Genomic DNA, 53559 nt, shown 5'->3' with positions numbered 1-53559 from the left:
TTCTGCACTATAGTTAAAAACCCCACCCTCAACAAAAATGGCCATGTTTTACAGGGCTGTAGGGGCAATGCCATAAACAGGGGACGTTCTCTCAGGGCGGATGTCTGCAAAAAGCAGTCTTTTTATTCCTGCCCCTGTCCCAGGTGCTTGGGAACCATGACATCAATTTTATGATGTCATAATGACACCATCTGATTGACAGATGGGTTTTCCCACCCACCTGTCAAAGTTGGCCTGTGGGGGTGGAGCCAAATAAAGATCTGGCCTGTGGAGCCAAAAAGGTCCCTCTTTCCTGCTACATGGTATACAAGACTTGTTTAGAGAAAATAAGATATGTGGCAACATTACACCTCATTTTCCATCTTGGCGCCTAACATCCTGATAAGTCCAAGATTCACTTCAATAGAAGAACTGGGAGGTGGTGCTCAGCAAGATGGAGGGGGCATTGGAGCATCGTTTAGAAATTGCAATGAAGAACCCCTCCATTGCAGGAGTCCTGTGCACCAATTCCCGGGGCCTAAACCTGGACTCTCGTGGTACCCTCTCAGATGAACATGCAGGTGTGATATCTGTTCTGTCCCAGCAAACAGCCAAGTTGATGTCTGATCCAACAGAAATTCCTGTAGTGTGCCTTGAGTCAGATACTGGCAATACCATGATCCAGAAGCATGATGGCATCACAGTGGCAGTTCACAAAATGGCATCTTAACCTTATACATCCACAATACTCCTTGCTCTTCAACAATTAATGCACATTAATATTAATGCAGATTAATATAGGCTGAATATCCAGTATCACTAGGCAGAATCTAGTTGGGATCGGACTGTAAACATTCTCCCAAGTTGGTATGGAATATTAATTGTTCTGAACTTGTGCCATTTCATATTATCAGATGTGGACTGTTTTCCTGTTATGTGGCTGGGGAGAGCACCTTCTCAGGTGGTCCCAATACTAAATAAATCAATAAATAAACCAGAACACACTGCTTGTTCACTACTGTTTGACTTAAAAAGAAGAAGAAGAACTGGAATTAATTTATGCACAACAATGCGAAGAGTCCCGTTATTCTCTGGAAGGCAAAACACCACACAGTTCAAAAATAAAAATGTAAAACTATTTTTTTATTGAAAATACATCTACAAAGTAATATTTCTCAAGCCACACTGGGTGCACCCAGCTGCCAACCCAGAGTGGGCAGGGAATAGAGATTGTTCTATGGTACCTGATTTCTGTAAGAAACAAAGTTAGTGTAAAAAATATTTTAAAAGCTGTCATGCTTTGTAACACATTTCCCCCCCCACAGTGATGTTACGGAAGGACAACCTTTAACATGAAATCTTCTTTGCAATGTATTTCCAAAAAAATAGTATCCAATCAAAAGCAAAAATGTAATTAAAAAGTTACTCCATATAATCTAATATTAACTTTTGTACACACATACTGAATACAGTATTTCTATAAAAAATATCTCTAGTTACATGTCAGAAGATGCCTGTCTGTAATCTAGTTTTCCTTTCTGTTAGCACAAGTAAGAAATATAATAAAAAGGAGCATCCATTACTGCATTCAGTTAGAGATGACCCAAGAGCTTTGCATTGTTTAAAACACCTCCAATTCCTGAATGCACTGGGTTAACTCCTATCTACTTTCTATAAGGAAAGTGCTCAAGGACAAGCTAAGTGAGTAGGATCTGCAACTTGTGGAATAAGGAGCCTGCCTCATCAGTCCAAAGAAAGACCGCCTGTGTCCAGCATTCTGAGACTATGTCCACTTCACATTTTGTAGTATGTGTGTCTGCAAGTTTTATTCACAGGTCACATTTTTGAACCAAAGATCCCCTCTACATTCCAGAAAACCCTTGGTGGTCAGTGGTTATGTCAGGGCAGGATTTTGGAGAAGTCCATGGTCCCATTCAGCAGAGTAAGTAGTAGTAGTAGAAGAAGAAAAGTTTGGAGTTGATATCCCGCTTTATCACTACCCAAATGAGTCTCAAAGCGGCTAACAATCTCCTTTCCCTTCCTCCCCCACAACAAACACTCTGTGGGGTGAGTGAGGCTGAGAGACTTCAGAGAAGTGTGACTAGCCCAAGGTCACCCAGCAGCTGCATGTGGAGGAGTGGGGAATCGAACCCAGTTCACCAGATTACGAGTCCACCGCTCTTAACCACTACACCAGGAGGGCTTTCAGATGCAGCTGAGCTGGCTTACCACATTCTGAAGTGAAGCAGTATACATTGAGCAGCATCCAATGCACTTGTTCTGTTAGCGTAAGGATTGATACTTGTGCAACAGAACTTTCCCCCTCCTCCAGTTGCTGGGAATTGAAGGTGGGCAGTGCTGTCCAACTTGCCCACAGGTATCTGGTCGGGCCCTGTGAGAACAGCATGCAGAACCAGATGGTAATGTTTTCCTCCTGTGCATGCCCCAAATCTGCTCCAGAGGGTTGGGGAAACCTCCAGGACAGATTTAGCGGGTGCATGGTGGGAGGGGGGAGGAAATTCTATTGCACAAGTGTCAATCCTTGTGCTGATGGAAGGATTCACTTCATGCTATACAACCTGTTATCTTCTAAAGAACTACATCCCATAAGATCAGTGATTGCCTAACTGCACCACTGGTGTCAGTGGGCCATTCATCAGATGGGCTTCTTATCAGCTTGGCAAGGCAATTTTGTACAGTGAAAAGAGGATATGAGATGGGTTTGGGCCACGTGGAAAGAGGTGATAGTAAGGCTCCTCCTCACTTCTGGAAACAGTGGCACTGTTGGCATAGGGAGAAACCTCATATTGAATTACTCTCTGATGGTCCAGCTTTCTGATGCTACCTTCTGCACTCCCATGGAAGTGCATGCAGGAAGCATGCACTATCTGCCAGCCAGTCATCCTGAACATACTTTTGGTTTCTACAGACGCACAGATCCAACACGGGACAGGGAGGAAAGGATGGTTTATGGGGCAAAACTACTAGGAATTTTGTGGTGAGGAAGGACCTCTGCCTTCACAATGCTCCTGTGATACTGATGCCATGATTACACATACATTTGAACTCATCTGTTTTGCACACAAACACACGTGTGCATTACAGTAGAGTGTGTATAACAATGGAGGTCTCCAGGATCCAGCCTCAGCTGCACACCCAGTTTGCATCTAATTCACAAATCTGTATCTATACAGACCACCTTCATGACTGCTTCAAACCCCTCTTCTCCCGTACAAATTAAGGAAGACTGTAGTGTTAGGTTAATTCTGGTCACTTTGTGAAGGGAAGCGAGGTAACAAAAAAATCAAAGTTTAACTTCATAGCATATTGAGATTTAGCTGAGATGGTCTTGCAACTCTCAGGGTTCTTTGCCTTCAAAATCTGTGACCATATGAATGAACTCTCAGGGACAAAAATTACATGGAAATGGTTGAGTGGCAGCTGTAACACAAGAAATATATTGTACCTATCTCACAGAAATACTATTAATTCCCCAACCCCCATAGACTATGCAACCAGTTTGTGTGTGTATATATATCTACAGTACAGAACACCATCCCTGTTTCACATCCATAAACCTTTCCCGTTTGACTGCTATGGCAATGCATGTAAATATATATATATATATTCTTTTCTTTTTCATAAATGGGCTTCATCGGGGAGTAAAGATTGGAGCAGGAAAAATAATCAATGATAATATATGGATCTCACCTCAGTGTGTAAAATCTGCCCTGCCTCTTACTCCCAGAAGAAGACTTATAATATTGCTCTTTAAAAATCCTCTCTTATATTTTCAATATTTATTCAACGTATTTGCTATCCTGCTGTGTTTTTGTGTTTTTTTAATATTCTTCCTACTAAAAGTAATTGAGCACCACATTGGCTTCACTATTTTAAAAGATTACTCCCCCTACATCAGGGGTGTTGCTAGTATGGAGAACTTGGCAGTGGAATAGGGGGGGAAAACCCTCTTCCCTTGTAACCCCAATGTTGGGGGAAAATGCATTTGGCAACAATTTCTTTTGTTTAGTAAGACAACGAAACAGACCAAATTAATTGGAAAATCACCCTGTTTGAAAGCATTCTCCTGTCCCCTGCAGTTCCGATATGACAGTGGAAATGTTACTGAACCCTGTCAGATGCTCTGTGCGTTCTGCTTTCTACCTCTTAGTCCATAAGTGCTTCTTTCCATCGGAAAATCTCTGACACAAAGTAGATAGGCAAGGGTGAAGACGGGCAAACATTTTAACTGTGCAGAAGTGGCTCGAACTCACATTGCCTGCCCTGAAAACAAATGGTTCGGAATACAACAAAGATGTGTTCAAAAGCCACTATCTTTTCACCTTTAGGTGGCCCACACTGATGTGGTATCAACAGTTTAATATCCCCCACCCCCTGCAACGAAGGGATGAAGACAGTTTATGTTCCAAAGTGCATGTGTATATTAGATCTCTGATCCTGAAAAGACAGTGCGCATAGGTAACAGTACTTGTGTTAAGTAGTAATGCCATAATCCAAAAGAGGAACAGTAATGTTACACATACACAAATGCATTTTTCTAGGTTCATGATCTAGGAATTAAATGGGACTTGAAGGTGCGCAGTACCAGGAAGCTTTTCCTGATCCTAAAATATCCCATTAGGTAGAAATGAAACTATGATACATCCTTTTTTGCTTAGATGGTAACTAGAGCAAGTTGTGGGACATATTGTCCATGTATTTAAAACAAAAATCAGTATCCTATTTTTAGTGCTCCAACAGCAATAAAATAAGGAAATAAAATATTTAAAAAGAGAAACCAAAATTTGCTACTCACTTTTCTGGAGAATAGCATCAAGTGTAAAGAGTAAATTTACAATGCAATCCTATATGTGTCTACTCAGGAGTAAGGTCCATTAGATTCAGTAGGACTTACTCCCAGGTAAATATGTATAGGATTACAGCCTTCCTGGTGTGAAGAATGTGTAACAGTCAAACAAACAAACAACCCCCCTTTTCAAGATTTCTTGTCTGCTTTGCTGCTTCAGCTTACATAAAGTGAGATCACATTTACAGGACTATGCAGCATGTGCACTTGAATATTCTTGGTAATTTGATTACACAATATATCCCATCCCCATAGCACATCACATCATATCATAATGTTGTATGCTTGGTATTTCATCTTATTATTATTATTTTAATGGGATACAATCATATAACACATTCATTACTAAGTAATAGGGTATATATTTCAGCAAGGACTTAACTAGACATTACAGTAGATGTAGCGCTGGAGCCGTTCAATCTTTCCCCTCTCCTTCCACATGCCACCTGAAACCTTTATCCAGGTAAACATACCACATGGAATGATGTCATTGTGCTGCGCATTGCCCTCCTCCGGCCACACAGGACGGGATGCAGGGCGATGCACACAGTGATGACATCACAATACGTGTCGTGCTTCCCTAGATGCAAGCACAAGGAGAAGGGGGCGAAGAGACCTTGCATGTAGCCACCATGGGTTTTATCCAGTAACGTCACTGAACTGACAGTGAAGCTTCCATCAGCGAAATGAGTGCAGCGAAATGCTGCACTGGAGGGTTCCACAACTCTCAGGAGCAGATATAGGGTGTGAGAAGGACTCTAGGCCTATGAGGAAATTGCTGAAAATAGCTTCCCTTCCTGCTGATGGAAGCCTTAATAACAGCTGAGTGACACCACTGGATATAACCTCACGTCTCTCATCATGTCTAGTTAAGCCCTAAACTTCTTCAGTGCTTTGCTTGTATATATAGAGAGAGATGAGGAACAAACGGACAAGTTACAGAAAGGATTGGAGGAAGTGTACGCTTTCTGCGTATCTAGTGCTTTGTATCGTTCCTCTACCTTACATCTTGGTTTCACTGTCTAAGGGCTTTTCATTCTCGTTCTCTTGGGAGATCAGCTGGTAAGGCTTCTTCATTTCATTCTCCTCTATCACAGAGTTACCCATCTCAGCATCCTTGCTCCTCAACTCATGCCGCGATAAGTGTTCTACAATCCCTGCGCCGATAGAGTCTCCCAAAACGTTGGTGGTGGTACGCAGACGATCCCTATAGAACAATTTGCAATTTAAACAAGCTAGGCAGTCCCAGCCCTCCAAAGCCCCAATACACACAGTACATTATTACACTGATTCACTGAAATTAGGAAAGGAAGATGTAATCTGCAGTGTATTTAACATTGCAATTCTATACTGAAGTAACAAAACAGAACATGCAATTGTATATAAAGAAATTTATTTGTAACACTTCCATCTGATCCTTTCCTCTAAGGCAGAGATTCTTAACCTTCGGCTCATGGAGTGGTGGGAAGGGGCTATCCTTTTCCCCAGCACAACAACTCTATGAAGTAGGACTGATGAAATAAAGTATGTTTCTGGCACAACATCATCCAGAAAGCTTCTTGAGTGAGCAGAGATTTGAGAAACACAATACTTTCAGGGCATGGGGAACATCCTAATGGGTGCTGGGTTGCTTTGCAGTTAAAATGATCATTTTTTATATCCTATGCAATACAACTGAATATTGGTAAAACATTCATGGGGAAATTAACTAAAATGACTTGCAAGTTCAGTTTTCATGAACGCCCACTAGCCTATACTTTACACTGCAGAAATACTCACAAAAACCAATCCACTGCAATGATAAGGGTGATATCGTCTGTAGGCAAACCAACAGATGTCAATACAATCACCATAGTGACGAGGCCAGCCTGAGGAATTCCTGCTGCACCAATGCTGGCTGCTGTAGCCGTAATGCTGTTCAGAGAAAGGAGACACCAAAACAATCACACAGAGCTTTTAATTTTTAAACACACACATAGGTTGTGTTTTTGTTCTATCTATCATCTATCATCTATCATCTATCTATCTATCTATCTATCTATCTATCTATCTATCTATCTATCTATCTATATCATCTATCTATCTATCTATCTATCTATCTATCTATCTATCTATCTATCTATTATCTATCTATCTCATCTATCTATCTATCATCTATCTATCATCTATCTATCATTATACAAAAATGTTTTCCCTGCCTTCCTTTATGTCTTATGAGAAAAATTTGCACATACTCTACATCAGCCTTTCCTAACCTGGTGCTGTCCAGATGTTTTGGACTAAAACTCCCATCTAGAAGAAGAAGAGTTTGGATTTGATATCCCGCTTTATCACTACCCGAAGGAGTCTCAAAGCGGCTAACATTCTCCTTTTCCTTCCTCCCCAACAACAAACACTCTGTGAGGTGAGTGGGGCTGAGAGACTTCAGAGAAGTGTGTCTAGCCCAAGGTCACCCAGCAGCTGCATGTGGAGGAGCGGGGAAGCGAACCCGGTTCCCCAGATTACGAGACTAATGCTCTTAAACACTACACCACATTGGCTCTCTAGCCAGCACAGCCAGCTGGAAGGCAACAAGTTCAAAATGCCTGAGCCAGATCTGTCATTAGGGACACCTCTCTGCTCCACGATGTGGTGCCATCCAGTTGTTGCACTGAGCAGAAGGCTGTCAAAGCACTTTCCTGTGGCCTTGAACTCAGCTGATGGGTGGTTAATTCAAGCCTGCTTTGTGCAGGGATTAGTAGCACAAAGTGGTTTACATTGAAACTGCTAATAAAACGGAGGGGAAAAACTCGGCTGATGACTGATTGGGGCACACCTAGCTCCTGCAAAGGAACAACCAGGAGCTGACTTCAAGCTCCCAAATGTTCCTTTGTAGTCACATGCAGAGCTACCCCACACCTGATGGAATACTGCATATGACATCAGATGGGTGTGGTTTGTTAGGAATGGCCAGATTTGTACCACAGACTGGAGGTTCTCCACCACCCCTGCTGTAGCTGATTAAGACTGTGCAGTAATCCTATATACACTTTTCTGGCAGCAAGTCTCACTGAACTCACTGGGGCTTACTTCTGAGCAAACATGAATACACTTGGGGTGCAAAGTGCAGATTAAACCGATATATGTATTATAATGCTTTAAACATATGTGCTATAATATGTTTTTGAGACGTGTGCTTGCTTTTGCCTATAACCTGTATTTGGTTGGCCAATAAAATCTGATGATAACAATGATATTCAAGGAATCATCATTTACTCTTTACCCCTGATTATGAAAATTACTAAAGTTACAGGAATCACTGAAGATTTTCTCAAATGAGTACAGAACAGGCTCAAGGAAGTATGCTGAACTGTGTTGATAAAAAGGGATCTATTTCAATGGGAGAGAATTCTAGCCCAATCCAATGCATGCCTACTCAGAAGTGAGTTCAATGGGACTTGCTCCCAGGTAAATGTGCATAGAATTTCAGCCTGAATCATTAAGTTATTCAAGGACCCCCATTTTATTCAACATTATGGCGATCCTTTTCTTTCTTCTTCCTTGTACAGTCTAGCTTGTGAGGGCTATATTGTGATACCCATCCCCCTAGAAGTGAGCTACTTCACTATGTTAAGTGATGATTTAAGTCCTATTGCTTTCAGTGGATTTACAAAACCTGGAGCTAACTCATATTGACAATGTTTTCAATCATGGGCATAATGAGGTACAGCTGAAATATACTGTGGCTCCTATCACATGTCTTTCCCACTACCATATGATGCAAAAAGCAGCCCATGCAAACGTCTAAGGTTTTGCAACATTTACAAACCTGATTGTGATAATCTGTCCAAAGTTGAGGTCCATGTTATTAACCTGTGCAATGAAAATTGCAGCCAGTGCCTCATACAAAGCTGTACCATCCATGTTAATAGTAGCACCCACAGGAAGCACAAATCTTGTAATGCGTTTATCTACTCCATTATTCTCTTCCAAACACCTAAATGTGATCGGCAAGGTGGCAGAACTAAAGCCAAAAGGGGGGAAATGGAGAAAAATTAACTCATCAGAAAAGGCAGGTAATATTGATATGGATGATGGCTATACACATTTTACTGACATTATGGAGCCACCCAGAACAAGGACGGCAGACAGAGATTTCCTGTCTCCTCAAATTACCTAAAAAATATTATTATTTAAATGAAATTAGTTCACATGTTCAACTGTGTGCCAGTGCCCCAATCTAGCTAAGAGCATCTCCACACATAGTTGGGTGCCTGTGTGTTATTGGTAGAGCCCATACCTCAGTGGTGGATCTCATGAGTTGCCTGCAGATGTGTCCTGGTTCACACCCTGTCATTTCAGTTGAAAGCCTTAGATCTGGAAAGCTAGTGCCAAAGTAGATAGCGCTGGATATAAAGTAGTCCCAGATGCACACTTACTGGATCAGGAACCATGGGCTGTATCCAATGCTAGTCCATTTCAGAACAGACCCATGAGTGTAAATTGGATGTCCATTGGTCTGTGCACCCAAATGTGAAATCTCTGGCCCTCCAGATGTTGCTGGGCTTCAGCTCCCATTAGCCCAAGCCAGCATAGTCAATGGTCAGGTTTGATGAGAGCTACAATCCAACAACACTTGGAAGGCATCAGGTTCTCCACTCCTGGCCTAAACTCAATGCACTGCTGTAAACATTATGTGAAGTTCCCTGTCCATACACTGGTACAGCTTGTCATATTAATTCTCTTTGTAAAACATGACTTTAGGGACGCGGGTGGCGCTGTGGGTTAAACCACAGAGCCTAGGACTTGCTGATCAGAAGGTCGGTGGTTCGAATCCCTGCAACAGGGTGAGCTCCCGTTGCTCGGTCCCTGCTCCTGCCAACCTAGCAGTTCGAAAGCACATCAAAAGTGCAAGTAGATAAATAGGTACCGCTCCGGCGGGAAGGTAAACAGCGTTTCCGTGCGCTGCTCTGGTTCGCCAGAAGCGGCTTAGTCATGCTGGCCACATGACCCGGAAGCTGTACGCCGGCTCCCTCGGCCAATAAAGCGAGATGAGCGCCGCAACCCCAGAGTCGGTCACGACTGGACCTAATTGTCAGGGGTCCCTTTACCTTTACCTAAAACATGACTAGAGCTGGGTTGAGGCAAAAGTGGAGTTATTAAAATGGTGTATGTGCATAAGCAAACTCAGTGAACTCACCCCGTTCACTCAAAATCAAACTTGATCTTGGCTATGAATATTCCTACCTTGAAGATGTTCCCAGGGCTGTGATAAGAGCTTGCAGCAATCCTCCAATGAAGACCCAAGGGTTCTTTCGAGTGATTAGGAAGTAGAGTAAAGGGAGCACTACAATAGCATGGATGAGCAAGCCAATGATGACAGTAACAGTATACATGGCAAGCTGCCCTCCAATCACACCCATATCTTCCATCTCAACAATTTTTCCAGCAATCAAAAACAGGATACCAAGTGGCGCATACCTACAAACAAACCACACAGTTAATATAATATATGGCTATCCAATGAGAAGCCTAGGTGTGTATATTTTGGTGGTGCTATTTGCACGCACTCAGAAATTTCCTGACACATTTCAAGGGGGCTAAGGCTGAAATCCTAAACACATTTACATGAGAGTAAGCTTCACCAAATACAGAGGAACTTACTTCCAAGCAAACATGCATGAGATTGTTCTGTTATTTAGCCACACTGGAAATTAATGGCAAATAAATGGAGAATGTTAGGCAGGGAAGGGATATTTCCTCTTGTATTCTGTAAAATGCCATGCACACGGATGGTGCTAGATAGATCAACAAATGTAGCATTCAACACCTACCACATGATTAGTGATACGAGGCGCATGATAGCCTCATTAAGGCTATCAAAGAATTCTCTCAATGCTCGTCCTTGCTCCTTCATGTTCCCTATCACCAGTCCAAAGCTGATTGAGAACACAACCAGTCCAAGTGCATTTACTCCATTTACAGCCCCTGGAACAGGGATCATCTCCTTTTTCAACTGAGTTAGGTTTTCCATTGCTTCGGACACATTGTTTATAATGCCAGCAAGGACAGATGTTTCGTTTGAGTCAACTGCTATACTAGGTGTCCGTTCCTCATAGTTTGTTTTGAACTGTGAGAGATGGGGAAAAGGAGAGACGTTATGTCCGTGTCTTTTCTAGGCATTACAAAAACATAATGGCTAAGACTACTCAGTTGCATCAGAAGATTTACTTGAAGCTCCTGGATGAAGATAGGTGTAATTAAAACCATACATCGTTACCTGTTTAAAGCAGGCTTCCACCAGATTCGGAGGGAACATGTTTCTGTGAAGAAAGAACAACAACTATTTGAGGAATAGTACACATCTTTTATCATTTCAAGATGAAGCCCTATTGAAGCTGGTGGGGTTTACATAAAGGTAATATGTATAGGGTTGGGCTCCATGGTCATCTATTTGGCCTGACCCAATAGGATTCTTCTTACGTTCTTATGCTCATAAGAAGCTTCCATACCATACTAGGTCAGATTGTTTGTCCACCTAGTGATGATAATTTATAGTGACTTGCAGTGGTTCTTGGGGCAGAGGTGTTTCCCATCATTTGCTACTTGATCCTCTTAATGGGAGATGTGAGGGACTGAATATGAGACATGTATTCTACCACAGGCATATGGTCTCAGCAGTATATTGAACTAGCATCAATTTACTCTCTCTTTTTTCCTTTCCTTTTTTCTTTTTAAAAAAGACTGCTACTTCTTTGCAATTCACCAAATTAATCTCAGCGAATTTTCTCCTCAACCTTTTGAGCAAGAGCATGCTGCAAATCTACCCTGCCTCAAGTTTACTTTGGTTAGACAATAGAAATAATAAATACACGTCTTCCTTGATTCAGAATATAAACAACACTTTTGCAGTGAGAAAGTAAAGCCGCTGAAAGAGGAGGGTATAGAAAGGGACCCTCCAAAACTTAGAGCCAGAGCATTATTTGAAATCACAGTTCCAACAGGTTCACAGTCAACCCACAGAAGAAATTCTCAAATTCTTCACACGCACAGCTGTGGGGAGAATTGGGGCAGGTCTGCCTAAGGCGTTTTGCCAACACAAAGGATAAGATGGTGTCCCCCAAATCCACATATCACAATCCGCAACATTTTTGTACATTTTTTACATTTTGTACATTAATGATTTCCAGAATGAAATGTCCACAACAGGAAGTTAGAACAAAGTCCTACAGTAATCTTTCCATTTTAAAAATTCTATGTAAAATTTTATTTGAGTCAGTACTATAAAATTCTAAACTTAAAAAAGCCACAGACATCCTGTTATTATGTCAAGGAGTCCTACGCTAACTATCTTCTTCTTTTACTTTTCCATTCTACATACAGAATCATACTGGAGCCCTGGAACATAGGAAGCTGCTATTTAAACAAGTCAATACATGGGTCCATCTAGCATCAACATGCAGCACCTCTCCATGGTTCCAGATGGGACATTCCCAGCTTTGCTTGGAAATGCCACGGATTGAGCCTGGTACTGCCTGCATGGAAAGCCATTGCTCTACTATTGAGATCAAAGGTGGCTGGCCCCTGAATCTTACCTCAATACTGGTGATGGGACAATTTCCTCCACCATACTGAGCACAGCAGGAGAGTTTCGATAGTGCAGAGTAGACCAGCTTAGGGAACTCAGGGGAAATGGTGGGTGAATACCACCTCCTCAGTTATGTTTCCTGAGGCAGCCATATTACTCTGCCTAATAGTATCCATTCTGAAGGAAATCAGCCCTGAGTGCTCACTGGAAGGACAGATTGTGAAGCTGAGGCTCCAATACTTTGGCCACCTCATGAGAAGAGAAGACTCCCTGGAAAAGACCCTGATGTTGGGAAAGATGGAGGGCACAAGGAGACGGGGATGACAGAGGACGAGATGGTTGGATAGTGTTCTCGATGCTACAAACATGAGTCTGACCAAACTGCGGGAGGCAGTGGAAGACAGGAGTGCCTGGCGTGCTCTGGTCCATGGGGTCAGGAAGAGTCGGACACGACTAAATGACTAAACAACAACAAATAGCAGGGCTGACCCTGAATGGGGGAATTATGAATTGCTTCAAATCTCATTAGTAAACCCCACAGTACATTGTTAAGAAGCTTAAAAAGCCTGATCAATAAGCCTTGGGGGTCTATGTTTACAAGTTATTTCTGAGCCGGGGGTGCCATTTTGAAGGGAAAAGAGAGCGAAAAGAGATTGATAGCTCGGTGTTAATAAATTCAGTCATATGCTGTAACTTTCATTACCTTGCTTATACGACAGAAAATGCATTTTTACCTGATCAAGTCCAGAAAGGCATCTGCGGCTGTCACTCGCACAATCTTGCCTTCTCGGTGCATTTTTTCCTTCGACCCTTTCCCTGGATGGATGATGACCACCATGATAATTCCAATCAGGACAGCAATGATTGTGGTGCTCATGTAGTAGACGACGGCTCGGAGCCCCATCTTCCCTGATGCTTTGCTGTCCAGGGCAGCAACTCCTAGCAAATAGAAGCATGAGAGTGAAACTAGAGTCTGTACATCACAAAAAAACTGTGAATACACATACAGTGGTACCTCGGGTTGCATAGGCTTCAGGTTACAGACTCTGCTAACCCATAAATAGTAATTCAGGTTAAGAACTTTGCTTCAGGATGAGAACAGAAATTGTGCTCCGGTGGCGTGGCAGCAGCAGGAGGCCCCATTAACTAAAGTGGTCCTTCAGGTTAAGAACAGTTTCAGGTTAAGAACAGACCTCCGGAACAAATTAAGTACTTAACCTGAGGTACCACTGTACTAGAATAAGCATTCTTGTAATACGAGAACCCTGATGAATGGCGTGGCTTTCAGAAAAAGAAGTATTTCTTCTCAGAGAGCATGTTGTTAAATTACGGAATTTGCTCCCACAAGTTACAGCCACCAGCTCTGATGGCTTTAAAAGAGGATGAGATAAATGGAAGAATAAAGCTATCAGTGACTACTAGTCACGATGGCTATATTACCAACAGTATCAAAGATAGAATGCTTCTGAATATGAAAGCAGATGCTCTCTCATGGAGCTACAGTCCAAAGAGGGAAGGGTCATAGTTCAGTGATAGAGCAACTGCCTCCCCACCCACAGATTCAATCCCCAGCAACTTCAGATATCATAGAATCATAAAATTGTGGATTTGGAAGGATCATCTAGTCCAACCCCCTGCAATGCAGGAGTGTTTTGCCCAACATGGGGCTCAAACCCACAACCCTGAGATTAAGAGTCTTGTGCTCTACCGACTGAGCTATCCCACTTCAGTGTTGATGACACTGATGCAGATGGCCCAATGGTCTGGCTTGATATAAAGTGACTTCCTTTGCTCTTATGTTACCTTTCTCCCTTGAAATTTGAGACATGGTGTGCTTTATAACAGCACAACTGCAGGGGAGATAAAAGCTTCCCCTCTCTCCCTTGATACACATGAACTACCCTTGGATTGGGAGAGATGGTATGTCTGTTTTCGGAATGCGTTGCAAATGCTATATAACACAATTATTTTGTGCTTGAACTTCTTATGTTGTAATTTCTTATCTACAAAAGAAGCTGGTCACGTTCCCAAAAATTGTACAAATTGTTATAATTCACAAATTTTAATTTAAAAATTGTACAAAGAAACGCATGAATATATATTAAAAACATACAGTAAAAACATCACATTATACACAGGCTGTAGATGCTATTACCCCCAAATATTGAGCTGGTATAATCTTTTACTATTTCCATATAGTTTCTAATATATGTATTCATTATTATTTAATTTCTATAGTGCTTAATATATTAAAAAATATCTCCAAGCAGTGTGCAGAAAGCTGAAACAACAGGCAACTTAAACAGATATTACAAAAACACACAGCTGCATATGAAAATGTTACATTAATATAAAGTTTGTAATATATAAAAATATCAATTCATTTTCCTTCTGACACCCCTTCCTCTCTGCCTCCAGGTGAGAACCCAGGGTGCAAACAAACTCTCACCCACCAATGAAAAGAGTTCCTGAAAACAGCTGACATCACCCTAGTCTCTTACTCTGGACTTGCTTTTTATGGACATGCCCAAGGAGGATGGTACTTTCTTAGGCTGCCCACAGCTGCACTCTCCACACCCAGTTCCAGGTGCAGCAGGTTTGATGAGTTTCCCAGGGGGTCCAAAGGATGGGGAAAATGCTCCCCTCCACTCACAACTCTTTCTTCACCCTCTGTCCTCTCCTCCTCTGGCATCATACCCCTCCTTCAAGCATCTTAACTTGTGGGAGTGCATCCTTCCATCAGTGCTCCTGCAGATACTTGATTACAGGTGCAGAGGAAATTCCACATTTAAATAGAGATGAAATGGACACAGGACAAGAGTTCTATCTGAACTAATCAGCCCCTTGAGTTATAAGTGGGGTCTTCTGCTTCCTGATTCCTTCTTATTGCTGCAGGCAATGCACCAGGTAGGAGTTAAGTGAGAAGCAGAGTAGTGTTAAGAACTGCCACTTTTCAGGAAGTGGGTAAAGCATAGGAGAGGTAATCAGCTCCAGGAGCAGTAAAGGCTTTGCTGATTTTTTGGAAAGTATATGAGATCCTGTGACTTGACCTGATCTGCTAGACCAGCCTCGTCCAAGCTGGTGCCCTCCATATGTTTTGGATGCCACCTCCTTTCAGCTCCCAGTAGAAGGGACAATGGTCATGGATGATGGGAACTGCAGTCCACAACATCTAGAGGACTTGGGGAAAGGCTGTGCTAGACTATCCCTCCATGATCAGAGCAGGATGTGAAGGACACAGCTAGTACAAGTCTGAAGGAACAGCTAGCTAATCCTAGCATAGACTCTGTCAACCAGGAGGTCTGTTGTCATTTCAGACAAAGGACAACAGTCCTCTGATAGCATTAAAAAAACAAAACAAAAGCATTTTAAGATACACAGGGAGTCTCTGCAGATATAAAAAGGTCCATGCTTTAGACAACCAGCAGTTGGAAGGTGATGAAGAGGATGAGAGATGGGATGCAGCTAGTGTGCTCATCTCTACTTGTCCCCATCACATGTTCACATGTTCACTGTCCTCTATTCATAGCACCTGAATTGCTTTACTGTTTTTAGTGTATGCCATACGTTTTTAATGTAAGTCCCTTGTTTCCCTGGGATGCTCCTAATTACTCTAGATTTTTTTTTTTTAATAGGGTTGTTTGAAGACTGGTAGATCATTGTATGTTTCCAATTTCCTCAGTAAACATCCCTGAAAGGTGTATAAGAACATTAAAAGTGCCTTGATAGGGTCAAAATCTCAGCAACTATCAAGTGAAAAGAAATTAGCTGGCGGCCCACCAGTGGACTGTGGTGGTCCACCTGTAATATTCTTCACTGAGCTCTCCTGATGAACCTATGGATATTGTATCGCTGGCATATTATACCTACAGGGCCCAACAGAATTTAAAAAACCAACACTTTTAGCTGCTGAAAATGCCAGGTTGACATGCTGAAGTGTTCCCTATACTTATGGGATGCAGGTGTAGAGGAAATTATCAAATAGTGAGGATACAGTTTAAAATTTGATCTGCAAACTGTAATTCCGAATTATTTGGAGGATTAATGACAAAGCAGCTACTAATTTGCAAATAGAAACCCAATTCTGGAATGCCCTCCCTTAAAAGGCTCACTAGGTGCCTAAGTTGCTATATTTTGGTGCCAGAAAAAAAAGTTATCTAGCCAGGTATTTTAACTGCTGTCATCGTTAACCCTGTTTAATATAAACAAAGCAAAACAAACCTGGCATGTAATACAAAGAGACCTCCAATGAAGATGATGTAGAGATATTTTCATTTGGACCACGGTTCATGAATCTTTCACCGGGGTCAAGGCCTCTTGCCCTCAGACAGGTTCCCCAATGCCATGTTTTGTGGAGAGACTGTGATTACTTCGAGATAATTTTGTACATGCTCAGATTCACTCTTGTCTTTTAATCATCACTTTCCATAACGCCGCCCTTGGCACTGAAGCCAGGTTCTATAGCTGAAGAGCATAGGCAGGCTCCAAATAAACTCCAGACATGCTGTGCTTTGAGCTGCAACTGATTTATCCTCTGAAACTTGTCAAGTGCAAAGCAACAAGGAACTTTTTGGATGCCCAGCCCAGCAGTACATTTCCTGTTCCTCACATCTGCCAGGGCAAAGCCCTGCTGCGGGGGCTGTTTAGATACTAATTTAACTCTTTGCATGATTCCGTCTTTTGCTCACTGTATTGGAATGTGCCACACAATATGCTTTTTGAAGGGAAACTAAAGGCGTAATTTATCTTCTTTATGTGTGCTAAGCAGAGCAAGAGGTAAGGACTCGCAGAGATTCACAGCAAGCCATAGAACAGTGATTAGTAACAGCTGACAGCCTCGGACCAAGGCTCTTTCTCTTTGGTAGCCTCATTGTAATACCAGAGCACAAAGAACTTACTGTCCCAGTGCCAAGAATCAGAAGTGCAGGAGCACAGAGAAGAGCAGCACAATTTTATTTTTTTTACAGGAACAAAACACAGCTGATACCTGCTTAGTGGAGACCTGAAAAGGCCATCCTTTTATGGACGTGACATCTTGATTAGCATTTCCCCCCCATCTCACAAGAAGGTTTAAAGTTGCTCATTCACAAAAAGTAGAAGAAATGAGTGTTGGCAGGGAGGAGGGAAAGGGGCGCATGCACACTCACATCAGTCACCCACTATTAAAGGCGATTTGCTTCTGAAAAAAGAACTTCCAGTTGATGATTTTGTTGGCCCTCCTAATGCTAAATAAGCATGATGTAATGCGGTGAATTGCTTTAGTTTAATTAGAGGAGAGTTCATCATAGTAACTTGTTAAGCCAGTCAAATGGCATGGTCACTTGGGATGCAGAGCAATTAAAGCAGAAAATTAATACACTAGTAAAAATAATACATCAGAAGCAGATTCTTGATGCAGGGAAATAGCAGACACTTGTACGTGGCACACCAGATGTTGTTAGACTACAACTCCCATCATCCCTGACCATTGATCATTCTGGCTGGTGCTGATGGGAGTCAATGTTCAACAATATCTACAAGGGTAGCCATCTTTGACTTGAAAGATCATTATGTTCATTTGGCTGAGGTTACCCTCTCTCCCACATCAAATTCCCCAGTCAGGAACAAAAGGATTTCAGGGCGCTAACTTGGGCCCCACATCATGGGTGCCCAGCGGTGCCGTTATAACATGAAGTCACCCCCGGAAGTGATGTTGGAGGCCCTGCGAGGCCTAGGACACCCCTTTCAAGGCCCCCCCAAGGCCTCAGATGAGACCCAGAAGTTGCATCCAAGGCCCCACAGAGTGGGTGCTGAGCGAGCCCCCAGGGCTTCTTGGAGTTGCAACCAGTGATGGATTTGTATGACCAAACAATAGATTCAGCTTCGTATCTATGAAATGCTTTCTCAAAATGCGCCACATATACAACTCGCACAACTTGCAACTCAACAGGCTGAAAGCAGTGCACCCTCTGTGTACTGCAGTCCACCATAAACTGAGCACTGTTTTTCCAGTGAAAGTGCAGGATGCACATTTTCTCAAAGAAAATAAAATAATAAAGTTTCTGGAACCACCAAACCCAAAGCAAGGGGTTTCATTGGAAAGTGGAGCATATTGCAATATGCAGCTGATGGGCTTTCTTATGCTCAGGGGACCATAAATTGCAAGGATTAGTATATTTTATACTAATAATTATTACAAGAACTCTGAAAGATAGATTAGCATTATTATCCTCATGCTTAAGATGAATGGTTGAGGCTGAAAGATAAAAACTTAGCTAAGACTACTTAGTAAGTTTGAGACTGGGTGTCAGGTGTGTGTGCAGGAGCCAGGCCCTGTGACCAATAGGACTTTACAGGACTGGGGTCTTCCTAAGTTTGTTCTGAAGAGGCAAGGCGTGGCCACACAGGTGAGGCAGATTGGTAACTCACAGCACCTGGTGGCAAGAGCTGGGAAGGGATATAAGGTCAGCATTTCCCTTTGGCTCTTTGCCACAGCAACACACTTCCTGCCTTGCTGAGCTTGGCGTCTTGCTTCCTGATCCTTGAACCTCGGCTTCTTGACTCCTTGCTTCTTGATCCTCAGACCCTTGACTTCATGACTACTTGCTTCTTGATCCTCAGACCCTTGACTTTGTGACTCCTTGCTTCCTGATCATTGGACCCTTGGCTTCTTGGCTTCTTGACTCCAGGCTCTCTGACCCTCAGACTCTTGGCTTCCTGACTCCTGGCATCTGGACCCTTGTTCCTGCTCCCGGTCCTGACGTCCCCTGCCGGGACTTCGATTGCCGGTGAACTGAACCGTGACACTGGGACAGGGCATAAATTTGGGACTTCCACATTAACAAGGGCCAAGTCAAACATTCCCTTGAAAGAACTTTTGGCTCAGGATTTGGGAGCTCTGAGTGAGGGTTGAGATTTCCCAAGACCATCCTTCTAGGTTTACCTACCATCTGTTTTACTGTCCTGGTGATGATAATGGTGTTCCTTGGAATTCCAGTGGCTGGTTGCTGGCATTGCCATCCCCCAACTTCCAAGAGTGACAGCTGGAAGTATTGCCCTCACTCTCATTGACTCAATGGCGGCACAATGTGGTGACCTACTGCCCTCAATCTAGGAAATCCTGGAGGCAAAATGGTGATCGCCCCACACTAGGAAGCAGTCTGGTCACCAATAGCAATTACTGCCTATGTCAACCCCCTCTCTTCTGTGCCACAGAAAATCATCAAAATGACCTTCCCGAATGCAAAGCTTCTGAATGGGGTGGCAAAACTGGAGAGGCCATTTCAGCTCAGTCCTGGACCAGCTCTTCCAAATGCTGCTAGTTCTTCCAGGTCTATGGAATTAGATTTTCTCTGACGATAAGATTGATGCTTGGAGATGGCCTCAGAACTAAAACCAGCAAGATGACATTCCCCTGAAACATGAGCCATGGAGTTTTTCTCCTATAGCTGCAGGCAGGGGTCATGGTGTCACAGAAAAACCAGATTTCCCGCTCCAGAATCGGGCACAACTTTCTGACCCCTGGAAATGAGGGTCAGAGTTCATGGCCTTGTTGGAAATGCTGTCAGTTGCGGCAACGGTGCTCTCTGAATGCAGCCACACATCAAGTTCAGCAAGGAACTCCTGCTGTTCCTGGGAGAGGAATTTAGGTCCGGTAGAGTCACGTGGCATAAGGGAAGGGAGTTTTGTGGCCACAATGACACTCATCACTTACTCTCAGAAAAAGAGTAATCATTGCTGGAGGATCTGAGAGTGCATGGAATGGGGAAGCGCGAAGCTGCAGTGAGAAGGCAGAACAATCGCAGGGTGCAGGAGAAAGGAAAGAAATACCCTAGTCTTCATGCCTCAGTGCAGTGACTTGAAATTTCATGGTCTCAGAATTGGTCAAATGGCACACAAACGGCTCCTGAGAACAACCACTGGGCGAGCTCCATCTCAAGCTGCTATTTGGTATGGGAGGAAAAATGTGGAGACCATATAAAAATGTTTTAATAATTAAATGTCCCTCTGCTTAAGGAAAAAAACAGCTTTCCAGGGGCAGGACTTTCAACAGTACAGGACCCCTTCCCTGGACTGTGGTTAAACCTGCTCTCTCCACCAGTGGCTGCCTTATTTTTTATTTTATTTTTAGTTCAAAAGGCTGAAATGCAATGCATAATATTTATTGTCATGACTAGCTCGACTCTCAGTCCTGGAGTGCTGGTTCTGGAGTTTCTCACTGAATGGGAATGCGGGGAACAGGTTGCATATCTATAGCTATATCTCAGAAACGCCTTGTATCAAGATTCGTATAGAACACCACAAAACAAACAGAGATGAGCAAAGTTCTGCCATTTCATGCAAGTAACTTGCATTTTAAAAAAACAAACAAATAATAAATAAAAATTCAAGTTCGGGGGGGGGGGATCTAACATATGCCCAAGGTTAGCAACTAGATTTCTCAGAGGTGGGGGTGCTTGAGGAATGCTCTATTTAAAATGAGTTGATTTTCACTCCCCTACCCCCAGCCTCTGCAAAATGAGAACAGGACAGTTATCTTTCAGATTTCACACTGCTCTGAATATTGCAACACAGTTCTCAGCTATTTTTGTAAAGCATTTATACAAGTATAAATGTGTACTTTGCGAGAAAATGCATCCAAAGATTTATATTCCAATATGTATTTAAACGTGACTTCTGATGCAGATTAAAAAAAGCACAGATTAGTGCAGAAATGGAATAAGCTTATGAAGGAACAGATGCAAAAAGGACATGGAGCAAAAATAGATGGATCCATCCATCTTTTCATAGAGAATCACTTTGAGAAGGTAGTTTGTGGGGAGAGACGGGCCACAATCCAATGGCCCTCAAAAGACTTACTGCTAAGTTCTATTGCCTCAATGAGACTTTGTATCCAGACAAAAGAAGTGGATTCTTTGCACCACGCGAAGCAGCCAAACAACTTGTGTTGAAACATCAGAACGAAGAATCCTTACCTATTCACACTGGACAACTGACCTCATTCCCTTTACAAACTAGCTGCCTTCTGCAGACAACAGCATATGGACATCAATACTGTCTACAAAGATACTTCTAAGCCATTGATAAAGCCACTCTGTCGTCCCTGCTCAAGGAAAGTTGAAACCATCCTGTTTTCTTGCCAGCCACCCCACTGCCCCTCATCCCTCACACCTTTCTTGGTTCAACGATGGGTCTTCTTCCTCCCTCTGATATTTGTTGTATTTATAAAAGAGTGGAGGAAGGAGAGAAGGATATTTTCTGTTTTAAAAATAATATCATTGCAGTCACACAAAGCAGTTGAGAAGATTCTTATGCAGTATCGTAAAATAGTCTAATATTTTTGTTACAAGTCAAAATACTCAAAGCACTATCTATGCAGCAAACCTTTTATTAATTTATTTTTAGGAGGGGTGTGTAAATCCTAATTTTCCTGCTTTGTTATTTGTGGTAGCAGAGAGGGTTTGTTGCGGCTAAAATGTCTTCCACATTCTTCCATTCTTCTACTTACGCTCAGCCTGTATAAATACAGTGGTACCTCTGGTTATGAACTTAATTCATTCAGGAGGTCTGTTCTTAACCTGAAACCGTTCTTAACCTGAGGTACCACTTCAGCTAATGGGGCCTCCCGCTGCTGCCTTGCCGCGGCGGCGCAATTTCTGTTCTCATCCTGAGGTAAAGTTCTTAACCTGAGGTACTACTTCCAGGTTAGTGGAGTCTGTAACTCAAAATGTTTGTAACCCGAGGTGTTTGTAACCCGAGGTACCACTGTATGTATAAACAAAACCTTGCTATCACAGAAATGCCATCATTCTCCTGCGGCCTTCATTTCCAAGAGAAAGAGCATTTCAAGGGAGAAAAAGGTAACCACCACTTTGTGATCAAGGGGTGCTCAATGAGGGGGGTACTCAAAGGCTTTCTTGTGCCAAGGGAAGACCCCAAGGGGACCACTGCACCCAGAGGTACCATGTTGATGGCCCCTGAATTATTTTACCAAGTACCTGAATCCTGGAGTTTGCCATTGTGGCGATCACACAGGGTCCCCGGACGTTTGACGATCTATTGATCCCTGTGCCACCACTATGATCGCTTCCCCGCTGCCACCAACCTGTTTCTCTCGGGTACGCACTGAGTCCAGACAGTTGTTAACATAGACCGTCAAACGTCCGGGGATCCTGTGTGATCGCCACAAAAGTGTCGGCAGCGGTGGGATAACAACAATACCCGCCACTACAAAAATGGTATGCAAGTGTTGGGATAACATCTCTACGCAGGTGAGATACAATCAATACCCTGTGGTGGGATATTTAGATTGTTGCGCCTAGCCATCACAAAAGCGACGGCGGCAGCGGGATCCAAATTAATACGCTTGAGGCGGGATCAGATAGATACGCCTGTGTTGGGGAAAATAATACACCAGGAGGGGGAAGGGTAAATCTGTGAAGTGATTACCTAGCCCGAGTGTGTAGTTGTGAAATACCCAAGATAAGCCGCAAAGCCAAAATAACAAGGAGAAAGAGAGCTCAAAATCTGTTCGGGCAGAGGGTTTAGGCTCGTGGTCAGAGGAAGTAAAGCTTGAAGGGTTAGAGAGAAAACCCATAGCAGAACTTTGGGACCAGAGTCTTGAGAGAAGCCTAGCCAGAAGGAACAGTACTGAGAGGAAATTTCTCTTATTTTGTTAATTTACTGACAATTTTCACTTCCCACTCATTTAACCCTTTCCTTATGACCCACCTAGGAGGGCAAACGCCACAGCCATTTTTCATGCACTCGGCTGTAAGCATTTCTTTCTCTTTATCAACACATTGGCGAAAGGGAAAGAGAAAGCAGCAGCTGCTGCAAAACAGAAAATGGGAAAAGATAAGAGTGTACCTGTTACTAAGCTGGATACAATGAGAGGCAAAACCAGCATCTGCAACATTCTCATTAAGAGTTCGCCTGGGAAGGAAAAGTACTTCACTTCTCGGTAGCTGAAGTGGTATGACCGAAGACCAAATCCAAGGATGATACCTGGGGAGAAAGCAAGAAAAAAAAATGAGACTACCATCTTCATCACAAATTGCATGTATTCAGGGGCAACTGAAAGGAGGCTCACGGAAGCTCTGAGCATACACTCAACAAACTATCGAATACTTTGCTGAAATCAAGATAAATTATATCCACAGCATTCCCACAATCCACTAAGCTAGTAACCCAATAAAAAGGAAGGTAACATTAATCTGTTGGGATACAAATCCATGCTGACTCCTACTAATCACTGCATTATTACCAATATGCTTATAAATTGTCTCCATTATATTCTCCACCAGTATCAAAATATTTTCCGTTAACTCTTTCCTTCTCCCCTTTTTGGAGACTGGGACAACATTTACCTGGCTCTAGTCCTGTGCTACCTCACCTGTTATGCAAGATTTCTCAAAGAAGGTGGACAAATGTTCCGGGCGTACCCAGCAAATTCCTTCCTTACACTAAACCTGAACACATTTAAGGTAGCTTTGTATTTCCTCACCAACACCTTAGCAATCATGAACCACAATCCTGACCTTCCTCTAGTTATGCTATTTATGCAAGGTTCCTTGGAGCAAGGCATTGGCCATTAAACCTGCTTGTCCATAGTAGAAGCATGCTCCGACTTCACTTGCATGGGGCTTGCCCCTGAAGAGAAAAACCCCACAAACTTTTATTTCATTACAGTAACTTGCCTTGCACTGAAGGTCACCACACATGAGTGCCCTGCTTACAGAAGATTGGAAATAATCTTTTCAGACCTCTCTGTAGTGATTCTCCCTTCTCATCCTAAATAGGTCATGAGGCATGTTCACCTCAAGGAACCCTTGATGTTTTGCTCAGCACTATGGCCAGCACACGCAAGGTGGTCCTGTGCACCAGCCTGGATTGTCCCCAAGGACGTATATCTGTGCCAAGTGTAATGGGCAACTTGCTCCTGTTTGACCTCAGTGGCTATGGAAGGACAACTTTAAATTACAAACTCTGCAATGTGCAACAGCTGTGTGCTAAGTTCTAACTATGCTAAATGTGCAACTTTGGGCAGAAGAGCAAAAAGATGCTGCGTGCATTTCCACTCCCACAGATCAGTGTGTGTTTCAGACAGAATCTAGAAATAGCCCAGATATAAAGAAAGCTCTTAGCAAATTCAGGGTCCGTAATCTTTTTTTTTGCATCTTGCTGATGTGAACATAGTTTGTGCGTAAGAAGGGCTTCACCCATCTGAAGACGCTGGATGCTGCCGGATGCTTTGTTATCAATTCCCTTTTGCTACAGTCTCTCTCACAGCCCCCTTCATGGATCACTGCCTTGCCGTGGCGAAGGGGCTTGAATAACTAGAGAAGCTGTGACCTATGCCGTGCAGGGCCACCCAAGATGGACAGGTCATAGTGGAGAGTTTTGACCAAACGTGATCCATCTGGAGCAGGAACAGGCAAGCCACTCCAGTATCCCTGCCAAGAAAACTCCATGGACAAAGACAACAGGCATATAAAAGTTTTGACCAAACTGCGGGAGGCAGTGGAAGACAGGAGTGCCTGGAGTGCTCTGGTCTATGGGGTCACGAAGAGTCGGACACGACTAAATGACTAAACAACAACAACTCTCACAGCACATCTTTCTGCACAACATAGAGAACAGACTTCAGATTTCATAGCTGAGCTGTGGCTCATCCTGTTTCCCAGGTATGTGCTTGTAGAAAATAGCCTACTGCGCATAGGTAAATTTTGAATGCATTGCTCCACCTGTTGTTTCCTCTGTCCATGGGCATGTGGCCCTCAGAAGAGTGCCTGGGAGAGAATACGGCTCTCAGGATGAAAAAAGTCCCTAAATCCAGCTCAGGAACACAGCAGGAGGTAAATGACTAAGGCACCCTGTCTTCTACTCCGGGATCCCAACCCAGACTGGACTCCTTATGCTGGCTATTTCTGCAAAAAGAAATCCTGAGCCGTTTGACCCTCAACAGTACAACTATACTCTACAGAGAAACGGAGGTGCTGAGTATCACTTAAGAGGAACTTAGCACACTAAAGGATCAGACGTAAATTGACTAGACCTGGAGCAAGCCCTTTTCAGTAAGAGTTTCAGGTTTCCAAATAATTTGCGAGCCTTTCAAAGGAACAAAGGCTTGTAAGAAATACCCCAAAGCTGTTCTGCAGGCTTTGCCTTGACCTTTCACATCAGTGGGGTAGAAAAAGCAAATATTCAGAGAGAGCACGGGAGAAGCACATATTTTCATATAATTAAAAAAAACCCCAATCCATGCCCTGATTGTTTTCTGGAGAACAATTTATTCCAGTTTTAATATAATGCAGAATTAGAAATGTACTTAAAAGATTCAGCTGTGTATAACCACCAAAAAGAACAGAATAAAATATAAAGCCTTTTTATTCTATTTTATACTTTTTCATGTTAATGGACAGACATTAGGTTTAAGTGAGTTTTTAAAAGGCAGCTCTGCCATGTTATTAGTTACAGCTTGGTAATACTTCTACTTGTTTGACCACAGGCCATGCAAGATGATGACAAACAATAAGCACATCAGATGAATAATTACAGAATGATAAAACTACAGAACTATAAAACCAATTTTGAGGCAAGCATTCAATAGATTGCTGCATGTAAACTTGCTTATCCAAAATCAGATCTTTTACCAAACTCTGATCACACCTAAAAGCCTATCCCAGGCATCCCCAGTCTTCGGCCCTCCAGATGTTTTGGACTACAATTCCCATCATCCCTGACCACTGGTCCTGTTAGCTAGGGATCATGGGAGTTGTAGGCCAAAACATCTGGAGGGCCGCAGGTTGGGGATGCCTGGCCTATCCTATGAAATGTCTATGGGTCAAACAACTGGGTTCTGTGACGCTCCTGAACAGCAATGAAACCATGTAGCTACATTGCATCCTCTTTTGTTCTATTAAAGTTGTATCACATTTTTCATTTAAAACAAATCCAAGAGCAAATAATAAAAAAGCAGTAGACAAGCAATGAAAATAACCATCTACATACAGCAGTAACAAAATTATCACATCTGTGAAAATAACCCAGCCAATTCTACCTTCAATTAACCCAGTCTATGTCAATTAAAACGTTTATATAGGTGGTGGATAACCATCAAGGTTGTTGTTTTTAATGTTTATTTATTTGAATTGACTTGCTAGTCTCTTAGTCCAAAAAAGTCTCTAAGAGACTCACACAAAGGGGAGGAGGCATAATGTACAAAACAATAAATGTCAATAAAACCATTTCAATAACCCACATGGAAACCCAGCAGAGAAATAAAGAAAAGTAAAGCACCTAGAACCTTTTCTCCAATAGTCCTTCAACTAACTTGTCCATCATCCATCTTTTGATTACAATGAGAGATGATGGACATTTTAGCCTGGTAACCTAAAGGATGTTAATGAAGGCACCAGGCAGACCTAACTGAGGAGAGCATTCCACAAATTGAGGTGCCACAGATGACAAAGCCCTCTCACTTGTTGCCGCACAACAATGTGGCACTATTAGGAGGGCATCCCAGCCAGATTTACAGCAATGGCAGGTGCATAAGGGAGTAGGGACTCCATCAGGTATCCTGGTCTGAAGCAGTGTAGGGCTTTATGTTAACACAAGCACCTTGAACTTGGCTTGGTAGTACACTGGTAGCCATTGTACCTATTTCAGAACTGGTGTGACATGTACTCACCAGTCTGCTCCAGTCAGCAGCCCCACACAGAGTGCACTGCAATAATCAATTTGTGAAGTTACCACTGCATGGATCACTGTGGCCAAGTTATCCCTGGCTAGGAATGGCCCTAGATGGCACACCAACTAAAGCTGGCCAAGAGCACTTCAAACCCTATGGAGGCTACCAGCATTTCCATTGGCAATTCTAGATTGAAGAGTACCAACAGACTACGTAGCTGTTCCTTATAGGGGGCTGCAACCCCATTCAGAACCTGCCCAATTCCCAGTCGTGGGAACCTTCAATTCACAGGGCCACCATCTTATCAGGATTCAGTCTCAGCTCATTGGCCCTCATACAGTCCATTGCCAGAACCACAAACTGACCAAGAAGTTGTCTTGCCTCTCCTAACTCAGGTGAAAAAAGGTAACAGAGCTGTGCATCATTAGCAAGACTGTGTCCCCGCGACAGGGTGAGCTCCCGTTGCTCGGTCCCTGCTCCTGCCAACCTAACAGTTCGAAAGCACATCAAAGTGCAAGTAGATAAATAGGTACTGCTCCGGCGGGAAGGTAAACAGCGTTTCTGTGCGCTGCTGTGGTTCGCCAGAAGTGGCTTAGTCATGCTGGCCACATGACCCGGGAGCTGTACGCCAGCTCCCTCGGCCAATAAAGCGAGATGAGCGCCGCAACCCCAGAGTCGGTCACGACTGGACCTAATGGTCAGGGGTCCCTTTACCTTTATGACAAAAAACCCTTACCTGTCCACATTCACACAAACATCACCAGCCCACTTATTTGCACCTTACCCTCTGCCACAAATATTGATATTTACCGTTCCACTCCGATAGCCTTTTCCCACACATTCACTATGCAGGCCTTACTAAAACCCTACCCACTTGTGAAAAGCGGGGCAAGGGGGGAGGACATGCTCCTCGGTTCTCCACCCTCCATCTTGTTATCAATGTCAGCCCAACATGGCTTCCGGCTGAATGCCTGCAGTGCGGAGTCTGGTGGACTTCCCTGCACAATTTAGAAGCTTGATCACAAAGGGAATTTCATGACGGAGAAGGGGGGAACAGGACTGAGGTCACACAAAAGACTTGGTCCAGCAGGCACAACGTTTTATTAATGGACTCTTTCTAGAAATACCAAACATGATCCTTACAAGGCATTTGGAGGTACTTGGCTTTCTCCAAATCATACACAGCATTTAAAAAATAATTATTAATGTTAAATATCTATATGGTGTTTCTGTGGTATATCTGATTGATACCTGCCTCACTTGTGAAGGTGATGGCACTGAGAACTGGTACTCAGGGGTCCTCAGGGGTGGAGAACAGGGAGGTTTGGAACGGGCAGTCCTTCAGATAACATGAGCCCAAGATAGGGAAGACCCCCCCCCCTTTAAACAATGTGATAAATGTTATGTCAACTTTGTCTCTTTATATTTCAAAGTTGCAGGCAATGTCTAGCATTTGAGCCCTATTTTGGTGTAGGTGCCATTTATTTATTTCCTGATAAAATACTGTCTGAAACACAACTGTGGCCATAAAAATACACAGAACCCAACCTGAGCCAATGGATTCAAGTTTAAAGACATATAGGACTTTATATGTTAACATCAGCTCCTTGAACCTAATCGTAACCAGAAACTGGTGAGCACTGTTTTAAAAACAGAAAGCCCGTGTTCCAAGCCACCCATGCCAATCAATTATGTGGTGGCCATGTTCTGAACATGGGGATGTTTCCAAGGAGAGCCCAATACATTGTAGCAGCCAAATCTTCACCTAGGGCATGGGTAAGTGTGACAAGAGGGTCTGGAGCTGGAGAAAGCAAAATCATTTCCCTGATAGCATTTGGGCATCTAAAGTAAGGGCCAGAGCTAACAGTCCTCCTAAGCTGCAAAACTGGTCTTTCAGGGGAAGTGCAACCTCATCCAGGAAAAGGCTGAATGTCACTTATCAGATCCATTAAAACACCCAACTAGCAGGATTTCCAACATTGGTATTTTGCTTCAATTTCTTACCCCATCATTCAAACCATTACTGATTCCAGGCACCCGCTCAGCACTTCCATCACCTCATCTGACTCAGATGAAAAGGTGATAATGGAGTCCTGCATTTTAGTGATCTATTGGTGACACTTCAGCCCAAACCTCTGAACAGCCTCATATACATTTAGATCAAGGTAGCCAATAGGGTGCCCTCCATATGTTCTTGGACTACAACCCATATCATCTTTGGCCACTGGCCATGCTGCCTGGGAGTTGTAGTTCAACATTACATTGAAGGAACCACATTGTCTGATCCCTCTTTTAGGTGTCTACCACCTACCCAACGAACTAAAACCAGCTTTTCTTTCTGACCCAAGAAAAGGGGAATATAATTTAAAGTCAAAGAAACAAAAACTACAGCTCAGAAGGCTATTTTTAATGTTTTCTTTTTCCTTTCATATTTCAACAACACATCTGAGCCCAAAGACTACATGGCTGCTTGCAGGGTAATAAGCACAAAATTGGACAACTGCAGAACTTTTAACAGTGTCTTCTTGGTACAGTGAGCTGTGGCAAAAAGCCCTGGCAGAAAAAAAAAATCATGTACCAACTTAAATTAGCTGGAGGCAAAGATAAAATATTATATTTTCATATAGTGTAGTTTGATTTTCTTTCACATGCAAATCAGGGGCACATACAGCAGCATTTATTTCAGCCTCTCTCCAAATGATGGAAAGGAGACTAAGCACACACTGTAATATTATGATGAAGAATACAGAAAAGGTCCAAGTTGCCAGTGGAGGTTACATAAATGTTTACCTACACAGAGATGAAAAATATGTTACATGCATTGCCTTCTGTTAGTAATTACAAGATGTAACCCTGCCGATTTTGTTTATTGTTGTTTGTTTTTGCAGTCTGGATTTTTATTTTTTAAAAATACATGCCTCTTTGAGTTGTCCTGCATCTGTTTAAATTTGTGGCACTAATTCACATCAGTTAAACCTGTGCAGTACAATCTTAGATTTGTCTCACCAACTTCAATAGGACTTACTTCCCGGAAGCATTGTGTAGGATTGCTTAGTTTGTTAATCTACTGATTAAGATGAGTAAAGCTAGCAGTCCTACATAATTTAAAATAGTTATTTTACCACAATAAAATGTAATTAGCAGCTGACTGGTCTAGATTTTCGGAACTCTCATAAGACCCAAATCTTCCAGGTAGGATACACTGAGAGATGGGAAGAAAAAGGAGGAGTGGTTTTTAAAAGCAATGCAAACTTGAGATGGAATTCGTTTTGATATGTCATCCAAAATGATGTCCTCTTGTGCAGGGAAGTGTCAGAGAAGTGTTATCTTAGTAGAAATAATGATGCTTCCTATCCAAAATAAACCAGCTGGAAGAACATGGACAAAAACTAACGAGAAAGATGAATTTATGGCTGGAAGGATAAACTATTTAAAAGAGGTGCACTATGCAGAGAGAATGAAAGGGTAATATAATATAATTCCTCCTCGTGCCATTTATTTATTACACATATAACCCACTTAGATCCTCTAAGGAAGTCCAATACCAGTAAGATTTAGCTTGGTTTTATTTCAGTTTTGTCCAATTCTTTTCACTCCCTTTGATAAATATACACATCCAATTCAGTGGATAAGTTCAGATGTTGTGGCCAAACCAAGCTTTATCTACCCGGACTATTCTTCAGGCTTTTGTGTAACCTCCTCCTTTCTTTCCTGCTTTCTTATGCACCAGTTCCCTCTTTGGTTTGCAATAACTATAGTTTGACAAGACATCCCAATTTTTTAAAATTATGGCTGTTTCAAACTACAGCTTGGTTTTGAGAATGGGATATCAATTTGAACTGACTTTCTAATTCTGATAATAACAATAGTTTGCTCAAAGCCCAGGAAATGATTTGGGAGTGCCCAATAGGCTACTGTTTTTCTGGAGCTAAAAAGGTGTAGACTTGGTTAGGAGATTGCTGGGAGTTCCAATAAGATAGCAGTATTTTAGAAACCCCATAGTTTGCCCTATTGGTCATCATGGCAATTTATAGTTATCATGAAACAGGAAATGAGCGAGGGAACCACAGCATGCAAACCCAAGACATGGCCCTGAAGACCACCCACGGTGTGGTTGTGAACCAGGCCACTATTAGCAAACTATTGTGTTCTTCTTATTCATTATGAAAAATAATCAAAATATACTGTATAAAGTCAAGAATCACACAAATAAGCATGAGCTTGCAATAAAACAACTCCCTCCTTATTAAGGCAATTGAAGAGCTTTCTATGGAAACTAATAATATAAGAATTGCAGGTGGTGCTAAATTATCATCTTACTCAGCAGCCAAGATGATACCTCTCTTTCTGTTTGTTCCAGCATTCAGTAATCATATGTATATTACAAAAACAGGATAGTATACATCTGGATAGTAGGTAATACAAAGATCGTTAACATCTTGCTAACTTTCCTAGCTAATAGCTATTGCAAGACTGTTCTCTGTCAAAACCCATTCTTGAACAATCTGTCTTATTTAGCAACACAGCACCATCTTGGGATCAGTTCTGTATGTTATTCCATGTGAAGAATAACTAGACAAGGAAAGAAAAATGTAACCATGCCCTGCTAGGAACATCATCCAAAGAACCAAACCAAAGTCTGAAAAAATAGCTGGCACAAAAGACAGTAACATCAAATGCTTGCGAGCAAAGGAAAGTCTTGAGCTGGTACTAAAAATATTGTAGTGTTGGTGCCAGGTGGGGAGAGCATTTCATAAGCAGGGGCCCTTCCTCTTTGCCTCCCTCTAAACCACCAAATAAACTCACTCCAGAATTTTCATAATGTCATAAACTTTCATAATGTCATAAACTTCAGATGTAGTTGCCACCCCTAAACTAAGAAGCATCCCAAATGTTTCTTCATAAGGAAGCTAGTCCAAGCTCTTGATGGGGAACTTGCATCCCTCCAAATATTGCTGGACTTGAACTCTGTCATGACTAATGACTTGGGGACCCAGCCATGCATAGTGGGGACTGATGAGAAGGTTCAGGCATCTTATTTGAGGGAAGAACACCAGCACCTCATTCAGGGCCCCAGAGAACACAGCTCTACCACCATACCTTGACTCACAGGAAAAGCCCCTGCAGAACATCTGTCTCCCTAGTCTCACAGAAGCCATAGACTGCAATATAAGGTGACGACTCTTCAACCAGACAGCCGGCTCTTTCAGGGAGGTAAAGCCTAGCACACGACAGGTCTGGTCAGCCTACATAAGGTTCTGGTTGGCCCCACAAGGGACATCATCTCCAGTAGCTGTATTAGTAGGGCCCCTTGTAGCTGTCCAAGGTTCTGTATACTCTCTTCTTTACCTCAGCATTGCCAGCTTCCCCTGGGAGCCTCAAGTGCCCACCAAACTGGACCAATGCCCATGATTCCTGACCATTGACCAGGCTGAATGAGGCTGATAGGAGCTGAAGTCCAACAAGTTCTGGGGAGCCTTAATGGATTGAGCCTTTGTAATGTCCATCAAGGAGAAAAGGAAGAAGGTACAAGAGACAGAGCTCAAAGGATTACAATGTTATACTAAGTTAACTGAATGTACAACTTGATGTTTCTAGTTCAGCTGTAATAGTTTTCAACCTTCCACGAACAATGAAAGGAGTTACTCAAATTAAGCTTGCAATCAGTCTGTGCTGATTGGTTAAACTGGAGCTTAAGGCAAATAGTTCCAGAAAGGTAACCAGTTCTAATGTTCTTTTGAGGCCTTAAGCCCTGAGTGAAACCAGGTGCTAAAATCTGAGCAAAACATGATGCCAAACTTAAGTCTCACACTGAAGTCAGAGCTATCTCACTACAGAGCAAGCAAAAATAAACTATGGTGGAGGTCAGCTGGTTGGAGACGAGGCAAGCAGTAAAGCAAAACAAGAGCTGCAAAAGGCAACATATCTCTTGGATAAGTTGAGATGGAACTGACCTGGCTACCTGGGAGGTATTTATAGGAATCATGGGGCATTAAAATTTAGAGAATCAATGTGGTGCAGATGTCACACAAGGCAATCCATGGCCAAATCTATGCTCAGTCATAAAGTTCATGTGGTCTCCTTGAGCCCCTCACTGCCTCTTAGCCTCACTTTGCCTCATAGCAGGTTAGTGATTATAAAATGGAGGAGGTATTTCTTACTGATTGTTGGTGGAGTTTATTACAACCTGGTCCAAAGAAAGAGAAAAATGGCAAAGTTTTGGCTAGAGCAGAGGTGAGAAACCTGTGACCCTCTAGATGCGATTGGATCCCATCTGCCCAGACCATTGCTATGCTGGCTGGGACTCCCTCGGAAGGTGCCGGAATCTCCTTCCTTTTTAAGCAGAGGTTGGGTGGCCATCTGTCATGGATGCTTTAGTTGAGATTCCTGCATTGCAAGGGGTTGGACTAGATCAGCCTTTCTCAACCTATGGGGCCAGAGCTTAGGGATGATGGGAGTTGTAGTCCAACAACATCTGGGGACCCACAGGTTGAGAACCGCTGGACCAGATGATCCTCAGGATCCCTTCCAATTCTATGATTCTATGATTCTGTTGTTCACTGCTAGACCAGACAGGATAGCAGAATCATTACAGGTGGCAGCTACCGCCTCATCACAGCAGAACTGCTATACCTTAAAGCACCTGCAAAATGAAGTGCCCCTTGCTTTAGGTGCTTCAGGTTCTATGCTACCATTGCTGCTTGGTGCTGGATCTGGCCACAGGAACATGAGACTTTTCCCTATACAGTGGTACCTCAGGTTACATACGCTTCAGGTGACATGCGCTTCAGGTTACAGACTCCGCTAACCCAGAAATAGTACCTCGGGTTAAGAACTTTGTTTCAGGATGGGAACAGAAATCGCATGGCGGCGGCGCAGCAGCAGCAGGAAGCCCCATTAGCTAAAGTGGTGCTTCAGGTTAAGAACACTTTCAGGTTAAGAACGGACCTCCGGAATGAATTAAGTATGTAACCAGAGGTACCACTGTACTGATCCTGCTAGTCACCATGAATTAGCAGTGGCTGTAATGAGGATTGCCTGGCTGAATATTTACATAGTTATCATGCTGCTGGCACTCACAATTCAGACTGCTCATCACACACGGTATCTTTGCTTCCATTTTACTGTGCATTTATGAAACCCACCAAAATATTCCTTATATGAGAAAAATCTTTTCATCCTGGTGTTAACCATTAGGTCTCCTCCTCCTCCTCCTCGGTTTTGCCTGATGGTGCAAAGTGCCCTTAACTCAAGCTCGGCTCTCTATTTAGAAATAGCGCTCCTCTGTGAAGTACAAATATCCATCTTTTCCCTCACCACTTCTTTCCAGTTTTCATCCCTTCACCCCAAAGAATCATGACCAGTAGGAAAGGTTCTCCTTTTCAGAAAGGAATTCTCAATGCTCTGCACCCGGGTTGCATCACCTGTGACCCTACAGAAACTGTTGGACTCCAACTTCCATCATCCCTGACCACTGACCACTGGGGCTGATAGGAGCTACCACCACCTGATGGGTTGCGGGTCCCCCATTCTTGCTCGATGCATTCCTGATTAAAATAGACAATATCCATGCAGAAAGAGAGGAAAAACCCAAACTCATAGGATTCCAGAAGATGACAATGTAGGAGTGCATTGCAATTGGCCCGGTTGATCCATTTACAAAACATCCATGGTACAAAATTAGATATTTTGCAAGTGAAGCAAACTAAATTAGTCTGCAAATCAACATCTTAAGGCTATCATATATTGCTGATTGGACTTTACTACACTATTTTATAGAATGGATGTCTAACCAGTGTTTACATTGCTATGTTTTAGATCTATGCTTCAAGCTTTCTTATTCATGTAGGCTTTCCCTGCCATAGTTGCCCGTGCTGTTGAAGATAGTTTACTCTTTTCCGTATTGTATTTTGCATATACCATAATTCCAGGTTTTAAAATGCACATTGCTCATGTATTTTAAAACATTAAGCGGTATAGAAATTCCAACAAACAAATAAATTCAACAAGTAAGTCCTTGTATCAGCAACATTCTTTTTCTCATCTTCTTTCTCCCTCTCTTTTTCTTAAAGAGGAGGAAGATTTCCACAAAATTCAAAAGTTAAATCACAGATTTATAGGCACTGCTACTGTATGGATCCCGCCCCGCAAAGTTAAATTACTTAAACTCAGTCCTCCAATGAACCATTTGCAAATGTGTTTCTGTGAGATTGTATGCCAAGACCAGCAATTCTACCAACATCATTCAGGTTTTTTGGGGGGGGGCACTAGAAAGGCTCATTTCCAAATTGTAATAGACATTTCAGAATATGTTAGCACACTAGAAAGATTTCACATCAAAACTTCGAATGCTGCAATTCAAGGTTTCTATGCTGTCCAATATGACTGACAAGACAGGAAGCACCTCATACGAAATTCTCCCCAGTGGTTTCTCAAACATGTACAATGTTGATTTCTGTTTTACTGTGACAAATGGAAACACCAAGCAAAAATAGCTGTTGGTTCTGATGTTCTGTTCAGCTTGCAGCTTGGTTCTGGGGAAAACAACGGCTCATCCCACACCCCACACAGAGCTTAAAGAATCTCTCTTTTTTGGGGGGGGGGGTGCACAGCAGGTGAATCTAAGTTATCCTTAGAGGAACTGGGCATGAAAGGACTTTCTTTAAGTGAATCCACCTGTCATTTTGGTTCCTTTTTATAATGCAGAAAGTTTTGCCCATTGAAGCTATCACCCCTAATTTTGTAGCCACTCTTAATAATTGTTGGCCTAGATTTCCAGACAATTTTTGTGATTGCTTAGAGTTCCACAACAAAATGTGTGTGTGTGTGTGTTAGATAATATCAATCCATTAGTCTATGATTCTATACGGGCACCAATCTAAGGGCATATATGGTGCTAGATTGAGAATCTGTTAAAACCATGCAAATCTAAGCCTACTCAATGCCCGAAGAGAGATTTCCCGAAAGGCGTGCGAGACAGTCTTTGCATTCTGAGGGAAATGCAATTCTTAAAATTGCTCACCAATATTTATTTTTAATGAAAGGTGTATCCACATAGAAGCAGTTAGGATTTTGATGGTTACATTTCCAATACCTAAACACTGACATCCTGTAGACCTTATTTGCAGTATAGCCTTACATAGGTCACTGAATTCAGTGAGGCACGCTCCCAGGTAACATAAGAAGAGACTGCAGGATCAGGCCAACAGCCCATCTAGTCTAGCACCCTCTTCCCATAGTGGCAAACCAGATGCCAGTGGGAAACCAGGGAATGGGACCCAAACACAAGAACGCTCTCCACTCCTGTGGTTTCCAGCAACTGGGATTCAATGACATTACTGCCTCCAACCATGGAGGCAGAGAATAACCCTCATGGCTGGTAGCCATCAATAGCTGCCACCTCCACAAATTTCCCGAACCCTTTTAAAGCCATCTAAGTTGGTAGCTACCACTGCCTCCTAAAACTATGGGTTTCATAGTTCAACTATGCACCACATGAAGAAGTACTTCATTTTATTTGTGCTGAATCTTCCAATGATCAGCCTCATTGGATGTCCATGTTCTAGTGAAGGGGTGGCCGACTCCCAAGAGACTGCGATCTACTCACAGAGTTAAAAACTGGCAGTGATCTACCCCCTTTTGGGGGGCTCAGGTCAAAGTTGTTTAGCTTTTCTTAGGTGGGGAAGCCCTGTTTTTTTGGTGTTCAGGTCAAAGTTGTTTGTGGGGAGCCAGTGATCTACCAGTGATCTACGACAGATGTCCAGTGATCTACCAGTAGATCATGATCTACCTGTTGGACGTGCCTCTTCTAGTGTTATGAATGGGATAAAAACTCCCCCCCTCATTTTCTCCATGTTATGCATCCTTTTTATAAACTTCTTTCATGACACCTCTTACTCGCCTTTTCTCTAAACCAAATCAAAATGTCACACACACTGCAATCTAGGGGAGTCACTCTATCCCCTTGAAAATTTTGGTTGCCCATTTCTGAATCTTTTCCTACTCTACAATATCCTTTTTGAGGTGACCAGAATTATACATAGTATTCCTAGTGCAGTCACACCATACATTTGTATAATAACATTATATCGGTAGTTTTATTTTCAATTCCTTTTTCTAATTATTCCCAGCGTGGAACTCTTAAGTCATTCACGAACAAGTTAAAAGAACAAGTTCCAATACCCATCCTTGGCGTACTAATTTTTCTACATCTCTTTGTTCAGATAAATGTCAATTCATTCCCACTCCATGCTTCCTGCTTAACCAATTCCTGATCTACAGGAGAACCTCTCCTCTTTTTCCTTAATTACTAAGCTTACTCAGGGGTCCTTGTTGAAAACTTTTTGGAAGTCCAAGTACATTATATTAACTCTAATCAGTTTGTGAGTCAGGTTCAGGGTCAAAGGATTTCAGCCTTACTTTTTCCTGAAGTACCACATCCTCCCTCGAAGACATACCGGTAAGCTTCCTCTTGGGAGTCCAATTTGTTTCTTAAGACGAATCGTGGCATAAATTAACTAGAAGTTTTTGCTTGCAAGCCCAACTGCATTGGTTCACACCCAGTTGGGCCATCAAAATGTAATGACGAGAAGGGTGGAAAGCTTGGGACACAATCTGCACGTAGTGCAAACTTTGGGAAAGTGGTCTGGGATTCTGTGCATCTTTCACTGAACCAGACACCCCTATTAACATCCTTGTGAAATTCCCACAGGAATATATCCGTGATGTGCAATCTTTGCAGAGGTTTAGGAAGCAAGCTGGGTCAGCCTCTTTCGCTGTATTCGGCAGCCCTTCTGTCTTGCTTTTAATAATAACCAACACCTGATACTCTCCAAAATAAAGAATGCGACTCTCCAGAGTGCAAATGATTTTTGTTTGCAGAAAGCAGAACCCCAGAAATCAAATATTTTCATACACACCACACTTTCGTGAATTCTTTTCTTCCTATAAAAATATTTTCTCACAAAAGGAACCCGACAGTGATGGCTCAGAGAGCTACTTTAGGCGTGCCTAAGGAGTTGGACGGGCCTGGTGGGATCAAAATGGTTTTTCATTTGAATGGTGGATGAGAATGCTGTATCTTTTTAAAGTTTCAAAAAGAGATTTGCCATGAGGCAAATGGGGACTACCAGCCCAAAGTCTCCTTGCCTTGTAGATCTAGCGACCACACAGTTCTGTGGATTCAGGCCACTATAAATTCATATATATATATATATATTTGGGTGGATTGTAAACACAGCAAGGAAAATTCCCAAGCCAACCTTTTTCTTTCATCTCACCGGAGATATTCAAAATATATAAAAAGTGCAAACATTGCCCTAATCGGCTTTGTAAACAAAACCCAATCAGGTTACCTTCCATAACCATTTTGCAGGTACCGGTATATATCTTAATAGCTACTGAATTGCATGAGTAACACACAGATTTCTAAAAAAACCCCAAAACCAAACAAACCATAAACTCCTGACCTTGGCTGTGTGGCTGTAATTCTTTAACTGTGAGGGGAAAAAATAGCTTAATATTGAGGCTGTTATGTTCTCACTTTTGGATCTTGACTTTGTTCAAAATTAAGAGACACTGGAAACTTTGCTCTAAGAGCTACCAACTGGAATTTAAGCATGAACACCAGCAAAGGAAGACCAGCCTGACCCAAACAGGGTATAACAAATGCTTATAACTCAACACTTCGTTCTGGCCTCAAATAACTGATTTCTTCTCCTCTACCTTTCTTTCCCTTTACTCCTCTTTCCTTTTGAGTCTTGCCTTTTTAGTTTGTAAGTCTGATGGCTGGCCTCTTTCACTCTCTTTTTATTGAAGTGAGCTGCTTGGGGAGACAACAGTTGTCTGAAACGGTCTGAGAAGCAGGATAAAAATATAGTAAATAAATACGTAAGAGAAACACACCCTTGGGAAATTGCGCTGAGGCAGTAGCCAATTTTCTTTAATTGTTAAGAAGGATTAAGGGCTCATAAAAAGCGGCTTCTAATTAAGGGCTTTTTTTAAAAAAAGAAATCAGTAAAATAACTCAACCATTTTCCTTCTGATTTAACCCCCTTGGAGCTCTACTGATTTAAAACACGGAGCAGGGCAACTGCAGTCAGACCTGCAGACCTAACCACCAACAGTGAAACTTTCACCAACTCCTGAACAACGCAGAGTGTTCGGATAGAAAACTTTCCAAGCCGGCAAGTTCTTCTCAACGGGGAAGAAAGTGGACAACAGCAACTGCTCTGTCCAAGTGATGTTTTTTCAAGATTTGTTGCCTCAGTCAAAATTACTCACCGACAATGACAGCAATGATGGTGAAGAGCACAAAAAAATTCCTCAGTAAGTAACTTTTGACATCATCCTTTGTGATGCTCTGCACTTTCTTCTTTGCCAGGAGCGTACGTTTCCAGACTCCTTGCTGAATGCGCTCCATCCTGTTGCCTGACCTCGTGTCTTCTCCGTTACTTTTAGTCATCTATAGCTCACAACGCCTCTACTTTATAGATTTGCTGCTGTTAAAATCTCTGTGGTGGGGAGGGGAGGGGGATGAAAACTCCCTTTCCTTGATCAGTGACAACAGAAACCCTAAAAGAGAGAGAAAGAGAGATTGAGAAAGCGGAGTTTTCAATAATTGCCTTCAAAACCATGCAGTAGAAACCCAACTTTCAACTCTTTTATGCAAACATTTTTTTAAAAACAAATAAATAATAACAATCAAGGCATTGTAGTCAATATGGAATAATTTACCGGTACATCACAACATAGCAGAATAGAGTCATTTGTATGAAGAGGGGCGCGGACACAATCCAGATATTTTAGGGTGCAACGGTATGTGTGTTTATTCAGATATGAACTGCACTGTGTTCATTGGAGCTCAGCTAAGCAGCATATTAATGCATCCTCAAAGTTCCAGTGCTTAGATTAAAGAACAGGTTTAACACCCCCACTAAAAGCAACAGGACTTAAATTTGGCTGTGTTGCGTCAGGATATCTTATGGTTGCTTAAACAAATTATTTCAGATCAAATTACTTATTTTTGTTATATATCACACTTTAGCCAAATTTAACAGCTTTTGTGCAAATCATTTTTAGTTCTCTGCTGACAGTATATGAGTAATTTACATTATCTTGTACATGACCCCAACCAAAAGCATGCAATCCATTCATCTGCTGTATTTAAGAAGCTTGCTCTTAGACATTTTCCCACCCACAGGCACTACCTTCTCTTGAGGTATGCTGTAGTCTGCATATCAACTCAAAACAGGACAAATTAGAGTTTAAACCCCTATTAGAGGTACACTGCTTGCTTATTACACACTTACACCCACAAATACTAATATTTTGCTGTACTGCAGCTCACACATCAAGCACCCGATTCCAAAGGTGTGCATGATTGTGTGTGTTTTTTAATCTTTGACTTAAATCCAACTTCACCTTCCACGTTTGATCGTAGTATTTAAGACAGCTGTTCGCGTCTCCCACTGCAAAAGTTATGAGGCTGACTCACAAAAGATTAGAAATGATGAGAAGCTGGGCACAGACAACAAGATTTTCCAATTGTATCAACTGCTTAACATCTCTGGTAGCTGGTGGCTCCCAGCTACCGAAAACCATAGAAGTTTTAATAAAGTTTCTCACAAGTACCTGCTGAAACATTCATCCTCTCACCCATGTTGAAATATTAATTTCTGCATTATTTAGAACAAATTAAAGTTTCCCACTTTCAGCTGGTTATGGAAAGATGTCGTTTTGGGGCAGGGGAATCCTATTTGTAAGGTGTATATTTTTTAAGCTGCAACCCTATACCCCCCTTTTTTTGGAAACGAGTCCCACTGAACTTTGGGGAACTTAGCTCTCCGAGGAGACACTTCACAGGTCATTACAGTCGCTCTTCTCCCGCATCCCAAATCAGGACCCCCCAACCTGTCCGTATCAATACCCAGGGTGCAAGGGGTACCCCAAAGGAAGACAGCATCCACCAAGGCAGGAAAGGACCGGGGGGTGCCAAGGGGAGAGGAAGGCATATGCAACTGGAGAAGGGATAGCACAGCGAGACTCTTAACCTCGGGGTCGCGGGTTCGAGCCCCACGTCGCGCAAAAGATCACTGCACTAAAAGGGGTCGGACTACACGATCCCCTCGCAACTCTACAATTCGAGATCGAGAGCGCGCGCTCACCTTTCCAGACTCCGGAGTCCTCTCCGAGCGAAGCAAGAGGCGAGATTCCCTCCGGATCGAGCGGAGTCCACGCGGGGAGGGTCGGAAGCTGTCCGGGGAAGCGGGAGCGAGAAGGTGGGCCGGGGGCGCAGGCTGGGACTCTGCCGGAGGCAACTTAGAAGCGCAGCAAGTTAAGGAAAGGGGAGGAGCCGCGCCGGGCAAATGTGTGTGCGCGCAGGCGGCGGCGGCGCCGAGGGGCGCTGGGAGGCGAGCCTGGCGAATACTGATGAGCCTCCGCGCTCCGCAATCGGGGTGGCTTTCCTTTGTGCGCCCCCCGCCCCACTTTTAGGCCACTTTCACGCTTTGTCAGTTCAGCTTCCTTGGAAATGCAAACTCGGGACCCGGGAGAGAATGGCGAGCGCGCAAGCCTCTCCTCTTTCCTTCGTCGCCTTGCCAAACGAGATTTCTGGGTCTCCAGATAGCGTTATGCAGCATTATATACATGCATCTATCCTTTTAGGATAATAAAAATAAAAATAAAATAATAATAATAATAATAATAATAATAATAAATGTATTCTTATTATTAATGGTGGTGCAAGTGTGCGCTCTCTTTTCAAGCCTTCCTGTAGGAGGTCAGGAAACGTGCTCGTATTTTTATTTGTGTGTGCGTGTGAAATCAATGCTCTGTAAAACCAGAGGGCGAGTAACCTGTCTGCGATTTCTCAGGAGTGAGCAGGACCAGGACAAGGGAAAAGTCAACAAAAGCACAGACGGCTCTTCTTCCTTTCGGTCTCCCTGCCCTCTCCCGTGACTCGTCGTTACGCTGCATTCAAGACAGGGCTTGTTCTGTCAACGTTTTCTTTTAAGAGCCTCCCGAAGTAAATTCAAGCCCAGCCGAAACTTTCAGCGCTTGAGAAGGCGTGAAAGGTAACGAGGGAAAGGACAGCTGCTTCGAAGTTTCTCTTTTGCTTTACTGTAATTTACTGCGCACCCAGGATGCAGGCTTCCAAAGAATGAGCGCATTTTAAGATGCCGAGTGAGACGTTGCACAAAGTTTAAGCGGAATGCTGGTGGCTCCTTCAGGCCACTCATAAGGCATTTCCATATTTATTTTTACTCTGAGTCATGGATAAAAAATGCATACCTCTATAACTGCAAACTTCTTCCCTGAGGTCACGTCCATACCATACATTTAAAGCACTCTTATATCACTTAAGAAGTCATTGCTTCCCCCAAAGAATCTTGGGAACTGTGGTTTGTTAAGAGTGCTGACCTCAGAGCGCTATATTTCCCAACATCCATCACAAACTACAGTTCCCGGGCTTCTCCAGGACTGCTAAAGTGATAGAAGAGTGCTTTATGTAAGAACATGACTAGTTCTGATGGATCTGGTCAATAGCTCATCTGGATAAGTTTCCTGTTCTCACAGTGGCCAACCAGATATTTGTGGGAATCCAATAGGCACCAGCACTTGCCCTTTCTGCAGTTTCTGGCAACTGGTATTCAGAAACATACTGTCCCCAATCATGGAAGCAGAGTATAGCCATTGTGGCTAGGAGCCATGGAGAGATAGCCTTACCTGCCCTGAATTTCATTTATTAAATTTGCATGCCACCCTTTCACTCGTAGTTCTCAGTGTGGTTCACAAAATAAAGATCTATAACAATCATAGTGCTTGTTTCTGGAGTATCACAGTTTTAGCCAAAGGCTAACTAGCAAATAGGGACGCGGGTGGCACTGTGGGTTAAACCACAGAGCCTAGGACTTGCCGATCAGAAGGTTGGCAGTTTGAATCCCCGTGACGGGGTGAGCTCCCATTGCTCGGTCCCTGCTCCTGCCAACCTAGCAGTTCGAAAGCATGTCAAAGTGCAAGTAGATAAATAGGTACCGCTCCGTCAGGAAGGTAAACGGCGTTTCCGTGCGCTGCTCTGGTTCGCCAGAAGCGGCTTAGTCATGCTGGCCACATGACCCGGAAGCTGTATGCCGGCTCCCTCGGCCAATAAAGTGAGATGAGCACCGCAACCCCAGAGTCGGCCCAAGACTGTACCTAATGGTCAGGGGTCCCTTTACCTTTACCTAACTAGCAAATAGCAGTAGAATGAATCCTAAAATAGCAGTAGACATATAACCAGAGTTTTGTTGTTCGCAATAATGGAAGAATGTATATTGCAGCTCAGGAAAGGTAGCACAAAAGTCAAGAGGATGGCAACATAGTTAATGGGCAGAGTCAAGGAAGGTAAAAGAGGGAAGAAGGTTTCTCTCAGTAAATGGAAATCTTTAAATCTGTTTAAGCTATGTTGGGGGCCATTACTACCCCTTGTGAGAGCAAATGTCATAGTTTTACTATTTTATTTATTTATTTATTTCATAACGTTTATATACCACTTGACAGTAAAACAAAAGCAAAACCCCCCAAAGCAGTATGCACTGCGTTAAGAATGAATTTATTTTGTCTGCCCTGAATCTTCCATACTTCAGCTTTACTGCATGTCCCTGAGTCTTATAGGAGAACATTATGCATGAAGTAAAGAAAGTGGATACGGAGAAGTAATTGTGTACGCCTCTATCATGTCTAAACTCAAAAAGCCTGAAATGTTGTAAGCTTTCCTTATAGGGAAGGTGATAATTTTGATTGCCCTTTTCCAAACCTTTTCCAATTTGCCCAGTGGCCAAAAGACACTGACAAAACAACCCTAGATATGCCTACTTAGAAGTTCAGTAAGGTTCACTCCCAGGTAAGGGCACAGGATTGCAACCTGAGTGTCTGTCCAGAAAATAATCAAACTCAATCAGAACTGGGGTAGGTGTGGGGCCAGCTCTATCGTTAGGCAGAGTGAGGTAGCTCAGGCATCAGCAAAGTGTATGCACCATGCAGATAGCTCTGCATGGCAAAGGCAAGCCTCATATGTGCTGCTATGTTAGTGTTGAAGTCAGATTAAATGGCTAGCCCAGTTGGCCTCTGTATATAGAATTTTGTGTATATAGAATGTCTCAGGCTCAGGCAGCAAAATGTATTGGGCTGGCCATGGGTGGGAAAGGAATGGAGTTTCTGGCGAACCAAATCAAAACATCAAACACAGTAAAACATCAACATCAAACATTAAAAATCTCCCTATACACCATCCCTGACAGCATCACTGACAGTATTGGCTGATAAGATCAATTTTTAAAAATCTGGCATTGGCATTATTTACTGATTTCTTTAACAATGTTTGTTGACAAAGTCATTTGCAAAGGTGCTGGTGCGTTACAGATAAGATGGTAAACTATGGAGGATTTAGGAAGCAATCAGAATGGACTGCAAAATCAGAAAGTGCCACATGAATTTACCAATAGATGGAATGATTTTAGACTAGGAAGCTAGCAAACAGTACTTTTCGCTAGCAGTCATAATTGAAATTGGAAGTGTGCAACCCATTGAAAGTCTGTGGGAACAGGGATGATGAACCAGTAACACTCTAGATGTCGCTGGACTCCAACTCCCTTCATCCCCAGCCAGCATGGGTAATGCTTAGGAATGATGGGAGTTGTAGTCCAACACCATCTGCAGGGCCCGTCCCTGTGCTTTAGAGGCACCATTTGAACACACACACACAAACCCCAATAACCTCTAATTGTTTACCATGCCCAGATGATGTGGCCAACTGATCTCAAGTTTGGTGTGGAATATCTGCATGGTGACTGTGACACAAGGTGGACAAATTTGAGACAAATCTGTTGAGAATTCCACTTTATGCATGTAATGGTGTGAACTAGTTAGAGTGGTGGAGGGGGACTCAGATTCTTCATGAATGCAATTTGTTTTTTTGAGCAGTGACAATGTTATGTATGTAAAGGACACAAGTCATTTAAACTACTCAGCCAAAAAGGGGAAAAGTTCATTGTATGCAGCGCCTGATGTTAGCATGAATTTGCAAAAATACACATTTATGGTTACAGAATCAGTAATCACAGCAATCAAGACATATACAAATCATTTGCAGCAATAATTCTAATTTAAGAGTGCTCGTAGCTCAAAGTTGCTGTTGTAGTAATGACTGTTATAGCTACTCTTTAGCATTTGGACATTTCTTTGGCAGGAGGGGAGATATTGTCTATTGTGGTGAAAGAAGCGAGCTCTGAGAAAATATGCAGATTTGGTAGCAAGGGAAAATGCAGCTTCAGGTTTTGAAAACAGGATGCCAGAAAGTCTTACATGCTGTGTATGCAAACTGCATGCATACACATAGCCTAGTCACAATGGCTGAGGTCATTACAAGCCACTCCATTATGTGGTTTTCTATAAAATACCACATTGCTTTAGATTATCCTTGGCAAGTATGCATCCAGAATATGTGGTAGGCAGACTTTTAGAAAATATTCTTGTATGATAAGGGAGGAAAATAATTCTTTCATGGACCTGGTAGACTAGTCTGTAGGACAGCAAGATCTTGGATGACATCATCATCATAATCATTTACTTATTTACTTACGTACTTACTTACTTACATACTTGTACCTCACTCATCTGACTCAGTTGCCCCAGCCACTCTGGGTGGCTTCCAACACAATATAAGCACAAGAAAACATCAGACATTAAAAGCTTCCTGAAACATGACAGCCTTCGGATATCTATGGAAGGTCGTATAATTGTTTATCTCTTTGACATCTGACGGGAGGGCGTTCCGCAGGGCAGGTGCCGCTACCAAGAACGCCCTCTGCCTGGTTCCCTGTAACTTCACTTCTCACAATTGAGGGAACAGCCAGGAAGCCTTCAGAACTGGTGTCTGGGCTGAGTGATGGGGGTGGAGATGCTCCTTCAGGTATATCGGCCATTTAGGGCTTGAAAGGTCAGCACCAACACTTTGAATTATGCTCAGAAACATACTGGGAGCCAGTGTAGGTCTTTTAGGACCAGTTTTATATGGTCCCAGCCCCTGCTCCCAGTCACCAGTCTGGCAGCTGCATTCTGGATTAATTGTAGTTTCCGAGTCACCTTCAAAGGTAGCCCCATGTAGCACATTGCATTTGTCCAAGTGGGAGATAACCAGAACATGTACCACTCTGGTGAGACAGGCAGATAGGGTCTCAGCTGGCGTACCAGATGGAGCTGGTAGGCAGCTGCCCTGGAAACAGAACTGACCTGCACTTGGTTCCCCATCTGTGGAAGCCTCTTCCCAGGGAAACTGGCTAAAAATACACTATTGGAGATGCTTCAGTGAAATGCATGCCTTCTTCCAGCATAGCAATGGTGAAATTAAGTACGTAAACTCTGAGGAAGAAGCAGAACATGCCCACATTTTATACTGGAAATGGGGGAAAAGTTCTTAGTCGTGCTAAAAGGAAGTGGTGCCAAATCTTCTTGACATGGCGACATCCCGTTCTTAGGAGCGAAATGCAAAATAGCCCTTAGTCTGCTTAATGTACTAAAATTGAAAAGAGCCTATGAGAGAGACAGGCACCTTAGAAAACAGAATTTAAAAGGCAAAGCAATGCAGGGGAAACAAGAGACAAGCTCATTAAAAGTGTTCTATGAAAGCTTGGCTCCAGAAAACCCCCGTCTCCATCCAGTCCTGTCTGCCACCCAGTGTTAGCTGAAAACTTGTGATGTGTTGGCAAGTGATCTTTGAGTGAATCCCATTGAGCAGTATTCCGGACTCACTCCATTCCATACGCTGGGAAATTCCCCCTCCCCGCCCATTGAAAGCAGCCATTCGTATGACTCAGGTTTCTCTTTCCTTTCTTTAGAACCAGAATTCAACATCATTAACAAGGAGATAGGCCTACATATGGAGGAAGAAGCAGTTGCCAGGGGGGGAGACAAGCATTTCCTCTGTGTCAGGCTGGTTCTTGAATGAGTCAGCAAGCAGAGGATGAACTAGGGTTCCACATCTCCAGCAAGTTCTCATCAGTGGGAAATGTCCAGCTTTCATGCACCGTCTCGATTCCTTTGTTCCATGCGACCCCCATGCCTGGGATTGCGTGGGTGGCAACAGCCAGAGCCAAGCATCAGTTAGATGTGTGGAGGAACCCTTTTGTGGGTTTGCTTCTTGACTTCAGGAGGTTCTCCATGAGAAAATTTCCCAACCATTGTTTTGCTGAGGAAGCTCTGCTGTACCGCAAGTGAGTCTGAAATGAGTGCATTGAGATGCAAATGAACTTTGCTTTGAATTTCTTTTTTTAAAACTTTGGACACCCACAGAAATGATGTGCGATGGCTTGGGACTCGGGCTTGGATTTGGAACTGGAGGAGTCTTAGTCCGCACTGGATCCTCTGCCTCAGGCGGCATCTGAACCGAGTCTGGGGCCTGATTCTGAAGAGCCCCAGTCTGCACAGGTTCCCTTGCAACAAACACCAGCTGGGCCGAGTCAGGGGCCTGAGCCTGCCCTGGCTCCAGATGCGGGGATTACCTCGTTACCCTCTGCTGGGCAATCACGTACAGCTGCTCCACTACCAGTTGGGTCAGGAGAGGCTGAGGCGGCTTCTGGGTGTAGTAACCCACCGACATCTCCAGTACATTGGCTTTACCTGCAGAAATTCCTGTCCTCAGCCCCTAGCATCTTTATGGAGAGCTGGGAGTATTCCCTGCCTGAAACCCTTAAGAACCACTGCCAGTCAGTGGAAACACTACTGAACCAAATAGACTAAGGCGGTGCCCTGTCCTCCTTTCCTAAAAGGTCTTTGAGTTCCCTTTTCTGAAATGTCTTTTACATTTCTGAAACGTTTTCTAAGCCCTCCAAGTCATTTTAGAACTCTTCCATTCAGTCGAGTGCTCGAGATAAGCACCCCGGAGGCCGCAGGGGCATTCACTGCCCACAGTGGGATATTGCTCCATTAAAACAACTCTCCCACAGCCCTGCAGTTCTCAGAACTCGTCGCTCCATTCGGGCACCTTTAACACCTTTAAAGCGTTTTCTTTCTTTTCCTTTTCCTCCGAAATGCCCATGAACTACTTCCTGCCGAGAGCCCCATGCTCAGGATGCACAGCAGTGTTCAAAAACAGCACGGGAAATTCCACTATGATTTTTTTTTTAAAAAGCAGAATAACTCGCTTCTCGTTCGGCAGCAGAGCAGCTGTGTAAATAGAAAAAGTGTTTGCAGGGCACTACGTAGTTATTCGGGGGGCTTTCTTTTGAAGGCACGCTGGGGGTCTTGCATGTGAAATCATCCAGACAGGTTCAATAATAAACACATGTTTATTATTGGCGTGTGTGTGTGTGTGTGTGCATAAACTGAGAATAAATTTAATTTTATTAGACTAGAGCAGATGTCACAATTATTTCACAGAACTATACCTGTGTTTTAGTAGCAGGAAGGCAGACCAGTGCTACATGTAGCTCAGTATTGTCTGCATTGACAGCAGCTCTCAATGGTTTCTGGCAGGAAATATTCCCAGCCCTACCTTGTGGATCTACTTGGGACCTTTTTGCATGGAAAGGAAATGCACTGCAGCCCTCCCATGCAGTCTCTCATATTCTTGCAATTACACTTGTAATCAAAGGGAGGAGAGAAGAGACGCCATGGTGCATCTGCAGCAGCACAGACAGCAGCAAGAAAAGAAAACACGCCTTTCCCGCGTCAGTCTCTACAACCACAGCAGGCGCTGCAACCTTGTCTCAGGATTTACAATCTCCCTCTCACACCAAGAAACAGCAAGCCAGCAGTTTTATAATGTTCAGATTTGAAATATACTCAGAGTCGAGAGTGTATTTCATGCTCTTTATTCAGCTCATAGTGGTGAGGAGGAACGAATGTCCCCTCAAAGTATCTGCTTTATATACATTATTTACACAATGGGCTGCATGTGATTGGCTAATTCTGGAATTCTCCTGTAGGCCAATCAGGTTGTGGATTCACTCCCCATCTGGAGCTGGATTGGGTGGCTCCTGCAGACCAATCATACTGCTGCATTGTTCTAGGACCAATCAGACTGCTGCATTTTGGATCCTATTGTTCTAGGACCAACCAGACTGCTGCATTTTGGATCCTATTTAACTCAGTACATAACAAGATTTATCAGTATTTACACAGTAGCTCAGTCCGAGCACACAACTCAATCTTCATCACTCGATGGGTCAGTTGAGCCCACTGGAGGGTGGGCTCTTTTCCAACAGGATATACGCCACCGGATGCTCCTCCTTCTGTGGCCTTGACGCCAAGCCTGGACTCTGCCCATCCTCCTAGGGGATTGTCCAGTTTGCCCCTTCACCCCTGAGAGCATGTCTGAGAGCTGCGGCCCCTCTGCCTGCTTTACGCTGTCCTGAAAATTTATGACCTGCATTCCACGACGGCAGGGGCTCGCTTCACACTCTATGCATGTGAAGAAAGCAAGCCTCCGTCTCTTTCTGCCTGCCACCCTCCTTGGTCCTCGGAGCCCTCACTGTCACTCTGGGAAAGAACGTTCCTGACACCTTGCAACAGTTTGACCTCAGCACCAAAGATGCACTCCTCCATTGTCTCCCAAGATAGACGGATGCCAACAATAACATAAAAATAGTCATTGTGAACCACTTTGAGCATGACTTACACTGGGAAGGTAAAGGTAAAGGGTAAAGGGACCCCTGACCATTAAGACCATTCGTGAACGACTCTGGGGTTGCGGCGCTCATTTCGCTTTACTGTCCAAGGGATCTGGCGTTTGTCCACAGACAGCTTCTGGGTCATGTGGCCAGCATGACTAAGCCGCTTCTGGCAAACCAGAGCAGCGAACGGAAATGCTGTTTACCTTCCCGCTGGAGTGGTACCTATTTATCTACTTGCACATGACATGCTTTCGAACTGCTAGGTTGGCAGGATACACTGGGAAAGCCACATGTAAATAGTGATGATCCTAACTCAAGACATTGCAGGGAATTTACAGGTTGGCTGCACTCAGCGACCTGGTGGGCCAGGAGAGACTTCTGCAGTGGGCACTGTCAGGAACCTTAGAATGGGTGAGTCATCTGGGGCAGCCTGGCAATACGATGCTCATACATCTCATAGCGGCATTGTCCTTTCCTCAGTTCCAGTGGAGACCACCAGAGGCAGACTTCCATAGCAGATTGGAAATTTAGGAACATGGTAGCTGGTGTGGATTGATCACACTCAACTATTTAAATATACAGTCAGCACAAAAAGGGGGAAACCAGTAGATTGGAAGGTCAGGAAGAAGACAGGCTGGTCAAAGGCACTGTTGTCATGGGGCAGTGGAACGGGGAGGGGGGCAGATGCCAATAACTTTTCTTGCCATGGTTTGCCCTGTACAAAGTTCATCTAGCATTGATAATTGATTCCATGGACTAATGCTTGCTGGTGCAGGATAATCTCCCACTCAGTTCTTTGAGAGATGGGATAATTGCATGTTTAGAAGAGCATCCAAACCCTTGCATTGTGGGATGATCACCCTTCACTAATTTTTACAGAGATGCAATTATGCTGGGCCACCCCATTGAAGCCAATCTTTCCTAGCCCTCGTACAACTGTCCTCTCTCGTCTTCTTTGTCTGTAGGCACGGTAGTGAGTCAAATATCCCTGAAATGAATGTGCAATGACTTTGGATAGTCAATTATGTTTGTTGCCCTGTTCTTGTCTCCTAGCAAAATCACTACTTTGACGTGGAATGTGTCTTCTTTCCAGCATTGGGATGGTTTTGGCGAAACAGACAGATAAGCTAATATAATGAGAAGGAATTTATAGACTCCTACAAGTTGTGTAAAATCTACAGCCAGTCCCATTCAGATTTAATAATTTTTGGTTTTAAAAGAAGTAACTTGGTGATTTTGAGCTGGTGAAATATATTGTCCTAGTATGTGAGCTGTGATCCAGCAAGTCCCCAGTTCAGATTCTGCTTTTTAGCCATTAATCTGCAAGGTGACCATTGCAACAGTGGTCCATTAGAATGAATTGGGAACTGCTCTACCAAACTCAGTCTGCTCTTAATACCACCCCTACCTCCTTACTTATGGGGAGGGAAGGAGGAGAAATTCATTTCAGTACACATTTAAACCTCTCAAATTCACACTTTCCAAAACAATATGCTAACTGAAACACAGCTATATTTCCAAATTCACACTTACCCAAATTTTTCAGTGCAGGTGTCCAAACAAAGAATATTTACAAAAATGCACATGTTAGGGGGGAAAGTGCATTAAAATGAATATATTAATGAAAATAACATAAAAAATTTGCTTTATATTAGGGGAAATTGCTTGCAAAAATGTGTACATTAGTCAAAAGTGTGTATTAAAATGTTTGACAGTGTGTATTAAAATGTTTGGCAGGAGAATCCACACTAAAAAGCTGATGAATTTTCATCAGGTTTTTTTTAAAAAATGAAATAGTCATAAATTGCTGCAAAATGTGCAGAACTGAATTTAAGACTGGAAAATATAAGAAATGGAGAGAACAGAAATTGACAGATTCTCCCTCCCTTATTTGTGATTCTAGTCAACACTGACCTTCTGCTGACAAGACATTAATTTGGCATAGCCTGCTGCTGTCATTTGGCCAATGCAAACTGCACCTACCTGATAGGGATCTAGGAATCCCAAGTTTAGGAATTTGGAGTCAGGGTCACTGGTTCTGAGCAAACCGTTGCAAGGCTGCTGCCCAGTGTAAACAAGTGTTGTTATATGCTTTATGACTGCCATTACGCAGTTGATGACCCACAAAGAAAAACTCGGTAGAACCTGAAAAACTGGCTTTGTGATATCCTATGTTCTCCATTTGCCAGGAAGAGTAGCCAGAGAAAGGAAATGCCCTTGTTGTCATTGTGATAGGAATTTTATAGTCTTAGATATATGGTAATGTTCATAAGTGTACCAACCAAGCACATACATAGATCAGCACAGGAAGACCAACCTGGAACCATTTTGATTCCTAAACTGAGTAAATGTTTTCTCTGCAAGGTCAAAGTGGAAAAGCCTCCCCATTGTCTTTTCCTTCACAAATCCTGTCTTAGGGTATGTCTGTGTTTGAATAGGGTGTGACCCTGTGACCTGGCCCAGGAACTAAGTATTTATCACTACAAAAGAATGGCCAGGCTCCCCAGGCAATCCAGTCAAGTAACCTGCCAGACAGGAGATAAACAACAACAGGAGAAAAACAATATTCATAGAATCATAGAATCATAGAATCATAGAGTTGGAATAGACCACAAGGGCCATCGAGTCCAACCCCCTGCCAAGCAGGAAACACCATCAGAGCACTCCTGACATATGGTTGTCAAGCCTCTGCTTAAAGACCTCCAAAGAAGGAGACTCCACCACACTCCTTGGCAGCAAATTCCACTGTCGAACAGCTCTTACTGTCAGGAAGTTCTTCCTAATGTTTAGGTGGAATCTTCTTTCTTGTAGTTTGGATCCATTGCTCCGTGTCCGTTTCTCTGGAGCAGCAGAAAACAACCTTTCTCCCTCCTCTATGTGACATCCTTTTATATATTTGAACATGGCTATCATATAATAATAATAATAATAATAATAATAATAATAATAATTTATTATTTATACCCCGCCCATCTGGCTGGGCTTCCCCGGCCACTCTGGGCGGCTTCCAAAAGAATATTAAAATACTATAATACATCAAACATTAAAAGCTTCCCGAAACAGGGCTGCCTTCAGATGTCTTCTAAAAGCCTGGTAGTTGTTGTTCTCTTTGACATCTGGTGGGAGGGTATTCCACAGGGAAGGCGCCACTACCGAGAAGGCCCTCTGCCTGGTTCCCTGTAACTTGGCTTCTCGCAGTGAGGGAACCGCCAGAAGGCCCTCAGTGCTGGACCTCAGTGTCCGGGTAGAACGATGGGGGTGGAGACGCTCCTTCAGATATACTGGACCAAGGCTGTTTAGGGCTTTAAAGGTCAGCACCAACACTTTGAATTGTGCTCGGAAACGTACTGGGAGCCAATGTAGGTCTTTCAAGACCGGTGTTATGTGGTCTCTGCGGCCGCTCCCAGTCACCAGTCTAGCCGCCACGTTCTGGATTAGTTGTAGTTTCCGGGTCACCTTCAAAGGTAGCCCCATGTAGAGCGCATTGCAGTAATCCAAGCGGGATCCAAATGGTCCGCTTCTTCCAGGCGTGCCTGGAGTTGTTCAGCAACCACTCGCTCAATCACCTTGCCCAAGAATGGAAGATTTGAGACTGGGCGATAGTTGGCTATCGTGGCCGCATCTAAAGATGGTTTTTTAAGAAGCGGTTTAATAACCGCCTCTTTCAGCGGGTCTGGGAAGGCTCCCTCACGGAGGGAAGCATTCACCACCCCACGAAGCCCATCGCCCAGTCCTTCCCGGCTAGCTTTTATAAGCCAGGATGGGCAAGGATCAAGGAGGCAAGTGGTTGGTTTCACTCGTCCAAGCAGCCTGTCCACATCCTCGG

General features: G+C 43.2%; 1 protein-coding gene, 1 long non-coding RNA gene and 1 pseudogene across 3 annotated transcripts; 2 read left to right on the top strand and 1 right to left on the bottom strand.

Annotated features, from left to right (window-relative positions):
- The first annotated feature begins 392 nt into the window (after positions 1–392).
- Positions 393–763, top strand: LOC308458329 (ragulator complex protein LAMTOR5 pseudogene; annotated as a pseudogene). The gene has a single exon. The product of its transcript is annotated as a ragulator complex protein LAMTOR5 pseudogene (transcript).
- Positions 764–5188: 4425 nt separating this feature from the next.
- On the bottom strand, positions 5189–41472 carry SLC1A3 (solute carrier family 1 member 3). Its single transcript, XM_080973808.1, has 10 exons — positions 41250–41472; positions 39367–39657; positions 23262–23399; positions 13148–13352; positions 11106–11148; positions 10660–10955; positions 10073–10306; positions 8655–8849; positions 6626–6760; positions 5189–6053 (listed from the first exon to the last, which is right to left on the bottom strand). Exons 2-10 carry the CDS (start codon positions 39545–39547, stop codon positions 5849–5851), a joined length of 1632 nt encoding a protein of 543 aa, XP_080829934.1. The 5' UTR covers positions 39548–39657; positions 41250–41472; the 3' UTR covers positions 5189–5848.
- A 4118-nt stretch (positions 41473–45590) lies between these two features.
- Positions 45591–47369, top strand: LOC308458525. The gene is made up of 2 exons (XR_013977519.1): positions 45591–45851; positions 46959–47369. It is a non-coding gene; the product is annotated as an uncharacterized lncRNA (long non-coding RNA).
- Positions 47370–53559: the final 6190 nt, after the last annotated feature.

This window comes from Podarcis pityusensis, assembly GCF_964106645.2.
Source record: "Podarcis pityusensis genome assembly, chromosome: 11".
Classification (NCBI taxonomy): Eukaryota; Metazoa; Chordata; class Lepidosauria; order Squamata; family Lacertidae; genus Podarcis; species Podarcis pityusensis.
The sequence above is the reverse complement of the archived record's forward strand: the minus strand, read 5'-3'. Positions and strand labels throughout refer to the sequence as shown.

Excerpts from the sequence above, each read along its gene's own strand:
- SLC1A3 (XM_080973808.1), bottom strand. The coding sequence starts at position 39,547 with ATGACTAAAAGTAACGGAGAAGACACGAGGTCAGGCAACAGGATGGAG. Across the intron at positions 10,307-10,659 it reads CTCGTATCACTAATCATGTG|GTATGCGCCACTTGGTATCC; the intron begins GTAGGTGTTGAA and ends GTTTGTTTGTAG. Across the intron at positions 8,850-10,072 it reads GCCCTGGGAACATCTTCAAG|TTCTGCCACCTTGCCGATCA; the intron begins GTAGGAATATTC and ends TTTTGGCTTTAG.